Here is a 72,089-nt window from a genome sequence, read left to right as displayed (position 1 = left end):
CTGCAAGCAAACGTACGTTTTTTGGCACAGCGTATCTTCAGCATACATTGACCAATTTCAGCCATTCAACTATCAAAATGTTCATCTCACAGAGGACATTCCAGGTCAACTTCAAGTTTTTCTTTAAAAAATTATAATTTTTCAAATATTAAGCAATTTCATTGTCATTTTTAACATGGGAGTCTATGAGAGAGCCCTTCAACGAGGGTTATCTGCCAAATGTATCTCCTCCTACAAATTTCACGCTACAGACTCCATTTTGTCTTAAAACGCTCATTAGATGCTGCTCTATCAAACTTGTATTCAGAATTTTCTAATTCTGAATAGTTTCCGCACGCCAGGCTCTCAAAGTTGGAGTGGTTTTTGAGGTCTCCTGTTACCATGGTGACAGGCTGACACACAGAGGCATACACAGCTCTGAATTGCTCTGATTCTCCAGCAATTCAGAGCAATGCTTCACATCAGCATTCAAAGCAATGATTCAGCTGCAGCAATCAAACTTGTTTTATAACTACTGTTTACTGCATGGGCACTATACAGCATACAGCAGAATCTCTTTTTTAAAAAAAGTAGATTACCTTAACAGTTTAATTTCTTTCCTAAAGCTACTGAAGGATCTGTTTTACAATATAATGGTACATATTTTCAGTAAAGTTGTCATTTACAGAGACGCTCCATTAAAGGTGAATTAATAGTCCCCATAGTCCCTCCATAAACCAAACCAAAGTTCTATTTTGCTGAGTGTAAAACAACATAAATTGGAAATACAGTTTGTGCTGGAAGCAATAATCTCTCCATTAGATTCCAAGGACTGATTTATTGGCTGTGGAGCACTCTGCTGCTCTTACTATTGCAAATCAACCACAAGGGGAGCATCATGAATTCTTAGTGTTTGGTCCAGGAGCTACGTTTGCATTGTGCTCAGTAAATATGTGTGTGTGCTATACTTTTATAATATAATATATAATATTATATTTTCATACTTTTATCATTTTTATTATTTGATATTAATTCAATATTTCAATTACAATTTACAGATGGTGACCATAGCAACCAGACTCATGTGACCTCATATGGGACAATAAGACAAAAAGGTATCACAGCCTTTCATTGTAGCAGCAGGTAACACTGTAAAGGAAACAATCAAAGAGACCACCGATACACACTGATACACGCCGATACACACCGATACACACTGATACACACTGATACAACGTTCACACATTAACACTTAAACCAACACAACAAACCAGCTAAGAAATGGACAATCAAGCAATGTTCAACAACAGGAGAGTTGAGCAGAGACAAGAGGAAGATGAAGCAGACCAGGAGGTCTACAGGTCCACAGTAAACAACTACACAGACAGATCAGAGGTCTGCAGGAGAAGGTGCACAGGGGGGTCACTGATACACCTCACCAGGCCATAAGTCCTGCAGCTGGCCCGAGAGCTGCATGACACAGGAGTCCAGAGGCAGGGACAGAAGAGGGAAGGAGAGCTACATCAACATGGACAAGCTGACAAAGAGGAAGATGGAGAGGCTGCAGAAGAACTCTGATCCAGACCCTGAAAGGATCAATGTTCAGATTCATGAACTCATGAAGTGAAAACATAGCATAGAGTTAAAGTATAAAATAAAATAAATATCTCAGGCTGGCACATCAAGAACTCAGCCGCAGGTTTGAGACCCAAGAAGCCAGTCTTACACTGACAGTGTCACACTGACAGTATACATGCTACTACATCAAACATATACAAAATAAATACCTTTATTCACTCATTTACATCTGGTAACAGTCTTAAAAATACAAAGATTGAATCAACTAAACAAACTAAAGCCTCTGTGTTTGCTGACATATGGCTTTGTCCTGCTGCCTTATTCCACACGCTGTCATGCTCACCACATTCTCAGTTTGTCTTTATTATTCTGGTCCTGTGGTTCTTGCCCACCTTCTCTGAACCACTCTATTCCATTCTTCAAAACCCATCGCTGTCCTGTAATTCCAGTAGACTTGTGACACCCTATGCACAGTTTCACACTGGGTGAAGAGGTGTATGTGGGGACTTTTTTCTTTTTCTTATAAAGCTCAGCGCACCCAATCTAGGTTGTTTTTAAGGTGAGCAGAGGTAAACAAAAGTGTGTGAGTTTAAGTAGGTTACCTCCAGCTGACACTGCTGTTGTTTATATGTACAGTAGATAGTATGCCTTTGTTACTTCCCACATGAATAAACTCTGCAAAGCAGGGAGTGTGAAGTGACAAGAAGCACTTTCTAAGACTGACTGTTGACTGAGCCTGCAGGTGGAGTCTGAGAGGAGGTGCACAGTTTTACTTTGTCTTCTGTTATAACCACGAAAGATCACTACTGTGTTCATAATTTCTGGAAACACACAAACACACTGTTAATGTCTGATGAGTGGGAGATACAAACATATCGTATCATGCAGCTTGGTGAACATCCTGTGCAGTCTTTCATTACATGAAGCACTCAGTAGAGGCAGTGTGTGTGTGTTTGTGTACATATGCAACTTTCTTATGTGTTCCCCACAGCAGTGTTTGAAGAGCTTCAGGTAATTACTGCCTGCCTCTGCTCTCCCTACAGGAAACACTCTGCATCCGAAATTTCATTGAAATGCACCTCATTGGAAACAGGGCCTCTGACGGCAAGCCAGTGTGTGTGTGTGTCTGGGGGAAAACACCAGCACACCTACTAACTAGCCAAGGCTGAACTTGGCAAGTGTAAGAAGACACAATTGATAAGACAGAGCAAAAGCTTTGCTCTTGAGATTTTTTTGGCAAGAGCATTCAAGGTGTTCACTGACTTTGATTCCATTTTGAAAACAACACTTGCTCGTGTGGATTGAGTATTGATTTGTTTTTCTGATACAGTGTCCTGATTTGAGCACCAATGCTAGTGCCAGAAGAAGCTCTGTGCATTCCAAAAACTGAGAAAAACATCAGTTACATATTAGATTATGTCTCAAGAATGAGAGGGGTTGCTGAGCTGCCTGGTACCAGGTAGGGATAGCTGGTGTAGTCGCTGTCTGCAGTGACAGGTTTCCTTTGAGAAACGTTTATAGCGCACTAGGCACCAATAATAACAGCACACCTCTGATTGAGTGGCAGCATACTAAGAGTGCACATTTTGTAAACAAGGAACAACATCTTAAAGCTGCCTTCTTACTGTAAATATGGCCCAAAGACTCTGGGGAAGAGACTCTTCCTTGAATCTCTTCTGCTGCTGACACCTTATCTGTTGGACTATTTCGTAATTCATGCACATAAGTAGGTTGTCTTTTTAGTTATTTCTGAATCACTCCAATTATTTGTCAACCTAGAGCCCATAGTATGGTTCTTTTCACATAAAGAAACATCCATTTATACCGAACGGTGAGAATGTCCCCCAGCTTATTGTTTAGGGGTGTCTGCTGAAAAACCAGTCTGGTTGTTTTAGTGTTTTTTTAAAAGTGTCTCTAGCCTAGAGGTGTGGAAGCTTCCTTAAACAACATGAGGGATTACCATCAATTCATGATCTTATGTAGCAAGGTCAAGTCCATACAATATTAGCGAGACAGACCTGACAATTGCCCCTTGAGGAAACATTCGGTGACGCATACCTAATATGAAGTTTTGCAACATCACTCAACACCCCCATGTTTCTGAGATTATGGTGTCGTGCCTGTCTCTATAACGGCTGGCTTTTCACTCGGCAAACGGCCTTCTGATATGATTATATGGCTCGCTGTACCTTTACACCTTTGCATATTTGTGAAATGATATCAGCTATAGCTGCAGAAACTGTTAAGAAACACACAGAGAGAAAGGAGAATATGGTCAATTTACCCTTAGTTGTCATCATGGCATGAAATAACCTGTAATATAAGGCCATTAATGTGTGGATAGCACATCTGTCTTTTTCCTGTGGGTGTGCAGATGGTGTAAAGATGTAAAGACCTACTTCTTTTTTTTGTGAACTTATTTGAACTATTTCCTGCTGCAGACATAGAACACAAGGGCAGGTGGACTGAACAAAAGATGGCTTTTAATAAAACGTATGAGAAGTGAAGCAACACAGAGCTTCGAGAAGTGTTTTCAAAGAGGTATAAAGCCAAGTCCTTGGAAAAAGAGACATTTAGATAAGTCAAAAGAGAGAATCAGAACCATCCACAAAAGCAGACAGAACATAAATATATCATGTCCTTAAACGGGTTGATAACACATTCTCCACATATGACGCATGGTTACATTTATGGTAATGGACATATGATCACATTGCCTGATGTCAGCAGATCATGGAAGTCTGAGTAAGAAGGCAGGTTGGGGTTTTTTGGGGTACATGCAATGTTTAAAGACTTTCAAGAGTCATTTGATTCCTTCATGTGGATATGAACTTTCTCTGTTGATATTGCAGGCTTTATGCGTCAGCCTTGACTCTTATTTATATTAAAGTGGGTGTTTGACGCATCAACAGACACTTTTTCAGACAGTTGAATGTTTGAGAGACTTTGTGCAGTAAAAAACAGATGCTGCCATTGAAATATATGGAAAATATAAAACTGTCATCATAATAAAGAGGCATGCTGGTTAAAAAATGCAGTGTTGGTTCATTTAGACTTTTAGGCCTAGAGGTTGACACTTTATTTTAAATTGATCTAATTGCCTGGCTAGGTTAAAAGAAAACCATCTTGATCCTGCTAACTCTGTTTATCACGTTCAACAGCTGCTGCTAACATTAGCGCAGTCGTTTCAGCTACTTTTTCAAATGACTGGAGTAGGTACATTTTCATTCTCTCTCTCTGGAAACATCATCCTTAATGAAAACAAGCATGTTTTTCAAATGTCTAAAATGTTTTTAGAAACACATATTAGTGAACATTGTTAAAAAATGTGTTTTGCACCCTCAATGTGCAGCCAATCAGGAGCGTCGCTCCTCACATTCATGACATATCACAACATAAACACTGAGTGAGCTACATAACAGCAGAATTCTCTGCAGGTTAATTATTCCAAGCGACACCTTTCATGTCATTCCATCCTTTGTGAGCTCTCATTACTCATTAGCAGGATAAATTAGGCCATGCACCATGTCCAGCACCTACAGCAGCAGCTGGAACAGTGCAAGCTTTCCTTCCTGCTCTTTCCCCTGTCTAGGGCCTGTGCTTAGATCTGTCTGAAAGTTGGAGTACAATCAGCTGTTCATTCATGTGTGTTGAAGCACTGAAGCACGGTGTGGAATCGTGCTAGGCTACATAACTTTGGGGGATTAAAACCACAGAACAATCAGAGACCCGTTCCTTAGTGGCTCCCTACTATGAGACAAGAGGGGAAAAAACCACTGAACAAAACCAAACCAGGGGGCCACTGCAGATTCTCATTTACCAATCTGAGAAGCAGCATGCTGCTCTGGCTCCCTTCTTACTCAAAATAAGAATAATACGCTTATCTCATGTAAACACATAAAAACACATTGTAATTTCTTCTTTTCTTTTCTTTTGAACATGCAGTTCACCGTTCTGAAGTTTCAGACTGACTCTTTCTTTGTGAACTGGGCTGCCTCTTCTTTCCCTCTCAGCAGTGAAGTATATATATATATATGAAGCTCTTAGTGTAAGGCCAATCAGGAAGACTCTGCTCTTCATCATTGTTTAAAGCACGTCATTCACCAATTATCTCTCTATCCGTCTCTCCCTCTTCACCCTCACTCTCTCTCGCTCCCTTGCTCTCCCTCTCTTTAACCTGCCACTCTGGCCAGGTGATTAATAGAGAGCACCTCCCTCACCAATCAGCTGTCGGTCCATCCCTTAACTGCCCAATCACGACATAGCAGAACATTTAAAAGTCTTTCGTCTCTCCTCCAGCTGCCCTTCAGATCGACTCCAGCAACCCTCCTCCACCCCAGGCACCACCAGATTCACACCAGTTCAATGCCTCCTCTCTCCTGCTCTCCAGCCTTCTTCACCACCACCAGGTCTAGACCCAGGGGGACTTTTGATTCTAGTGGCCTCTCCACCTGCTTCTTCCCCCTTTTGGATGTGGTCATCGCATCAGAGTCTAAAATTCCAAAGCATGTTCCAATTCACTTTCATTCAGTCACCTCTCAGTCTCTCCTGATTGAAATATATATAGTGACTACCAAAACTGGTAGTGAAGGTCTGATTGACTTTCCATTTTGTTATCACAGGGAAGGAGGCAACACCGTCCCAATATTCTTTGCATAGCAATGTTCTAAAGACTAACAAAATAAATGCTTAATACTAACAAGAACAGATGCAAATCATCACAAAGAAGCCAGCTTTCATCAAGTGGTTCCATTGAGGGCAAGAATAATGGATAGGAAAGGACTTTAGAGGTTATTTGTTTGACTGGAGTTCATTTGTCCCTCTGTTCAGACCTGAGTTTTCCATTTTCTGTTTCATCAGTTGCTTTGCTTGTTTTTTTTGTTTCCTTCAGTTGTTGTTTCTACTTTTTGTTCTGCTATCTGCCTTGAATATCATTCCCCCCTTCTGGCCTGTAGTAATTTTGCTGTTTATGGTAAGATATAATGAGTCTAGCTCTACAAATAACATCTAAACACACTGTAGTTGTGTGAATTCAGGTTCTCTCAGTCTAACAGACACATCAGCTGTAATCATGTGGCCGTCAGGTGATTGACAGGGTGTAATGTAATGCAGCAGCAATATGAAAACACACCAGCGCAGATGATGATGGAGAAAAACTGATAAAACCAAGGACTGTAAGCAGACTGATAAAACTGTCAATCATGATGATGAGACAGGCTCACACATTTGCCTAATTTGTAATATTTTCCAGGCAGAAAGGCTGCAAACAACAGCTTCAGGAAGTAGAGGCCTGATAACATAAAAATGAATGATAACTGGAAGGTAAACTTAGTTTACATACCTTATCTTGTTTGTTAAAAGTAGGTCAATCCACATACACCTCTATGCAAAAATGCCTATAACTTACAGCAGAAATAAACATGGCTGCAACTTTCAGGGAAAACTTTAGGACAACAATAGACAAAGCTCTTCTTCCTGATCCGTAAAGATCATTTCTTTTTTGTACTTGTTCATTGAACATCCCAGAAAGTGCAACAATATCAAACCCTATTCATGATTTCACATTTAATGTTTTGGGAGCTTCAGGTCTGTAGCTTTAGCAGAGAATAGAGCTGAAAGATGCTGTTAATGGAACAACCTTAAATATAAGAGTCTAGTTAGCGCGACATGTTTCCCATGAAGTTAAATACTTCATCCTATGCGAGTTCTTTTACTGTGAATGCCACATTGTGTCGAATCAAAGGTTGCCTCTCAGCAGGCATAAAAAAAAAATCGACCACCTTTTAAAGGAAAACTCGTCATCCACCCACACCTGCAAGAAAACATCAAAAAGGCCTGAGAGTAGAAATAAAACAGAAAAAAAGAGTGGATGATGTGGTGTGGATAGATGTTCATGGACATAATATAACAAATCTTTTAGCTGATGATGATCAGTCAGTCAAACTTTATTTGTATCACACTTGATAAGCCAACAGTGATAATGATAGGCAGACCCAGTGAAGAAATGGGGAAAAAGAAAATAGTGAATATATCTGTTGATGCCTTTTCATACAATAGACCTGTGTGGCTGTGGAGGTGCCTCATGTGTACAGTAACATCACTGCCCTGTGTGTGGAGCTCATGTCCCAACAGTACATAAAACCAACTGCTGTGTGTTGTTTGTTGTGTACAGCATGCCAGCACAAACACACACAATGTGCACTGACCATGCAATGTCAGCTCACTGCCCGCAGTGTGTGGATGCATCCAGCTGCTGGAACTAAAAGAAGCATTGTCTTTCAACAGGAGCACAGGATATTAGATTGTCTTAGTGTTGTGGTGCCCAAATCTCTTTTTACAGCAACCAGCAGGAGTGCTCGAAGGCGCAGCTTCCTCAAACTATTTTTTGACATCTTCGCCACAGAAGTCTGTTTAATAGACTCTCCACAGATCTTTGGAAGGAAGGCTTGGAGAACCTGAGGCAATTCTCACTGAGAAGTTGTACAGTATTACTCCTCAATTCCAGCCCTACTTTCTTGCAAAAGAAATTTTGGCATGCAGAAATTGCAAGAAGAAATTGCCCTTCCTCACATCGTGTGAAAAATGTGCTTCATCTTCTGGAGGTGGCGAAAAGGAGGTAGAGCAGAAATAGGCAATGTGACCCTGTTTAACAAAAAAATCCAACAATGAAGTCCTTCATGAGATCAGATGCAACTTGTTTAAAACATGATTTTTAATGGGCTCTGCAGCCATATTCTGATGAGTCTATCTATAGACTCATATCTATATAGGACACAGACAGGTATTTTAAACTGTTTATTCGTAAAAACAGTTTAATGAGATTGAAGAAGGTAACACAATCCCTGAGGACGCTCTGGAGGGTTCGACACAGCACAAGTAGTAAAGACGAGGAACACAGGAGGAGACATTGGAGACAGAGTGAAAAGAACTGAGATGTTGTCATGAAAGGGAAACGTATAGAGAGCAAAACTTTTGTACCAGCTGTGAATATGTTTACGTCTGCTGTACAATTGGACATGTTAAACATGGAGGAGCTGCAGTTCGTGGCACTGATGCACTGGCATCCTTTGTCACCCATGGAGGTTGTCAAATGGTGGTCACATGTTAAACAGCAACAGGCCATTAGTTCATCGTGCTTTCCAGAACACCTTGGATCCCAGTTTTTCACTGTCGGACTGATACATTTACAATGAATACCAAAAGCATGTAAGTATCAGAATATCCTCTGTGTGTGTGTGTGTGTGTGTGTGTGTTTTCATTGCATTATTTTCTTAACAGAGGCAGGCACATAAAAAGACTGCACCCAGGAAAGCTTGGCTTTGTGAGGGGAAGAGATACAGAACAAAAAGCGGAGACTGAGACTAAAAGAGAGAGAACCAGTGATGAAGATAAGAGAGGAACATCATCCTGTCTGTACTGTTCAACACAAACAACAAGAGATGTGTTCTTTAGTATGACAGCCTCCAACATATTTATAGTGTCATGGGATAATATCGCTCTATACATGTTTTTTGTGTGTAGAACATTGCTCATTTATTGTTTAACCATATTCTGATTGGTGCACAGATAACAGATGCTGCAGCCAATTCACTATTGTTGTCCCCTCTTATTTTAATGACACAGACACTGCAGCATATTTAACGCTGACAGTGGATAAATGTGTTTTTTCCCCTATGTGTGTGAATGTGTGTGAGCATGTGAGACAGACAGGGGGTAAGGTTGGAATACGATAACAAATAACTCACATCAGCCTCATAATTATAACTGCTTTGTTTCCAATAAGATGATACCAAGCAGAAAATCTGTAATAATACTTTCATTCACTCCCCTCACTATGAAAGAAAAACATTTTCAAGCTCAAAGAGCACGAACAAGGCAGACAGACGAGGAAACAGATTAGCGCGGTAAAAGAAAACAGAATAAATGACTCAAATGTGAAAAATATCAATCATGGTGAAATTATACGTTCAGTGTAAGATTAATTGTTGAAAATATCACTGTAGAAAGAAAGAAATCATACACTTTTAATCACAATGAGTCCAAATCTGAGGATCGGATGAACTGACTATAGCCAACTATACGTCCTCTGCAACAACCTCTGTACAAAACATGACCTTTTTAGTGCACCTGTTAGGAGTCAGTCAGCATGCAGATGCATATGTGCAAAAGTAAATCTCAGTGTACTTTTTTAAATCTAGTGTGACAGCAAAGAGCTTTGCTGTGTTTTTTTTGCCCTCGAGTCCAAGTCATTGGGTATCGAGTATCTGCCAATGCAGGGTTCTCTCCAAGGGTGAATGGTAGGTCACTTATTGTGATCATTTGGGCTATCTTGGCTGTGATGTCCTGCACCTTCGTGCTGTCACGGGGCACATTAGGGTTAGGGTTAAACTCAGTGTGTGTGTATCCCGAGGGTGCTCGCCACTTGCTCATCGCAGCCGCATCAACTGCCCATTTTAACAGGCACAATACTTTGACAAACTGCCCAAAACACATTGCTGCAGACTATAAATACTTCATCCATCTCCAAACTGGGAAATTTTGCAAAGGAAACAGCTCATCTGAGTCTTGAACCAAGCCAGAGAGTCATCCTGCACTGCAGTTGTTATTACTCAAATTAATCATTATGCTGGATTAATCCACGTTAATGCTCTAACTTTGACAGCCTATATTAAATATCTATCCGAGTCCTGATCAGGAGGTAACGTCCAAGGTAATTGGGTCCAATAATGCCCTTTTTGTTGATGACTCTTTGAAATTCTTCATAGAGTCCTATCATCCATGTTTGTTCTGCTTTACTTTGCCAATATGGTATCATCTTTTTGACAGTTGGGTGTCCTGGGTCGCACAATGTGGAACTTTTTAAAACACAGCAAAGCTATGGAACAGCTTAAGCTCAAAGACTATGTTCAGATTACCAGACTGTATAAAATCATTTTTTGTGTCTGGATGCAAAAACCCCATTTTCAGATTTCTTTTTTTTATCAGACTTGAGTTGCTTCCGGATGTTGTCTAAATAAGAAGATAAAAAGATAAATATCTGATTCATGGCCATGTGATATGAATAAGAACAATAACGTCTGAGGCTCTCTTAGTTAAGCACGCAATGTATTAGCTGCAGTGATGTTAACACCAAGGTCAATGGAAGTTTACTTTGGCAAAATCCACATCTTTTCAACTTCGTTCCTCATAAATCAAATTATCATTCCAAAACACACTTGTTTTGACACGGTCACCACTCCAGGAAAGCAGCGTTCTTTTTCCTTGATGGCTGCTAGGATCGACTTTTTCTCCTGTCAGGTGATATCTTGTCTGTGTGCTTGAAGCTGTCGCCGTAAAAGAACATTTTTTGTTATTGATATGGAAAAAACATCCAGACCTGTGTGAGTTGCAGGCACTGCTGCCTGCATGATGATAATGAAAAAAGCAGACATTTCCTGGTGGGACATAACTGAGAAAAACTGAACCTCCTTATGTGATGAAGTAAAGTGAGACTCGGACACTATATAACCCAACAGGCTATCCTCACTGGCACTGGAACATCCTGGCACTTCTGACAAACTGTACCATACACACTGAGATACACTTATTCTTCTTCTGGCATGCTAAATAGTGTAGAAGTATAGACATCAGAACAGAGCCCAAGATATTTTCAGTCCTAGTATCAGTGGTGGAAAGTATTTGTACTTCGTTAATGTACTTAAGTAATTTAAGTATTTTACTTAAGTAAAAATAATAGTGCATACTTTATACTTTTACTCCATTACATTATGCAGCTATTATCTGTACTTTCTCCTCCACTACATTTCTAAAGTGTCTGTAGTTACTTGTTCCATGTGATGAACACAGTGCTGGACTGATGTGAGGTCAGACTCTGCATGGAGGTGGTGTCACGCTGCCAGCTGTGTTTCTATAATTAGCCTCAGTCATGATGCCGGTGCTCTGGCTCAGTTAGCAACTGTCTGCTAACACAAATCCATCCATTAATGTCTGATTAACACGAATCATAACATTAATCTGAAGCAGGAACACTGACACAGTAAAAATGGTGAATGCCTGTTTGTTATCAGCAGCCTCTCTGTTCACTTGATGCCCACAGCCTGCCTCATGACACACAGACCTGTCCACAGCTGCTTCTGGGTACATTTCAGAGATTTTTGTACTGGAAATTAAATTAACTACACATTGTCAATTTTAATTTGAAGATGATTTCTTTGATTATTTTAACCTGTTCATATCCTTTGCAATGGAAATCAATAATATATATTCGGTGTGTGAGTACTTTTACTTTTAATACTTTAAGTACATTTAAAAGTACTTAAGACTTTTACTTAAGTAGGATTGCACTTCTACTTTTACTTAAGTATATATTTTGCTAGGTATTTGTACTTAAGTACCAAGCTTCAGTACTTCCCCCACCACTGCCTAGTATGGGTCAAACACTGTGGATCCTACATGTCCTATAATACATCTCACTGGCTATGTTTACAAATATGTAAAATTATGCTGCATGATGCAACAAAGGGGGTTCATTTACTTTGGATGACATAGGAATTGCTAAATTTGATAATAGAAAATAACACACCTACTGCTACCACTCCCAGCATGCATCGCTAGTTTAATCGGAACTAACAGAGGAATATTCCTGTAGCTCCAGTTCCAATATGGTACGCATGTGAATACAGTCACAAACATCTTTTGTTAGTCTTCATCTGCTTCAAACCTTTATGTGACCGTGTCACAGTGTAAAAGCAGAGAAAATTCGCTGTGTCGTGTAAAACGGTAGCCTGCCCCTTTGAGAGCATGACTTCGCTTATCTATCATTATTTGCTTTTGTTTGTTTTATTGTTACTTGTTCTACTGTATAGTGCCTCTTCATGTTTTTTTAAATCACACATTTTCTTTCAGGGAGGTCAGAAGTCACCGATGTGCATTCAGGAACGCTCACCACACAAAAGAAGAGTTTTGAACTCGTTCCCCTTTTGCATTTGTTCTGCGTCTTTTATTAAATGATTTTTTTTTTGCCTGGAGAGCGGATTGCTGCACACCGGTTTGTTTAAAGGCACTCTATAAATACGCTCGCCTTGACTGGACTGGAAACGATGGACTGCACAAATAAACAAAGCAGAGCTTCATGTCTGCAGACCCTAGACGATCAATCGTACCTGGGGGCACTGGTTGCCATGGAAACTATATCCTCATTATATAGGACCGGCAAAGGTTACAGCAGAGACAATCTAAAGAAAAGGTGGAGAGAATGACATGAAGTACCAGGAGAGCGAATGGAGGGAGGCGAAATGAAAAGTCTGTGTGTGTGAGGCACATGAAAACAACAACTCTAATAGAACTATGGTGGGGAATCATTATAACAGCTTGCAACTCACTTTGATATCACTTTCATGTGTGTTTACAGCTCTAAAGTGTCACCATTTGCTATGATGATGATGGTGGAAAGCACTACGTTCAGTCCACAAATGGTTTGGTGACTGAGTCATGATGCTCATTAAACCATTCAGCCCACACTGCTGCAGAGGGGCCCATTTGTTGCATGAAAAGGGTTCCGCTAAAATCTCCCAAACATCCTTTAAATTACAGCCAATAATGATACATTAAAATAAACAAAAACATAATAATAAAAACACAGCGGGTATTATTTATTCCCTAATTTCAAACATTTCACAGCAATTCGAAATTTCCGATTTTTATAATTGTAGTTCAGGAGTCTGTCTTATTGTTCCTTTAAACAGGGCTGGATATCTGGAGTTCTTATAGATAATATTTGTCAGAATTGTAAATACATGCAGGGATTTTTCTTATTATTGTTCAAATAGGCAGCTGGCAGGTGAATAGCAACCAATTTTTAGGACAAACAGTTGACATCTGAGTTCCTATTTCACTATGTGAAGAACTAAAAAAACAAAAAATTCTCCTTGAAGGCCTGGAACATTATCCTTTCATCTCCTACAGAGGTGGCTTTGTGAGCGTTCTCCATGCAGCTCTACAAAGACAAACCTGTCCTGCCTGGCAAAAAAAAAGCAAATATGAATGCTATATGTCGGTCCTAAAGGAGTTCCAAACACTGAGTCAGCTCTCCACCAAGCAAAACAGCCCAAGCAGAAGCAACATTTATTCAGTCTGAATGAATGTACTAGCAATGGCATCTCCCCCACCTTTCCACAAGAGTTACCTTGTAATCACTGAGGTGAGGAGAGCTGGGAATCATTTATGGCTTTCTGTAAAGCGTGAGTGTGAGGACGGAAAGGCGCAAAGTGAATAAATTACAGGCAGGCGGGAGAGTAAACTGGCTGTCGCTTCATTTATCTGGACTTAGATCTGGTGTCCTTAACCGTTATGAGCACAGCAAAGACCATAAAATCAGCAAATGTGTCGGGAGTCAACAAACTTGTTTCCACTGACTGTGTGTTATGTTACACTGTTCATTTGATGGAAAAAGAAACACCCGAGCTATGATCATCCAAACAAATTCTTTTGTTTATTTTCCAGTTCCGCAGATCGCAGTGTTAACAGCAGAAAGTACAGTTTGTCTGCAGCTGTGTGGTTGTATAACAAACAGTATACACAATTAATTGGAGTCTGTTGCACTGTTTCCACAAAACCTATGTAAAAAAAAACAACAAAAAAACTTTTGATAAGTTCTGCATCACTTCTGAAACCATGCATGGGAACAGACACACAATAACAGCTGTGTATGACCAATCATATTTTCCATCATCTCACAGTCACACAGCAGAGAACGGTCTCAGCTGATTTCCTTAACATCATCAAGCACTTTATGCAGCTGATTCATTTCGCAGAGCACTCAAGCAAAGATGGTCCAAGTTGTGCAGGCTTATGAGTGGCGTCTGTTTGTGTTTTTGTATGTTTGCCTGACAAGCTGTAATCAGACAGAATTAAACACAAGGAGACAGATAACAGGACATTTAATTTACAAAACGAGTGTGCGTTCAGTTGCCTGCGAGTCCTCCTGTGATTGTGGTAAATGGGTAGCGGGGGGTCATTACATTGTGGAAAACATCTGCGTCGTCCCACCGTTTAATGTACAATTATGATAACCAGTGTAGACACGCACATACAATAGGATGCACATTTGTTGAGGCGCTAATTAACGTTACTTAGAGATGACAGCTATGGAAGGACTTCTTAATGGACTTCTTAATGTGGTCTTGGCACCACCATTGTTCCTCAACCAAATCGGTATCTAAACATTAAATCTGTGCTATTAGCTGTTAGAGTCTGTTAATGGGTGACAGCGCGCGTGCTAGAATCTATTGGCACTCAATTATTTGCTAATGCCCTGCTATTTACCCACATTTATTTATTTATTTGCCACACTTTAAAATGCATGGCATAAATAAGAAGCCAATCTATGTTAATAAGGAAGAGTTTTAGTATAACACTTACACACCTCTTCTGGATTGTGGTGTGATCTGCCAATAACGTGTCATCATTTTGTGTCAGATTTTTAACCCTCCGTGGCTCCACATGGGTTGTTTGGTGTTTGCCAACACATTCTCATGAATAAGTGTCACATCCAGAAACAAGGCACAGAATGGAGGGCCAGAATGTAATCTATGCATGGATCACCATCGATGTCAGGATGCCATGTGATCAGGTGGCGCCCTGCAGCATATTATAAGTGCTACTTGACCGTGAACATCAGTTAAATTCTCACTCACAGTTAAGGTTGAGCTACTTTTTAAAGTAAGAGGTTAAAAACAGGGTTATGTTTAGGCCAAATTTTCCTTAAGGTTACCATGGTAATTGAGGGCCATGCTAATTGAGTTGAGGGTGGCTCAGTGGTATAGCAGGGTTGTCCAATAACCGGAAGGTTGGTGGTTCGATCACACACATGAAAAATGTGTGTTATTGAAATATTATAAATAATCAACATCATGTGGATGCAAACACTAAATGAGCTGCACAATTTGTCAAATCTAGGACCGCATGTGTGCTTAGTGCTGGTAACTCTGGTGTAGTTTTATAGTGGAGGTACATTCATGTTTCACTGCAAAGGAGGTGTTCATTTGTGCAGATTGCGCAAATAAAACTTTATTTCAGACCTAAACTTTGTCACAGAATCCAGAATGTCACTAACTTCTGGGCCCACAAATATGTACCATCCCTGCTGGCTGACAAACTGCTTTGTAACTGCAAAGCAGCTTTTTACAACAAGTTAGATCCGTCTTTCACTGCCCACCCTACCTCATGAGTCATCCTTCCATTCTCCATCCATCCATCCATGCACACATCCCCTCCTTTCCCCTTATATACACTTTGTCTACTCGTCTCTCCGTCCATCTCGCTCTCCTTCACCCCTCTCTGAGTCTCTCTGCGCTTTCTCCCAAAAATCCAATTAGTCAGAGCTGACTCCTTTTTTCTCTGCAGGAGAAGAGAAGGAGAGGGGTGGGAAACACTGCCGGAGGAAACCCTTAACCAGAACTTTCTCAACCTTAGCTCCTCTCCTGTGGTTTGACCGCAGAAGACAGTGGAAGGAAAACAAAAAGGATAAAAAGGAGCATGAATGAAAACCCCCACGTAAAATTAGTCTGCTTCGTTTACTCTTAAACGATCAATAATAATGGGTTTGACAGAGAAGTGAAGTTCAGGATTCTGACATGATAGATAGATAGATAGATAGTGATTTGGTACAGTTGTCATTGTGCTTTCTCTGCAGATTGATCACTTGTCAGTCAAAACACATTTTCTATATTTTCATGATCTTGGATTGTTTGATTGTTTCACCAGCAGAGCTATTGAACCACAGATGCTCGATATTTATAGAACTTACCTCCAACAAGGAACAAGGAAGGATTTTGAACTGACTGTGAGATCAGGCAAGTGCCTCTTCTTCTTCATCTGTACCAGCTGACTGTCATCATTTATCACCAGCAATATCTCAATCACCTTTGACTTTAAACAAAATATCAGTTTCTAGGTTTCATGTTATATTTGATCATTTCCCCCTTTATGTATTTACTTAACTTTGCACACTTAATTATTCCAAGTATCCTAAATTAAAAGCAACAACATTTGTTTTTGGTACAGTAACTCTGAGGTGTATAAAGTTCATCAAATTTCCTAGCCCACTTTGTCAATTATGGAGAAAGTAGACAAAAATATTTATACTAGGCTGTAAACATGTTTATTTCTCCTATTAAATGAGTCAATATGGAGCTCTAAGGGAATTGACTCACTTTTGAAACCACTGAGCAGCACTGGGGTTCCACAGGGGACCGATCTAGCTCCAGTCCTGTTCAAACAATAAGTTTGGCCCACAGTTACGGAGAGAGTAATGTTTTCTGTAATGTTTCCAGTCATGAACAATGAGTAATCATACTGTGAGTACCAGATGCTTCTTTAGGTTTTTTATTAATTAATATTTTTGATGTGATAGCAGTCAGTGGAGACAGACAGGTCAAAGGGGTGTCGTCTTGTTATTTTGCATAAGCTGCACTACTGTTAAAGATGAACACAATTCTAAATTCTAAATCAATGACACTTTTAACAACCTGTTCAGAGTCTAAGACACCAAACCAGTAATTAAACATTGTAAAGGAATAGTTGCACTTATTCTCTAAAAACAGGCGCCCACAGGCATCACTTATATCAGCTTAGAAAATACTGTATGTAGACTTGACAGAGGCAACTAATATGTTCCTCTACTGCTGAGGCTTCTCAGCAAATCCTGCTTTTCTTGTCTGAAATTTCATTGTGGGTCAGTCTGTGAAGCTTTTACATGTAAGGTAATCCTGTCAGAATGTCGCTGTGAGCACGGACTCCCTACCAGAGGCCTAACCACACAGGGAAAGGAGGGATGTTGATCTGTTCCGAGTCAGTCATCCCCTCAGAGTGCATGTGATACAGTATGCTTAGGTTGAAGTAATCTCAGAACCCCCGCTGCTTGGGTTTTTACATGCTGTTTGATGTACTGAGAACACTTCATGACCCCCATTCAGAATAGCAGGTCTGAATGGATCTACATTTGTACATTGGAATCTGTGTGTCTGTGTGAAATTTAAAGGTTGTGCTTGTACACAGGTGCCGCTGCCCTCATAGTAATGTAATCATAACCACATTGGTTCAGCAGACATGGACATGATGTGGGGAGCAGAGCACACGTTTGAAGCAAAGAAAATTGTGTCATCTGTGTTAAAGATGGTACATTTTATTTCTTGTTTAACTTCAAGAGGAGTCAGCTGAGGTGGCTCGGGCATCTGTTTAGGATGCCTCCTGGACGCCTCCTTGGGGACGTGTTCCGGGTATGTCCCACCGGGAAGAGGCCCCGGGGAAGACCCAGGACACGGTGGAGAGACTATGTCTCTCGGCTGGCCTGGGAACACCTCAGAGTTCCTCCGGCGGAGCTGGCGACCCGGCCCCGGATAAGCATTTGGAAGATGGATGGATGGAGTTTCAAGAGACTCCACTGACAAAGTTAGAAATGAAACTCTTACAGTTACAAATTCAACTAGTCTAGTTAAAAACAATAAGATGACTTATTCTGTCACATGAGGAACAAACTGAAATAAACTGAGGAAAAAACTTTACGAAGGAATTTCTAAATGCAATATAAAAAACACAGCTAAAGTTGAAGTTCCATGAGCCCAAGGAGACTGAGAATTTCCATCATAAATGGCTGAAAATCCAGTTTATACGGATACAAACTGCATGTGTGTTTCTCTCCTGCCTCCAGCAGGTAATGTACTCCTGCTCAAACATTAACACAGCCCATCACCACCCTAACAGCCTGTGGATTAGAGTCAAGCTCTTCTACTGGGAACTACCGTAGTTATTACATTTCAGCGGGCTGAATACCTTTCTCATTGTACTGACTGCTTGCTGGTAGAAAGAAAAAGAGAGGGAGAGAGAGAGAGAGAGATAACAGGGAAGAAGAAAAGAGGACAGAGACTTTGAAGTGTGGATGATGAGCTTCTTTAGAAGATACAGACAGATCGAAAGAGACAGACAGTTCACCATCCAGGCAGACAGAGCCATGAGGGGCACATCCCCGCTGTCTGATTGCAGCTCATGAAGAGCCACTGATAGCGATGAGATTGAACGAAAGAGTGAAGTGTGAGGAGAAAAGCGATGGAGTGATGGCAGACATGAAACATGGGAGAGTGGGTGAAAGGCGTGAGTTTGAATTGACGGAGAGAGTGGAGGAAAGAGAGAGGGGAGGAAGGAGAGAGAGCTGTTTGTAAGAAGGAGATGAAAAGGGACAGAGAGAGAGAGAGAGAGAGGAGCAGTAAATATGCAGGTAAATACATGGAGGTCTCAGTGTGTGTGTTTTATAGTCTGGGGACAAAACCTGCAGCTTGGACAAAGATGGATATCCACAAACACAAGGGTAACACCAGGATGGCACGAGAAATAACTCAGAACATAGCATATCAGATGGATTTGAATACATGTTTACATACATCTAGCTGATGGGTCAGAAGTCTGTGTTGCACTCCCTCCCTTCTCAAAGTCACACACAGGACCATGGGTATTTTTTTTTTTTAAACCGACGTTGTACTTTTCCAAGGATGATACGTTTCTTCACATTTTGTTCAATGAATGAGGAGGTAAGCTCATGTGTCTTGTTGCTGTCATTTCTATGATGCATTTCAAGGCAGCTGGATTTTTGCAAATCTTTCTATTTCCCTCAGATCCTATTGTCTTTCTTTGGTATTTCATTGACCTGATTGGTTAGGTAAGGTAGCTCATGACTGACACTTAGCTCACATAATCACCTGTGCTGTGAAAAATCAAACATACCTCCTTATTTGACATAAAAGTGTCATAAAAGGACATGGCATTGAAAACCTGTTAACCCCTCCCCCTTTTTCCAACAGCTGAAGCTGCTACATTTATGGTCTCTGACAGCTGAACATGAATCATGAATCAACTTTAGTCATGCCTGAGAGTATAACTTAACAACTGGGGTTAAACTTGTAGCCATCCTCTCCTTCGCTCTTCATCCCCTGCTTTCATTTCTCCCTCTTCTCACCTCCGTTCTCACTCGATGAACAGCTTCACTCTGCTCACTTTCATATCCTTTCACTTTTCCCTTCCACCATATCTTTTTCACACCATTTTATCCCTCACTCTTTTCCTCCATCATGTAGCGTTTGTACACACTTTTTTTTTCAGTCATACAAAGTGCCTCCTGAAAAGGATTTCCCTCGATTGCCCCGACTCCCCGAGAGGCATTAGATCAAACAAAACAATTCCTATCCAGTAAGATGGCATCCAGTGTGTGTGTGTGTGTGTGTGTTTGAATGCAAAGCTGGCTTTCTGCTGAGCAGTATTGGCATTGCTTCCAGACTTTCAAAGAGCGAGAGAAAACAAGTGAAGGCTGGGTGAAAGAGAGAGAGAGAGTGTGAGGGAAAAAGGTAGAGAACAATTTTGAAAGAGAGAGAGAGAGAGAGAGAGAGTCAAATCTTCCTCTGGAACAGAGACTGCAGAGTGATTGGCTGTCGCCTTGCCGCTTCAGCTCGCTCACCCGTGCCTGTTGAAATGGGAATGATCCACGGGCTTTGTTCTGTGCAGCTGTATACAACCTCTAAAACCTGTCACTGCACCAGCTGCAGTTACCTCCAGTCACCACAGGAGGGCAATGGTGTCCAATCTAAGAAAGCACACGCTCTATGCAGAAGTCACCACAGGTTTAAAAAAAAAATACAGCATGGAAGACAAAATCAGTCTAAATATAGAGGATGTATGCTCGTTCAGTAAATGGCTACTAATTACTTTTTTGAAAAGTAATTAGGCCAAAATGCCAGACGAAAAATGAGTACATGCTCCCTGATCCTTCAGTACCCCGAAGCAAAGCTGTCTGAATGATGTCTTTCATATTTTCTAATGTATACTTCAATTACAAGTTAGTGTTGTAGTAGCTCTTTGACTTTAATATGTCATTGTTTACAGCAATATAAAGTCCTGCACCTCTATGGAAACAACGGAGACTCAAACACATCTATGTTTGGATCTCATAAAGCTTTGCGTCTTAAAAAAGGAATAAAAGTTGAATTTCTTTCAATAAGTTTTTAAAAGGAAAAAGCTTATTTGGCTTATTTGGCTATAATGTTTTAGAACACATGATGCATTTATGGACCGTGGGATTTTTTAAGGCTTTATAAGTGACATAAACAGCCACCCAATAAATGCCATTGTGTGTCACAGTATTAGGACTGTCTAATAAACGTACCAGTGGTCCAAGCACACATGATAATATGACACACACACACACACTGGTACACAACCTGTCAATTCTTTATCAACACACGATCTCTTTGTGAAAGCTAAGCTCTAACAGGCCAGGGACATTTTGACAGCCAATCAGATGCATGTGTGATTTTTAACAATAAGAGCTGACCTCCCTTTAATCTTAATGCCTCATTCATATCACACAGCTTCTCCATAAGGTCATGTGTGAATATGGGGATTTATGATCACGTCCCCTGGGAATCATTCCAATAACCTCCCTCAGCAGGGGCATTGTGTGGAATTAGCTGGGACTTTGCCCACGGAGCCTATGATTTTTTTTCAAGGAGCTGAAGGAAATTTCCTGTTGATTGATGAGGTTATTTTGTGGTATATTTTGGATAGCAGGGCATTATTTTCCTTTCAGATATTATTTGGTAGGTTGGCATTTAGTTGATGCATCTATCCATATTCTGTTTCTAGAAAGGGAGCAGGTTGAAATTCAGTTGACAAGGTGAGGGAAATGAAATGCTATAAACCAGGCTATTACTATTAGCCTATACTTAGCTTGATTTAGCTGTAGCTTAGTTAGCCTTTTAACATGGCTGTTGTAAAGAGGTCCTCATATGTTGCTTTAGAATTTACTGGTACAATTTACACCTCATCATGACATCAATGGGCTGCATTCAAAGAAGCAGCATGTATGTGTTTCCAACATCATGTGACCAGTACATCAAGTGATTTGCATCAGCGTGTTAATAATAAAAATAATAATAATCTTTACAACTATAATTACAGCTTTTTTTTGTTACATTCAAACCTATGAAAAAAAGAATATAAAAATCACTGTAATTTCCAGCAGTGTATTTGTTAAACCACTTAAAGCTGAAAGCCTACACACTTCAATCATATCTGATGACCTCGATGACCTTTATCCATCCATCCATCTATACACTAAAAGCATGTGCTTTGCATACTTTTGCCGCTCACATATACGTAATATTGGCTCATTGCCCAGAATCAATAAAAGACAAAATCTAATATTTCACTTGTTTGTTTGGTTTCTCTGGTTCTATTTTTAGACTAGTGTGAAAATCTACTTGATGTGTTAGTGCCTCCAAATCTGAGGCCATGGTTCTCGACTGGAAAAAGATGGCCTGTCTTCTCTGTGTGGGAGGAGAGCTCCTGCCCCAAGTGGAGGAGTTTGTGTATCTCAGAGTCTCGTTCACGAGTGAGGGAGAAATGGAGCGGGAGATTGACAGACGGATCGGTGCAGTTTCCGCAGTAATGCGGTCGCTGTACTGGTCTGTCATGGTAAAGAAGGACAGGTCAATCTACATTCCAACCCTCACCTATAGTCATGAGCTTTCCTTCGAGGGTGGCTGGGCGCTCCCTTAGAAATAGGATGAGGAGCGCGGTCACTCGAGAGAGGTGTCAGCTGAAGTGGCTCGGGCATCTGTTTTTGGATGCCTCCTGGACGCGTCCCTGGTGAGGTGTTCCGGGTGTGTCCCACTGGGAGGAGACCCCAGGGAAAGACCTAGGATGCGGTGGAAAGACTATGTCTCTCGGCTGGCCTGGGAACGCCTCAGGATTCCCTCGGAAGAGCTGGAGGAAGTGTCCAGTGAGAGGGAAGTGTGGGTGTCCCTGTTTAGACTGCTGCCCCCGACATTATCTGCAGTGTTCAGTGGTACTGTATATACAAGAACTGAAAAGTTCCAACAGTTCCAACAGCTATGCAGAGCATTCTCTGCTAATTAACTTTTTCACAAGACCAATTAACACCATCTACAGCTGAAGCAAATAAAGCAACTGTAATTGCTGCGTGTGTAACCCACATTATAATAAAACAGCTACATTCCCTTCACTTGCACAGACAAGGAGGGAAATAAAACATGGTGTCTGCTCATTGGATACAGGAAACTAAATGACCATAATAATGTTATCTATGTGGTTCAGGCCTTTCAGCCAACCAGGTTGAATGGACGGCAGCTCGGGCCATGTTGGTCATTGTACAAGTATAAACACAAAGATCCCTCACTGGTTTTCAGTCTGTCTGTGGCTCGTATCTTATCTGTGTCATATTGGAAACGGTGGCATTTTGACAGCATGAATCAAATCTAGTCCCCTGCCTCACCCTCAGTGAAATCCAGTTAAATCATTATCTCACATTTCCCTTTGTCTCTAAGCTGTCTTATCCCAGCACTCGGAGGATGGAAAGATCTCAGCTCTGTTCTCTGCGTTTGCTTGCATTTAAATGTGTGTGTGTGTCCATATGTATTAACGTCCAGAAGCTCTTTGTGTGCTCTTTTTTTAGTCTGTGTATGGGTCTTAAAGTGAAAGTGTGTGTGTGTGTGCGTTATCCTCACTGCCTCCACAAACCAGATAAGTCCCACTCAGTTGAAGCTATGAATTAAACATGTGTTCCCTTGTTTATCTCTCTCTCTCTTTGTGTGTGTGTACTTTCTAATGCTGTAGCTCTTCTTAGTATTTTACGTCTTTATCACTGTTGACATATACCGTGGCTTTAAAGCGTGCTTCTTCTAATACATTCACTCATTGTGTGTGCTGTGTGTATGTTACGTGTTAAGCCACTTGATCATCATCCAAGTCTTATCCCAGTTATATCATGCTGCCTCCACAGGACTTAAACACCAGTGTCTAACATGACCACAACGAGTTTGTGTTTGCAGGCATGTGTGTGTGTGTGTGTATTGTGTACTGCCTGCAGACAAGCCTGAATGGGAGCAGCCCACGGTCTATGGCTGCTGCTGCTCTCCCCTGCGGGCATCCTTAGAGGTCCGTTCCTCTCCGAACGGGATGCACACCATCCCAAATTAGGTGAAGCAATCCTATAAAACTCAACACACAAGCTGGTCGACAGCTGTGAAATTACGGCACATCCTCTCAGACAGTGTTTATGTTAATTAACCTAATGAATAAATGAATCCAGTGAAGATTAGACATTATTACACCTGCCCTGCAGGAGTGTGTATACGTGCTTGGCTGCAGGGCTGCTGCGTGTTTTTTAATTTTTTTTTTTATTTACTGCTCTCACGGCTTTTGAGTTCGTGCAAAGATGTTTAATATCGTAAACACAATCTGTGAACTTGTTTCCCCCGTCTCCCTCTTTCTCCGAACGTTTGCGTGTTTGTGAGGAATCCCAACCGTCTGCAGCTGTTGTCTCCAGGGTGGACACAACAGATGGGTGAACACTGACACACACACAGTGAATGACTGCCCCCGGTGGCATTGTTGAGTGCCTAAATACCAATGTTGCTGCCGCCCCTCTACAAGGTCAGTGGATAACACTGTGTTTCTTTGTCAATGGAAAGGAGCACGTGCCACACATTTGCATCCTACAGTGTGCTACGCATTTTTTTCTCTCTCATACATGGATATGGGGACAAACACAAGCACGCTTATCCTCTCCTTGTATGATACCAGATGGTGCGCCTCGGAAATAGTCAGGTGGCAAACTGAACCGTTCCTCTACAAGGTTACCATGGGGACCAACCATCTCACACACACACACACACACACAAATACAGCAGATACATTAACACTGGCTAAGGTCTGTGTTAGCAGCAGTTTTCAGTGAATACTAAATATTAGCATATTTGTCCCAGAAATAACAACTGGAGGCAGCAGTGCCCACTCACTCGCAGGGCACCACTACTGCTACTGTGTGTGTGTGTGTTTGCACTTGTGCCTTTATCCCGCCTCTCCGTTCCGTATTAAGAAGCATCTCTTTTACAAGTTTAAAGTCATTAGCTGCCATTTTTTAAAAAAATCCATGAATTCTTACAGAGACAAACTGCAGCACTAATCAATGCAATCCATCATTTTCATTATCAAAAAACATCAACAGATTGCTGCAGCTGATTGTGAAGCCAGTTTTCATCATTTCTCTTGTATCTTTTCATCGGAAAGAAGAGAAAACAACTGGACCCGGGCAAAGTCAGTGGTAATGTCTGTTCTCATGTCTGGTGCTGTGGTCACAGCGTTTGTTATAAAGTGATGTTAGTAGGTAATACAATGCAGGTGATGAATACAGTGATGGATTATATCAGTCAAGGCGACCGTGTCTCTGCAAGCTGCTTTTTAATTGGTTTGGAGAACAATGGCAGTCCAAGGCTTCCAGCAGGCGGTGAGTCACGGCTGAACAGATCGAAGCTCAGACTGGTGGTGACTATGTGTTAGTTCAGACTTTTCATAAGAGTTAACAGGGTCAGAACCAACAGGAAGTACAGTGCAGCAGTTATACTTTAATGTTAGAGTTGCACTGATCAATACTTACATACAATGTCCTTACATCTACGCAACACAGTTTTTTTGCTAAATACCGCTGCTACTTGCCCATTTAGAAGACAGATGCAGTAGCATTTCATACTGTCTCTCTACTGTGTACCTTTCAGTGTGTATCTTCAATCAGTGGTCACGATTAGTCACTAAACAAAGTAGCCCATTTAGCAAAATATATTCATACATTATATTTAATATGAATATTTAATGTAGTCGCTGGTGTAAAACAAGCTAAACAGAGCTAAAAGTATGGATGTTAATGTATTGGACACTTCTCTCATACTAACTTGTTGGTTGTGTGTTAGTCCTACAAAGACTTAAAGACAAATATAATAATAAATAGAATATATTGTGCAGGATAGCTTGAAATTAGCATGCTAACCAGCTAGCCTTCCCATACAAGAGAAGCACTGCTGTATTCTAATATAAATTTGACATGAACATCAGAGCATGTCATATGTGTGTCTAGTGTAGAACAACAACTGGTCTGTGCTTCATGAGGTATATATCTTAAATATCTCTCCATTGTTAAACAAGAACAACATCGACTCCTACAGAAAACTTTTTACACATTGCACCTTTAAAGAGTTGCTTTTCTATGCATTCTATCATCTGAACCTTGGTCACTTCAGTCATTGGCACACAACATTAAAAGTGTAAGTCAACCAGAAGGAAGTACGGAAGCGCTGAACTGCCACAGTAGAAAAAAAAAATTAATCACTATCTCGTTATAACGTCAAATGCTATCACGTTATAACGACATATTATCTCGTTATAACGTCAAACCGTATCTCGTTATAACGTGATAAGACGCTATCTCGTTATAACGAGATACATTTTATTGCTGTAATAAAAAATGAACTGTTTATAAGTAGCCTAACCTAACCGGTTTGCTGCTCACATCGGAAAATGACACATTTACAAGATTTAATTAAGTTCTATTTCATGCTTGGATTAAGCCATGGGGAGATTCTGTCCTTACTGCGCACAGTGGACGATACTGTGATCAGTATGCGGACACTCAGAAGGTTTTTAAAATGCATGGGACTGTTCAGAAGAAAGAATGAGACCGACCCTTTGGAGGTAGCTTCATTTCTCATCGATCAGCTGGAAGGACACAGAAGGCTCGATCGGTACTGCATCACCTTCGCCTTCCTTCTCGTTATAACGAGATAATATCACGTTATAACGAGATAAGGTTTTACGTTATAATGAGATACGGTTTGACGCTATAACGAGATAATATGTCGTTATAACGAGATAATATGTCGTTATAACGAGATAATATGTCGTTATAACGTGATAGCATTTGACGTTATAACGAGATAGTGATTACATTTTTTTTTTTCTACTGTGGCAGTTCAGAGTAAACACAGAATAATATAATTCACTGAAGCTGTTGTGGGAAAATATATTGCACTTTTTAGATTCTCCTCTTTTTGTTTATCTTTCCCTCAGTGACTCTGTTAGGTTCAGGTGCTGCCTCATACCACAGAGGATGAAAGGAATCTCATATGAAATGCTTTCCTAACATCAGCCATAAAACGAGCTTGTCAGACTAACAATGAAAATCCCAGCAGTGTTCGTAAGAAAAACCATATAAAGAACTACTACTGCCAGTGCTGTTGACAGTGCTTCTGTTTTAGAGTGCTCGCGAGGATTTTTGTCAGGAAAAAAAGTCGTCATTTTTCTCTTTGAAATATGTGATTATCAAGCTTTTCTTCATTTACTAATTTACCCACTGAACTCCCAAGCAGTCTCTAGTTATTTTGCATTATACCTCTACATCACACATGCATTTTTAAATGGATTTTTGTTTTTGCAAAAATTCAACTTGGAGGTTCCATCTCCTTGTACTGGAAAACTTGTATATATAAGCCTTATAAATACACATATGTTATATCTGAGTACATTTTTCAGATTCTTATAAAACTTGAATAATTTGTCTGCTTGTTTCATTAGTTTCTGTGGTGGTGGTGGTGGGGGGGGGTTTCATCCCTTGCATATGTCACGTTGCGCCCTTCCCATGAATCCTATTGCTATGAATATCACAGCGAAAATGTAATGACTTCAAACCCTGGACACTAAATCATACATGATGCATTCAAAGACCATCAGAAAGTTCAGTCAGAATATTCATGTTTTTTCTATATTGAACAGTTTGTGTTTGTAAATATTGAATTTTTTGTGATTTACAGACTAAATTGAAAAACAGTAGAAAGTCTACCTCCTCATGCATATTCTTCCTCTCATCTGCGCGTCAGCTCGGACAGCCCTAATACAACAAGGGCTTTTAGAAACCTCATCCACTCCATAGGCTGCGCCGCTGCAGAGCAATTTGACTACCCCAGTGACTTTAGATGACTTCGAGATGGTGAAATGTTTAAGATGTCCCAGATCCAGTAGGCAAAATGATACAGTGTGAGGGCACAGTGTTCCATATTTAAATCAAACAGAAAGTGAGACGATGCAGAAAACCAGGCTGTATTCTGGTTAAATCCGTCTGTCGCCCTGGTTGAAATTCCCTGGTGGTATACACCGCACTCTCACACAAGCACTAAGGCTCAAAGACATGTACTTCAATTCAATTAAAAGCAAATTATAATAAAACAATCCGACTAGATGAGATTTCTTCCGCCTGCGGTCTTTGCAAGCGGCCCCCAAAGCAGAGCTGCTTGGTGAGGAGCTCCTGGGAGCGAGGTGCATGCCGGGGCCCTTCTCTTTCTCCTCTGCTGCCACCTAGGTCTCTGTCTAATTAATAGTGTGTGTATTCAGGGAATGAACAGGAGGAGACAGACAGGAAGGGGAGGGAGACACAGAATTAATAGCTTGTGTACTTAGGGATTGAAAGAAAAGGATAGAAGAAGGAGAAGAAAGAACGAGAGAGATCGTCCTTATTTTGTTTTTATACGTGCCTGAAGACGGTCACCGTGATCGCTGAAGTAGAAAAAAACTGTTTATTTCTAATTTTGACAAATTGACCTTTTGTCACCCGGTGATTGTCCTTTTCTTCACAACTTTGTGCAACGTGAAAGACCCTAGCAACTAAAATAAGGACAGAGAGCCAAGCTGACAGAAAATATTCATTTCTTTTATTGAGACACACTTGGGCCACAAGGAATCAGGGGAAATTTCATATCTTAGAGCTCAGATCCATATAAATCGATTTGGTCCAGAACACTTGGGTTTCAGGGGCACAAGTGTGAACCTAAAGAGGCAGATAAATCACTTTCGCTCCAAAACAGACAGATAGATGAGAACAGATTGATGTTGTTTTTTTCTTTTTCTTCTGCTTGTTGCAGTGTCATGCCAGTACATGTTTGTTGGATGCCTGACAGCAGAGCTTAACAACTCTAGATTCCTGCGGGATGGCAAATTCTCGACAAAATTGACTGTTTCAACCGAGGAAGATACATTTTGTGGAGCTGCATTTGGCTGTGAGTCACTGCTGAGTTTCCTAGAGCAATGATGGCACACAATCAGTCAAAAATGATACAAACTGCAAACCCGTGTCTTCAAAAGCAAAATATGCAACAAGAAGCACCGTGTCGCTAACCGCAGGAGCATTTTAATACTGATTACAGCGTTGCTGTGTGTAGGTCATCCCACTGTGTAATAAATGAAATTAAAAGTCCACCTATAGCCACACAAATATGTGCACCAAAGGGTGTCACAGCACAACATACACACCTTCTAAATATATTTCAATCAGGAGAGACTCAGGTGACTGAATGAGAGTGACTTTGTTGATATACAAAGAATTGGAATGTGCTTTGGTGTTTTAGACCCTGACGCGATGAGCACATCCAAAAGGGATTAAGGAGCAGGAGGAGAGGCCCCTAGAATCGGATGCCCCCCCTGGGTCTCTAGACCTGGTGGTGGTGGAGAAGGCTGGAGAGCAGGAGAGAGGAGGCCTTGAACTGGCGTGGATCTGGCGGTGCCTGGGGTGGGGGAGGGTTGCCAGAGCCGTGATTGGGTAGGTGAGGGACGGACCGACAGCTGATTGGTGAGGGAGGCGCTCTTTATCACCTGGCCAGAGTTGGAGGTTAAAGAGAGGGAGAGCAAGGGAGCGAGAGAGAGAGAGAGACCCAATACCACCACTTAATGTGATTTTTGTGTATGTATTTTTTTGTGCAATACTTTTTTGTTGCGTTGCATTGCAGCAGACTGGCAAAGTGAAAGAGGTGGTTTCATGGTCAGCTTTAAGGTGCCATTTCTAAGTGTTTACTTTCACTTCTTCATGACCCAGAAGCCGTTCCCATGAGCTACATGCTCACAGCTGCCATTTGGCTTTTTTAAGCAAGTGCATTCACACTTACGATCAATTTATAGTTCCCAGGAAACCCAACCTGCACCTTTTTGCATCTTTTAAATGTGGAGAAAACCCACGCATGCACGGGGAGCACAACATGCAAACTCCACACAGAAACACCACCCGTACGTACCCACAGGATCCAACCAGGAACCTTCTGGCTGTGATGTAACAGTGGTATTTAAGCCACCTGATTTTCTGTTTGTTGTTTAGAATATAAAAAGTCAAGTCTGCTAAACCTGATTTTCTCATGGCAAAACAAAACTCTGTTGTCAGCTAAGTACGGGCTGTGCTAGCAAGTCACGCATTGTTGAAAAAGCAGAGCGGCACAGCGGCATCGTGCTGGGCCCTTCACCCACAGGTCGATGGATCGAAACCTTCCTCTGCTAAGGAAAGAACTTTTAACCCAACATTTAGCACCATCTCTCACAAGACACTGTACACTGTTAAAAGACACATTCCACATCACGGGCAGGTGTATGTGAGGTCAGTGCTCTGGTGTCTGCTGAGTGATTCATTCAAAGGACTGTGTTGTTTTCTAGCTGCTTTGTGGTGGAAAATAAGGCACCCGTGGTTTCAATTACCTCAGCTATTAACCTGCTGCAGCGATCAAAACTAATGATACCTCGGAACCAGATAATAAAGTGGTCTCATGTAGGTCCCGGTTCCAAGTATCGACTTTACGGTCCCGTTTTTTGTGCATTTTTAGAAACTGAAAGAAAAATATTTAGTCAGAAGATGCAATAGTTTTTAGCTGCTGTTACCATAAATGGTGTGTTTGAAATCTTGTAAATAAGGCTATTCGATGTGGTTACTTGCACGATTGCAGTATAGGTAAGAAAAACAAAAAAAAACGTCCTCCTTATTAGAAGAACAGACACCAGACATAAAAACTAAAAGTATTCCTCAAAACAAGACCTCATAGACAGGAAAGCACTTAGATTGTGCGGAGTAAAGTATGTTTGTATGAGCAGAGTGGTGCAGTGGAACAGTGCTGGGCCCATAACCCAGCAGTCAATGATCAAAACCATCCTCTGCTAAGACAAGAACTTTTAACTCAACTTTTAGCACCAGCTCTTACAAAACACTCTACACTCTTGACACACTCCAGATCTCAGGGGTAGATATACTTGAGGTCAATGACGCAGTCACCGCAGAAGGGATTCAGTCAAAGTCACTGGGTTATTTTCTTGCTGCTCACTTTAGCCTTAATAAATGCTTTTTATTTATGTGGGAGCTTCCCTCATAATCCCACTAGTTCTCTAAACTAAGCCACTTACATTGGACATTCTGGACATTCTTTTGGCACTGTAAGCCTTCAGGCACATTACAAGCCATTTTAACACATTGATTCCCAATAGTTTAAAGTAGAAGGCATAGCTGCCAATTTGCTTCTCCCTTGTTAAGCTCCATTCAATTCTGGGAGTAACTAATTGTGCACTAATCACACTTAATTAGCCTCGGGAGAGAACGGACAGTGCTGTGAGATACGAACAAATGTTGTGCTGTATCCACACCCACTGTTGGGGGCTAACACGTGGGAATTTGTGAGTCAAATGTTCTCAATCTCTATGTGATGTACAAGCACGTCAATATTTTAAAAAAGAAATAGTGTAATTGTTTCAACTTGTAAGACGTTGATGAAACTTTCTGCATGGATGACAGAGGGCTGGTGCTTCATTGACTATCACAAGTGTATTATCCTGTTTCCAGCCTCGTCAAGGAGTGTATGGGCCTGAAAGTATTGTGCCAAAGTAATAGTTAAATAGCAGGAAACAGTAGTTTCCAGCAGAACACTGGCCAAATCCCAACCTGCACCTGTAATAATACATTTGCTAGTTTTACTACAAAACCAAGCTGCCTCCTATAACCATACACTGTTTACAGAGATATTGTATGAGAATCAGAAATACTTATCCCAGGGGAAAATTGCCTAAAGAGAGGTAAAGAGAGGCACTGCTGGGATTTGAACCCAGGATCTCCTGTTTACTAGACAGGCGCTTTGACCAACTAAGCCACAGCGCCTGAGAATTTATCATGGAATTCAACTATTCAGTATAATGTAATAGTTAAATAGCAAGAAACAGTATATCCCAGAAGAACACTGGCCCCAACCCCAACCTGCACCTGAAGGCTTAAACACCGCTAAATTAAAGAAGACTTGATGACAGCACACGTTGCTTGGAAACAAGACCTATGTATAAATTTTAGCAAAAAAAAAAAAAACAACAACATTAGTTTATGTATAAAAAGCAAGTTTGCATGTTTAAAAAAAGAATAAAGGACTTCGGTGTACACTCAAATCAGAAGCACCTTCCTGCATCAGAAACAGTCTGGACTGTATAAATTTGAATTAGCAAGTCATGACACCAAACGTTTGCTCCATTAATCCAGGTTTTCACTCAGAGAGTTTCAGAATTGCTGTAGTGTTGTAGTCATAAGTTAGCACATGAAGGAGTCAATGACAACATATTGTATGAATTAAATGTAATGATGAATGGTTATAGTAAACAAGGCCCTCTGTGTATTTGATCGTCTTCTTTATTGTGGCCGTTGACCTGTAATGTACATTCATTAGTTTCACTCCAAAACCAAGCTGCCTACTATAACTATACACTATATTGTATCAGAATCAGAAATACTTAATTAAATTGCTTAAAGAGAGGTAAAGTGAGGCACTGCTGGGATTTGAACCCAGGATCTCCTGTTTACTAGACAGGCGCTTTGACCAACTAAGCCACAGTGCCTGAGAATGTATCATGGAATTCAACTATTCAGTATTTTGTATTTGTTTATTTATTGAATTGCTTTTTTGTTGTTTTTGTATATTGTTCAGCAGCAGCTTGAATTGTATTAGTTTGTACCAATTATTCTTCAGAGTCACAATATACACTGTCAAGAAGAATGCTATGGGTAGACCTTTGACCTTTGGCATATACACTATAAACTGTACTCTATTGATTTATGCATGCTCTGCTGCCATTGGTTTCACCTGACTGCTTTACCACATTAAACCACTGCTGCCCATTGATTCCTTTTATAAATTGAGAGAACCATCACTGATCAGTTTCTCTCTTGTTAAGCTCAAATCGATTTTGGAACTTGCTAATAGTGCAATAATCAGACATAATTAGTCTGTGGACAGTGAGGACAGTTGATCATTCACCTATACTGATGCTAATTTAGGCAGTCCCCTGACTACAGTGGAGTTGGTGCTAATTCACATCGTCAGACGAAATTAGGCCATGCTGCAATCAGATACAGTATAAAGTGTGTGTGTGTGTGTGTTAGTGAAAAAAGTTTCAAATAGTTGTCTTGTAACTTACTTAAAGACATCTCCACCAGCCATTTTGATTGATTTCTTCCATATGTCTGTAGATGCTCTCACTCATTGATTTCATCCATGTAGCCAAGTCTTACTGAGCTGCCAAAGGGTTTTTGTTCACCCAATAGGCAGGGCAGGGCCTCATTTCCTGTCATGTACCATGCTCCTTAGTTCAGCTGCAAGAATGTGTTTCTGACCATTTTTCTTCATCTTTTAGCCAAAGCGTCCTTTAATGCTTGTTTTAAATGCACAGAGAGAATGGAAACAGAACGAGGAATGACATAAAAAATGAGAGCAACAATGAAAGCGGTAGATAGTTTTGTTTCCCATCTGAATTCTAATAACCCCTCCACCTACACACAAGGTAACACACTCACTCAGAGGACACTGTGTCCCTAGAATTACACTCTAATCCTCAGCCCACATTTCTTATTATGGTACCTGAACATCAACATCACTACTCTCCATTTCCTCTCCCCTCAGTCCTGCTGCACACATGATTATTTTCTAATCTCAATCAGTGTTTCCTTCTTATAATTAGCTTAATAAAAAAAGACTGAGCAGTTTGGAAAATAGATGGATAAATGTCAGGCATGCTGCATCTGAGGAACCACATGAGTCAGGAAGTGCTGATGTTGAGTCATTTGGTTTACTGGCAGAAGATGGATCGGAGTTAAATGTTGAGTCACCCGCTTCAACCTTCCCGTGCCGTTCTGCATGCATGTCTGACGAAAGCGTAAGGATGAAGCCATAAAATCTCATTCACAGTTCACATATCAGGCAGGGATCTGCTGCGTGCAGAGGCCCATCAAAGTTTCATCTCTTCAACTCCGCTGTCTTTAATCAAAGCTCACACTGTAGATCCATTGCCATAGATCTAAGCATGCAGCAATCCTTAGCTCTCCGACTGCCGCTGCTGCTCTCACCGTTTCACTCTGACCTACACATGAGAGTCTGCAAACACCAAATTTTTGTTTTCAGCCTTTCACAAAAGTTGAAGCCAATTACATGTGTAAGCTCCCACGGATCAGGCTCCATATTACTGATTTACAATGTAACGATGGAAGCGAATCTGTATTCCTTTGCAAAATAACATAAAATCTGTAATATAATGTGAAGCACAGGTGTGTGTGTGTGTGTGTGTGTCTTTTTGTATAAATATTTGACACACACTCTATTAAGCCTGTGATTGGACAGGACCAGTGATCAAAGTCTCACACACATAAGCAGACACACACTTGGACACAAAATGGACAGCAGGAAGATGAATTTACATAAACATGAGTTTATGTGCATGTGATTGTGATACAGGTGTGTATGTGTGTGAGATTGAAGAAAAAAGAACTATATTAAAAAGTAGGTGATTAAAGGGTAAAGATAAAAATAGGCCTCATGAAGAGCTCCCTCTCCCCTCACTTTCATCCCCACTTCATCCCACACTCATCTCTTTTTAAGCTTTAAGCATTTTGTCGTTACGCTGCAGAGGCCCCTCTGGCACCAATTTGTGTTTTATTACTGTTTGGAATCTGTAAAGTAATCCACTGAATCAGTCAAATTTACCAACATAATCTTGTGCCACAACTGACAATTAAATACAAACAGCTTGATGGTTCATACAGGTGTCAAGTTCACCAACTGGACTAACTATATTTAAGTTATGTTCAAAGGCTAAACTGGAGAGAACAAATATCACACACTATTTCAATCACCATTTAGAGTGGTTGCAGGGTTAAAATGTATTTTGTACTTTTGATCTATACATAAACAAAACAGCACCTGACACAAATAGGTTAAATGGGTGAATGACGGGTTGATAAAATGATTAGATGATTAAATATCTTGAATCTTCAATGATGCTAATCAGGCTGTAAGAGACGAGTTGACATGGACATTCCTAGGAGATACTATGCCATGCACTGTTGTGTTCCTGCTGTGTGTGTGTGTGTTGTGTGTCAGGTAAACACCAAAAATTACTCATATCCTCCAGCAAAAGCATCTTCGGTTGTACAAAGGTCAAACGCGGGGCTTTATCATTTACTGCTTTATCAGTCCTTATTGATTTCCTGATCCATGCAGAATGGCACAGCGACATGATGAACGATCCATCGCTCATAAAGTTGCTTGTATCGTCACTTTTAAATCTCTTCAATCAAGCAGTTAAAAGTTCCCTTTGCTGCGGTGTTGTGCTCTACGGAAACTATTGAAATTCAGTGTACAAGTGGGGAAACAACAGAGGTATGTTTCGATGAATAAGATAGGAAATGGAAGGAGAAATGACTGACTTATTGCACGATCTGGGGGGGATATTACAAATCAGATCTGACCATTGAGACACAGCCGAGTGTTCTGACTATCACACTGTGGTATCCGCTTCCTTATATTATATCCCTTCATGTTATAGACTGAATCTGTGGTGTTTACTACACCCAGCAGACTTTTGTTTCCTGACTTTAACCTTCTCTCGTGTAACACAATATATTGTAAGTACCTCTGTAAAACACTATGAAGTCTGGGGAGAGTTCCAAACATGTTTCTCCACAAGCTTCAAGGGATGAATGACCAAGACAGATGAGATGTAATTAAAGAACAGACGACACACATCTACAAATAAAAGTTTGAACTTTGTCTACAGTACAAAAAAAATTGGACAGTTCTGCCCCAACATGTCATTAAACACGTTATAATGTAGCTGTGTTGATACACAGCGTGACAAACAGATCATTTCTTCCTGTCTGATTCAATATATGAATTATTAATAGGAGATAATATAAGTTTGGAAGCAGAGGAAATGGCACCCATGAGAGCAGAAGTTTGCTGCAAGCTGTAGGCCTGGGAAGAACACTTAGAGTCATTTGCAGCAGGGATATTAACACTGTGATGATGTACTGCATGTCTGAGCGAGAGTGAAGAAACGCAGGCTCACAGGAAAAACTGAGGGCGGTGTTATCCTGAACCCTCTGACACGGCCAGGCTCACTTTTAGCACGGCCTGTGCACGTGGATCAGATCGATATTACAATAAAACATATGTGGGCGTATACGTGAGGCTGCCGGTCGCTTTCCTCCACATTACACACATGACTCTCTCCTGTCATGATGCACTGACAGTTTGAGAATGCTGCGGACACTTTTCCTCTGAAGAAGCATATTTTTCTTGGGGACATGCAGAGTTTCAAAAATATTAACGAAGCAACTCCAAGACACTGTCAAGAACAGATGGTGTCATTTTTTTAAAGACGTGTTTACTTTCATGGACATGCTGAACGCCTCGCTGTCATCCTGATTCCTTATTCTTTCAGTAACCTCCTGCAGTATATATTTTTTCATGTTGTATTTATTATTAAAATAAGATTTAAATGGCAGCTGTGTATGACTGTTGACAGTCCATAACGTTAATCTTCATGGCTACCAGAATGCAGCTGTCTTAATTATCCAAACATAAATACTAAATTTATTTTTTTAAAGGTGGCACCACACAAGTGTTAATGCATCAACTATACTGCTCCACAAGGGGCACTTCACACTTCCACTTTGAGGCTCCTCAACTTTGCCATCTCGCCAGAGCAGATTCCAGTGGTGGACCTAATCTCTGTGGCTGTGACCTCATCACAGCCACAGAGTCAGCCATCAAGAAACTCCGCAGGATCTTCAACAACCATGACATCCCGGTCCATTTCAAACCTATGACAACACTGAGACAGAGACTGGTTCACCCGAAGGATAAGATTCCCAGGGAGAAACACAGCAATGTGATATATGCAGTCCAGTGCAGTGAGGAATGCTCTGATCTGTACATTGGAGAAACTAAACAACCACTCCACAGAAGAATGGCTCAGCACAGGAGAGCCACCTCCTCAGGACAAGACTCAGCTGTTCACCTCCACCTCAAAGACAAAGGACACTCCTTTGAGGACAACAACGTTCACATTTTAGACAGGGAGGAAAGGTGGTATGAAAGAGGAGTCAAGGAAGCCATCTATGTTAAGCTGGAAAAACCTTCCCTTAACAGAGGTGGTGGCCTCAGACATCATCTGTCTACCACATACAATGCAGTGATTCCATCCATTCCCAGGAAGTTTACACATACTCACAGTAAGAACAAAGGGCTGTCCACCAGTCCCCCTCCGACAGTTTCATAGTCGTTAGCCAGTCGTTAGACACACCTGGCCCAGTCAGCCAGAACATCACAGGTAAGTATGGAAACATTTAGTGCTATTGTTTTTAAGTTTTTACCCAGACCCACCCACATAGGTCTGTAACCACATATAAACCATGTTTCCCACCAAACAGAACTGATGAAGCTGCTTGGATGAGCAGCGAAACGTCTTCTAGAAAACTCTACAAGTCCAGACGCCTTGCCTCAAAACCCTAATGCAGTTTAGCTACGTTACAGTTAAATAGCCAAGCTTAGCTTGCTAGCTTGTTCATGTAAGTATTACCGTCACACAGCCTGAGTTTGAGGGAAATTTCAGGTCTCACACTGCTGTCCTACAGGAGCACATTCAGCAGTAGACTGAGACAACTGAACAGCAGCACAGAACGCCACAGGAGGTCCTTCCTGCCAGTGGCCATCAGACTGTATAACTCCTCCCCTTTCCGTGGGGCAAAGAGCTAGATCATCATGACAGGCATCACATTTTAAAGAATTTCCCCTCGGGGATAAATAAAGTAATTCTGATTCTGTAATTCTGAAAGTCATTCCCTCCACTGGTCTATATTTGTATTTATTTAGAACTTTTCATCTCTTATGTAGAGAAGGTTGAAGCAAGGCGTCTGGACTTGTAGAGGACTTGTTCTGGCCAGAACATCACAGCCAGAACATCACAGTTAGAACTGATGAAGCTGCTTGGATGAGCAGCGAAACGTCTTCTAGAAAACTCTACAAGTCCAGACGCCTTGCTTCAACCTTCTCTACGTATGATGACCTGGATGACTGAGAATCTTCATCAACATCTTTCATCTCTTATGTTACAGCTATGCAGCATATATTGTTCTCAGTCACACTGCTTACTGTACTTCTGACTTGGATTTATATTGACACTTATACTCCTGTACTTCAATTTCAATGATCCTGGCTTGGTTTAGCTATGAATTTGTTGCACTGGTACCATGGAGATGAGTTTTTTTTGCAGCTCCCATACCCATACTTTAGGGCAGCAGTGGCTCAGTGGTATAGCAGGGTTGTCCAATAACCAGAAGGTCGGTGGTTCAATCCCAACTCCTCCCTAAGTCATTGTTGTGTGTCCTCACCTGCACTGCTCACTGGTGTGGCATGCCTTACTGGTCATTGTATGACACTGCTTGGCAGCAGCCTTAAAAACAATTTCCTTATGATTATTAAAGTATCTAAAAAACAATCCAGTGAAATACCCCTGGCCAGGCTAATAGCTAAGCTAGCCACTCAGGGAGCAGTCACTTTGACAGAAAATCAATTATAACACTATTAAATTTAAAAAAAAAACAACTTCCTTATATACCACATACAGATGAATACAAGGCATTCATATTCTATGAAGAAATAAAGCCATCTGTGTTTATTTAGCAGAACAATAGCAACAGTAACGATGTATACTGTTAAAAAATGGCATGGTTTAGGAAAACCTTAAGCTTGTCACTGGGACATCGGGCTGCCCTTCACTGTCCTGTAATGACAATGCTGAACATAAATTGTGAAATGTACAGTGATGATGGTACATATAGGAATGATGAGAGGACATCGGGACATGTTTGGATGTGATAATGAAATATAGATAAATAAAGATAATAAAGATACTGGAAAGGAAACACAGACATCCACACAAATACATGAACACACAAATCTGTCTGCTGTGTGTGGAGAATGAGCTGTTGTAGCTACTGAAGCAGAGTAAAGTGAAAAAGAAAACATTTTTTCACAGATCTGTTCGGGCTTAAGAACACAAACACGCACACAGTCTTCATATTGATCAGCAAAGCTGAAGAAGCAGCTTCTATCTTCATTAGCTGCAGAAGTTTAAGTCGGCGTGAAGGTGAGAGATGAGATTTGTGGGTGTGTGTGTTTGCTTGCATGCACCTCTGTGTATTGTTGCCTGCAGAGTTTCCATCTCTCAGTTGTCATCTGCATCTCATTCTTTCAGAATCCTTTAAGAGGCTTTCACGCCAATCACTCCCCTCTCCGTCTCAGCTTCCGTGTGTCAATCTCTCCTCTCTGGAAAACACAAAGCTGCAGGGAGAGGAACTTTTCTTAGTATGAGAGAAATTCAAACTTAAGAATCCAAAGGTGTGAGTTGGCCAAACTGAAAAACAAGCGGAAATGGTTTCTGCAAGGCTGGTCACCGTGTACACACACACACACACGCCATTTGGTGAACACATTCAATCTAAAGCACCAACAGAGAGGCTGTTGTTAAGATTGTGTACCTGCAGCGTTTTGTGTGAATACAAAGAAAAACACCAAGCCGCCGAAGAGTCAGCGCCAGCCACCAGTTATAATGAGGCCACGGTGACGGAGAACACAGAGCAGAGTTGCTCTTATTTGCTTTGTCTGCAGTTCAGCCACAGTTTCCAGGTGATTTTTTTTTGCATGAGCTTTCTTATAGCATTATACTACATCACAGTATTGATTTGTCAATTTGCCTTTCTGTTAGAAAAGCTTTCCCATGATTTACTGTATTACACACCCAAGAGAACCCGATCATACCGACAAGACAGAACCCAGCCATTGATTTGTTCAGGAAAATGTCTGTAAATGCTAAAAGTATGTAAAACTTTACTTCCAGTGTTTGTGGTGACATTCCTGAGCTGCAATAATGGCAACGTAATGTTTCCAGTAACTGCTAAAGTTGGAATTTTAGCCCATTCCTCCTCAGAACAGTTTTATTAGTTTGATTGCCGTTGCTTGTTCTTCACCCTCTTTCTTCTTCTTCTTCTTTATTCTTCTGTATGTATTTTGGCGCAGCGTATCTTCAGCATACATTGACCGACTTCAGCCATTCAACTATCAAAATGTTCATCTCACAAAGGACATTCCGGGTCAAGTTTTTAAAAAAAAATAGTTTTTCAAATATTAAGCAATTTTTGTGTATCTCCTCCTACAAATTTCAAGCTAAGACTAAAATGGAGTCTCCATTTTAGTCTTAAAACACTCATTAGATGCTGCTCCATCAAACTTGTATTCATAATTTTCTAATTCCGGATCGTTTCCGCACGCCAGGCTCTCAAAGTTGGAGTGGTTTTTGAGGTCTCCTCTGCTGTTACCATGGTGACAGGCTGACACACAGAGGCATGAATTGCTCTGATTCTCCAGCAATTCAGAGCAATCCTTCACATCAGCATTCAGAGCAATGCTTCAGCTGCAGCAACCAAACTTGCATTTTCTTCAGGAAATGTACAGATCAAACTGGCGATCAGAACTGGATCCATAGCAACTGTCTGTTCTTAAAAATAACACAAAATGTAGCAATCGACCAATCACAACTGAAACTAGCTGCAGAGGATGTTATTTTAGTCAGGATTGACTAATATTCAACTTTGATGCAGATAGAAACTGCAGTAGTGTTTTAGTTCTAGTGTAGTGCAGTGGACAATATTGAATGTCTTCAACACTGCAGGCATGCAGATTGTTTTTATTTATTCACAGTGAATGATCCTTCAACCTGAAATAGAGACATACTTCATATGTCATTTAGCCAGGTGTAATCAGAACACTGTTGCCCAATACTTGTTTTCCTCCAGAGGAACAGACTGTATAGAAGAGGAAGTTGTTACCAGCTGCATGCAGTGCAGGATTGTAGTGCTGTGATTGATTGATGTGCTGCATGTGTGTGTGTGTGATTGTATATGTATGTGTGTGTGTGGGATAGAGATAGCCTCAGGGAAGTCTGATTTCCTGTGATCAGTCTTTATGATGGTGGTTATGGCTGTTAACGTTATGACCCCACAGAGGATAAACATAGCATCATATCACTCATACTCTTACACACACACACACACACACACACACACACACACACTGTCTTCTATAAGACACTGAATCATCCAACAACTTTATGTGGGGTGATTTGCTTCTTCTGCCCGTCCACACCAGAAAAATGTAACATGAGGTTGATAGTTTAGTCCTTAAAAACAGAACGTGTGTGTTTATGTCACCATGGTAACCCAACATGATGACCACAGGAGGCCGTTTTTCATGTTATGAAATTGTGTTCAATGACAAAAAGTGATCTTAACTTGATCCTGTTTTATATGCCCAACTTTAATCAGTAGTAGTTTAATCAGTTAACATCTTAACACAGCTCATTATGTAAGGGGCACTCTAACCCTCCCAAACCTGCATCCTAACATGAATGTTTGAGCTGTATCGGTCAGGTGACATCAGACAATACAATCACATGTTCTGTTGTAACCATGGTTTATATTCGGGGGAATGTATTAATGACTCAACGTGTAGTTTTTTTGTGTGAGGACATTGTGTTTTCTAAACCAGTGGTCCCCAACCACCGGGCCGGGGACCGGTACCGGTCCGTGGGTCATTTGGTACCGGGCCGCACAGAACGACTGAGCAAAAAAATATATTATTCATTATCTGAGTCTGAAAGCTGTTTCATTTATAAATCGATCAGATTCATCCGCCTGTGCCTTTAAGCACCTGCAGACGCTGGTCTCGGTCACGGGATACGGCCCCAAAATTAAGCCTAAAAGCAGCAAAAATAAATAAAAAAACGTCTTTGGAGAGCTTCTTCGGAAAGGGGAAAGACCTAACGAGGGGACAGAAGAAGAGGAGCCTACCCCTTCAAAGAAAAAGAAACCTGCATTTAAAAGACTATATCAGGAGTCCTATTTAAAATACGGATTTATTGCAACAGGTGATTCTCACACACCAAGTCCGCTCTGAGTGACATGTGGCGAAGCCTTCAAAACTGCTTTGGCACTTAAGACCAAGCACCCTGCATTAAAAGACAAGCCATGGAGTTTTTTGAAAGAAGAAAACGTGAACAAGAAGGACAGAAGCAATAAATGACGGCCAAAACAAAATGACGGAGTGGACTGGACATGAGAAACACGCTTCGGGTGTCATTGTCTCCCATTATCCCCAGATAGGACCGCCTCATTGCTGAGAAAGCTCAAAGGCTCCCACTAATTAAGCATAAGAGTAAGTTGTCATTGTATGCACTTTGTTTTTATTTTATATATTTTTTTCTGTGCCGGTCCGTAAAAATATTGTTTTACATGATACCGGTCCGTGGTGCAAAAAAGGTTGGGGACCGCTGTTCTAAACCACAGTAAATAAAGCCGCTCTGCATGTTAAGGACATGAGTCACTGTCATTTTCAGAATAGTGTTGGAATAATGAACCTTATCACGTGTGTTTAAAGAAAAGAGCAAAAGACATTAGGGGGAACATATTAACGTTTAGAAAATGTAGAAGATTAAACTGTCAAGGCTGCTGTCCTTATTTGTACACTTTAGAAGTTGATGTGTGCAAATGTATTGATAACTCTCTATTCTCTATTTCAGTGCTTCCTACAGTCAATAAACTGAAACCACACTGACTGGGAATGGTGTTGCCGTAAGCTCCAGTGTCACAGGGGATCACCATGCAGCTGAAAATGGGCTAAACTGGCTGTGTGTACATGATGTTTGCATTGTTCTCCAATGGAGCAGGGGTGATACATTCTTTTGAGGGCTGGAGAGTTATCATTGACTGAACAAAAGCCTGATGTTAGTGAGTTTTAATGTTAAAGGAGTAAGATGTTTTAGAGGCTCTCTTTGGTTTGGCAGGACACGAAAAAAAAAGGGCTTATGGTCATTATTTCAGAGTACAGGACTATAACATGACTTTTGCCACTGTTCAAATGAAAAGTATGGGATTTCTCGCTCAACAGTATCTCCTCTGTGGTTGCTGACAGATGTTTCTAGAGACCTTTTGAAACAAGTGAGACAAATGAGATCTCAGATTTGGCTCATGTCCCTCCATCAGTGTTGGATTTGTGAGAAACTCTTAGCCAAACTTTCTTCTTAAGACCCTGTTATTAAACATTTATCACTAGCCTCTCTCCTCCCTGTTAACACCACCAGAACAAAAGTTTACACTCAGCTTTGAATTAGTAATATTCTAAAAATTAATGAAGGGCTTTCTTTCCAGGATATCAGCCGAGCAGGAGGTCAAATAGAGTTTTGGGTTGTTGAAAGAAAAAGAAAAGCTGCCTTTGTTTCTCTCTTTTTTTTTTATACCAGTTTGATTCCGCTGACCCTCATTGCCAAAGGGCTTGGATTAGTAAGGCACTGGCGCTTCATCAAACAGGATTTTCCATCAGCGGTGGGCACACGCAGCCCGACAGTGACTCATACAGGAGAAGCCTGGGTAGAAGAGCGGCTTTCCTTATCCTCTTTGTCATTTTGTGCCTCTTGCTGCTCGTTCTTTTATTCATTGCGCTCTCTGGCACCACTATCTCTATCTGCTACTGCACCGACAGCACTAATACTATTACCTTGTGCGTGGATTTCATTAGGCTAATTATACTAGAATGAAAAAAAAAAAAAACAAATTGATTTGGCAAGTAAACAGAGTACATGCCTTGTTGGGGTTACAAAGGGTCACAAAGCTAATCAGTCAGTCCACCACTTTAATCCAGAACATGCTCAAAGCTAATATTCACTTTGGCCTCAACTGTATTACTATCAATATTATATGGTAACTGGCAAATGTTACCACACTAATGGGCTAATCTGCTGGCACAGATGACATGTAAGCGTTAGCTTCAAAGAACAGCTGTTTCCATCTTCATGTAATTGTATTATTATCTACAAGACAGGATTACTGCTAATAAAAGACAGTGGAATTAGTATTAAGAAAATCACTTATTAAGTGATTAGCAGCTACATACAGTACTTTCAAGAAGTGAAATATTACGTTAGGATGTCCCGATCAGGTTTTTCTTTTTAGCCCCGCGATTCCAAGTCATTTGATTTTGAGTATCTGCCGAAACCGAGTCCTGATCCGATACTTTTAGAGGCAAATAGCAGGTCGTTTAAGCTACCTTGGCTGTGATGTCCTGCACCTTGGCGCTGTCACAGGGCATTCAAACCTATCACCTGTTACTGCTCACTCTTCTTTTTGCATTAGCAAATCTGTGTGTGTCGAGAGGAGCACTTGCACCATCTACCCATTTCCACGGGCTCAAACTGACCGAAAGTTTTGAACCCAGGACCTCTCGCACTCAAAGCGACAATCATACCCCTACACAATGCACCAGAAAGCCATTTATAGCCCTAATACATATATCCAAGTACTGATTGGGAGGTAACATCCGATTTCAATCGAGTCTGAAACCATATAATCGGGCCCAAATTTCCAATCACGTGATCGGATCTGGACACCCCTAATATTAGCTTTAGCTTTAGCTAATATTAGGGCTGTCATTAATAATGTTTAGATAAGATAAGATATCTCAAACCATATAATCGGGCCCGATTTCCGATCACATGATCGGATCTGGTCTCTAATAATGTTAGCTTTGCTAACTGGTTAAAATTATCTGTAGGCTGCTATCATCAAGTGCTAAACTGTATAGCTTTTTTGTGTAGACTGTGGAACTTAAGTAAATAGACAAGTTTCCGACATTGTGATCTACTAATATGTGTTGAACCAGCTTAACATGGAGACAAGGAAGCAGTTAGCCTGACATGACTTTATTTTATGAACAGCATGCAGCTCACATATAAAATCACAAATATATATCATAAAAGAACTATTTTGTTTTTAGTTAATGAAAACAACGAGCGTCTAAATTACAACGTCATTGGATGTTTCATTTTTAGTCATTCCACAGAACTAATATAATGTATCTTCTGTATATCAGCTCTCTGAAAGCTCTGCTTCGTCCAGGCAAAGGCTCCTCTTGTGTTTCTGTTATCAGTACAATACACTGAGTAAAATGAGCAATGCTTTCCATGGCAATGTTACTGCAGATTTCTAAATACAATAAGTGCAATGGCATATGGAGAAGTAAAGCTTCCTATATGGAGGACAGAATCGTGGGTGTGGAGTTTCAAAGCACAAATCCTCTCTATGTAAAAATATATACCTTTCAGCTGAAGATAATGGGAAGAGAACATCCCAGATTTGTGAACTATATTTTTGATCAAAAATAATTCTGCTTGTTATTAAAGTTATGACTGAGTTTTTGTTTTTATATTATATTTACCCCTGAGGACCTAAAGTGTCCAAGGATGTAAGTGTCTCGTTATAAGATCTGCTTCTACATTCTTCTCCATTAACAATGATCAGTTGAATGAATGAATGAATGAATGAATGAATCATTATACAAACAGTACAATAATACACAAAAAGACAAAAACTTAGAAGCAGCAAGTGATAAATAAGCAGCTGTTTACTTCAACAGGGTAAGCAGAAAGGGAGACTTTGCTTCCTGCACCCTGTATACCTGACCTGTTATCATGTCAGGTAGAAAAAAAAAGCAATGAGACATAGTTCAGGTAAGAGAGCAGAGTCCAGTGATCCACATCTTATCCGAGTCACGCTCATCAGTCACTCCTTGGGGCTTGTCCACTTACACAAAAGCAGATTAAAAGCCAAAGCTGCTGAAGCAGTAGTGCAGCAGTGGCAGCGCTCAGGGCCTTCTTGAGAATCCGGAGCAATTCAGAACACCACAGGGGACGTTGGCGCCTTCCTCTCTGGTCCACAGAGTGACTGTTTATGCAGGCAGAAGCTGATTAGGGATTGTTGGCAGTGCTGCAGCTGTGGAGTGTGCTTGTTTGTTACCTTGCCCAGAGGCCGCTTACCTGCCTACATCCTCTTTCTTGACACAAGTCACTCCAGCTCCCTTTCAGTTCAGCCCCTTTATCTGTACCAAAACATTACAGTATTTTTTTAGACTCTGGTTCATACAAAGTAACAGCATTTACAATTCTAATGAAATGGCTACAGCTCTGGGCTAAGGGTGGAGGGGAGTGTTGGGGGGTCTACAGAGCATAGCTAGAGTTCAGCAGTCTTCAGGGAAGAAGCTGTTTCTGAGCCTGGTGTTCTTGCTCTGGAGGCTCCTTGGCCTCCTGCCTCAGGGGAGGGGTTCGAAAACTCCTTGTGCGGGATGGGTGGAGTCCTTCATGATGCGGAGGGCCCTCCCCCTGCATCGTGCTGTGTAGAGGTCGGTGGTGGTGGGAAGCCTGGTGACCTGAACAGGTGTAACTCACTCATTTGAGTAACTCCTCAGCCTATATTTTACATTTAATTTACTATTTCTTTTTACATTTTATATCTTATTTTATAGTTTATATTTTGACTGGTCTTTCTTATACTGTGCTCTTCTTTTGTGGCTTAAATCTAATTTATTTAGAATAGATTAGCTGCTGTAGCACTACTAGCTACAGTATTCTTACTCTACGTGATATTACTTTGGCCTCATAGAGTGAAAACTAACCTTTGCTTTTGTCATGTCTAGGTTGAATTATTGTAATTCATTATTATCATGATGTCCAAATACAAAGTCGAAAAAGAAGTCTGCAGCTGATCCAAAATGCTGCAGCCGGAGTACTGACAGGGATCAGTAAGAGAGGTCATATTTCTCCTGTTTTAGCTTCTGTGTGTTCGCTCCCAGTAACTTCCAGAATAGACTTCAAAACTCTTCTCATAACATTTAAGGCCTGCAGAGGCCCAGCACTGTCATACCTGGAAGAACAAATAATACAATAGAAACACTTTATTCGTACCAAGCTGGAACATTCAGGTATTGCAGCAGCAACATACAGACACACTAACGTAATACCAATCGACGAGGATGGGATTCGAACCCGCGCGTGCAGAGCACAATGGATTAGCAGTCCATCGCCTTAACCACTCGGCCACCTCGTCTACATTATAGCTTCCTGTCCCCTGGTTTGTGAGGCCTCGCAGCTTGTTCTCAACACATCACAGATGAACAGATATTTGGGCAAACAATCATTTTCTTGGTACTTTGTACTATTGCAACTGGATACTAAATATATATACTCTCAAGTATAGGATGGGTATCAGATGGGGTTTTTTCCCAGGGAATGACAATTTGTACGTAGATGTTTATGGATAAGTACAGAAGAGCTGCACTGTCCTTGAAGTCATTCATCTCGCTGTCTTTCTCTTTTTGGTTTGAAATTAGTGTTGCATGCAATTATACATCAAAAATGATGACTTTTTTTGTGTGTTTCTAAGGGATGCCTGGGATGTTTTTGATTTGAGTAATTTATCAGTGTCATCATAGATCATCTCTGGCATAGTGGATGATTAGGGGATTCCGTAGAACAGGAATAAAATGATCCTATATATTATCATATATAGGACGGAGCTAGATATTTAGGGGTTTAACAATGATTCATGATGGATTCCATTGTCAGTGACTGAGGGCAAATGTTCCTTTGTCTCCCCCTTCTGGTTGTGAATGTAATTACATGAATACTGCTCACGTTCCAAGCGCTTGTCCAGGATGTTACAGCTGTTGTGTTTGTTTGTGAAAATGGATTATGGGTAGTAACATCTTGCCCATTGTTTGGAATTTTTGAGGTTTTTAAGGTAAAGCAACAGAAATTGCTTTGTACATCCTTGAAATCAATTTCAGCAGAGGCTGTTCAAAAGGGTGTGGGGGGAGGCCCCTCCCCTGCCTCTCTCTCATACTGGTGTACTTGTTTATCCCTTAGCCCTGGTTCCAACCTTGTAGGTCATTAGAAATTGATTGTGTGATAGAGTAGATACCGAACATGTTACACAAACTGTGTCAACAGAGAAAATTGAAATGCTGTGGCTTCGAGTACACCCTGACCTTGTTGGAAATACTGTACCTATAGAAGAAGAAGTACCCGATGACTCACTCTGCTACAAAGGGTATTATCCATGTGTGTCCGCCTTGAGTCAACGGACAGAAACATAGGCTCTGATGACACAACTACATACATGTAAAAATGATTCCCTTGTGAATAGCTTTGAAAGTAAAGGAATGATATTTTTCACACATGTTTAGTTTGGTTTATTTCCAAAACAATTGTTTAGACAAATGTTGTATCTTAGTTGTTCTAAGAATTTCAAAAACCCTGATATGTCGACATGCATACAGGCTGTTATAACAGATGGGTATCATGTGACTAACATGTTCCTGTGTGTGAAATGTCTTTTAGTTATATACATGATGCAAAAAAGCAACAGTTCTGCAGATGGTAGTTAAATGATGTGTTAAAATGTGCTAAATGTAAAGCAAATCTTCTACTTCAGAGCGCTGTTGCAGTGTAAACTATTACTATTACAAACTTCCTGCTCATATATGTCATTTTATACGTCTGTGCTGGCTTCAAGTACATCAGTCCTGTTTGTAAAATCAATAAGCAATATTTTTTTAGCCATAAGTCAGCTCATAAATGTTGCATGTCTGCTTGGATGAACTGATTCATGCCCTAATTAATACAGTACTCATAAATCATGTTTATACAAATGATGTCAAACAGCATCAAATTAAATTCTACATCCCAAAAGTCAAAGGTCAGTCTTGCTCACTGAGAGTGGCGCAGAGCTGAATGTAAAATGCTGCTTGACTTGTTAACAGTCACAGAGACAAACAACTGCAAGGTGGTAATTATAGAACTGAGAGTGTTTATTGACTTTATATATTGTTTTACAACATTAATAAGCACTTCCCTGAGGTGCATGACACAAAACAACAATAAACATAATGTACATATTCACATGCTGTCTATGCAAATATGCAACTAGTGTGGTTTCAGTTGTATATTAATAATACAAGACTAATATTAGTAAAGAGATCTGTTGCCATTGTTGTACCTGCAGCTCCTACTAGAGGGCATCAGGTCAAACACATGAAGGTCAGAATCATGGTTTTTTATGCATGTGAGACACTGTAGCTGTCTGTTCTTTATTATTTTTTGTAGCCAATTATATATGGGAAAGCAAAAATCCTATGATGTGATCGATCTAGGATCTAACAGCAAGAATCAAGCCTGTTCCTCTTATCTCCTGCCTTCCAGTCCAAGCAAGGATCAGAAACCAAGACGAGGGAGTGTGAAAGTAAAGCCCTTAGAGCAGAGGATATAGCAGCAGGTTGCTCACTGAATGAGATGTTTTTTTCCACTGTAGGACAATATAGGAACCAAAGAATGTGGAAAGGGAGAGATGCTGGAAATCAGAGGGAAAGAAGAGAGAGGGGCACTAACTCATCTTCTTATCTCTTGCCTGCAAATCCACTTTCAAATCAGAGAGAGGGTGAGAGAGAGAGATCTGGAGAGGGATGGAGCAGTAGGTGGCAGGCTGAAGCTCTTATCTGCTGCCTTCAGTTGAGTTTGAGTGCCAACAGACGGCATTGTAAAGCCGTCATCGCTATTGCGTTAATAGAAAAACCTGATCTCATCACAGCAGAGAAAAGCACGGCAAGAATAGAGACCTTTCCTTCCCCTTTCTGTCCCCTCTCTTTGGCTTGAGTCCACTCCATCAAATTAAATCATATTGTATTACATCCTTCCCTAATCATATTACATCCTAATTTCATATCCTACAGCTCTCTGTATGAATGCCTGCTTGTGTTGAAGGGTTCTATAATATAAAGTGTATCTTTATGGACATTGTCTGCAGCCTGACACAGAGAAGCATACACATTTCATATCTCGGCATGCAGTGGATAAATGGAAGGCCATTGTGTCGTATGTAAGAGTTTACTTTAGAATTACATTTTCATGGCAAGATAAGCTACTGAATCTAATCCCATCATATCTGCTGCAGGCTGACCTTCATTGAATGGGTATCACTGTGGATCATAGGGCTTTACAAGACTTTCATTTCTATGAGTTTGTGAAAATCCTCACTGGCTCTGCTTGTAATATCTGTTTTCAGTCTTTCTTTCTTTCCATTAAATCAAACTTTTAAATCGTGTGCCCCCCTAGCAGAAATAAAGGTCAGCAAGCTTTTTGCTGCAACTACTTTTTACACTGATGTGACTTTGCAAACATCATCTTTAAAATGGAAAGTCTTAAAGAGTTTGACCCCATGTTAGCTTCTCAGAAAGTGGAATCATTGCACTCTAATTTAGCCCTGTTGGCAAGTCCCAGGAAAAAAATGACTTTATTTTATATTTAATGCTAGGTAAAATGAGATGAGCATGAATGTGGCTTTGCATTCATTACCTTTGATTACAGGGAATAAAAATTAAAAATTCACAGTATCCGTTTTGCCAGACTCTTAGATCCTCCCTGTTAAATATAGAATACAACCATGGCAGCAATATTTTACTGCTAAAATGATGCACTTAAACTAGAAATGTCTAGAGTGCAAAAGTGAAGTAAAAAGTGAAATTAATGCTAGAGGACCTGTTTAACCTGACAGAAAGTGTAGAAACATCCAGAATCCATTGGTCTTGTTGTTTTCTTAGTGTGCTGCTTACTAATATTGAGAGCCAATCAGAGGCAGTGTATGTGCCAACATACTGTAGCTTTTAGTCTATATGCTTAGCTCTCCATATTGTAGTCCTCCATCAACCGGAAATGAAATATGAGGTTTATATGTGCAGATAGTTGAAACAATCTACAATAAGTTCATGTGAATCTAAATACTATTTTAATTTTTTGAACCCTCTTTGTCCTGTACTATAGGATCACATAGGGCTGCAGCCTATCCTAGCTGTCAATAGTCATGGGGTGTGGTACACCTATCACCAGTCGATCACAGGGATAACATGGAGAGACTAAAAGTCACATTTACACCTACGGCCAATTTAGAGTCCATAATTAACATGCATGGAATCCAGCAACCTTCTTGCTGTGTGATGGCAGTACAGTTCAAACTGTTCAAAATCAATGCAACAAAGTCAGAAACCTGAATAACAGAATCATGTAAACACTAATAGGAATGAGCAGACATCTGTGGCCTGTGTAAACTTCATAACTGATATCACCCAAAGCAGGACATCACTCACAGGTAGGAAATTAGTATGCATGTAAACAGACTTGCATTATTTATACTTGTCTGTCTCCCAAGCCCACAAACACCTGCTGTTTCCCTCCTCTGTGTGGGTGGACAGAAATCATCCGACTGACTGGTACCAGTGAGAGCATCACTGTAGTCCAGTGTTAAAAGCCTCCATTTCACTGCCTTATTTTATAGCATACATGGAACTTTTCAATGTACTTACTTACTTAGTATCAATAAATACTGTCATTCTTCAGGAACTTTACCGTCACTTTTACAACTACTGCTGCAGCTAAGGGAGGGTCCTTAAAACATTCCAGCCAATCATCTGCCTGTATTCTTGTTGACTAAGAAACTATTGGAAGCAGATGAGACATAAAAGAAGCATAAAGCTGCTCCCTGTGGTGTCCTTGGTGCTAAGCACAATATAGTACATGGACAGAAATAGATTTGCTTTCACAAGCAGCATTGAAATCTTAAGAATTTTGTCAATACAGGATTGTAGGAACAAATTAGAGATCGTGACTTTGTGCCAAAACATGCTCGCCTTTGTTGCAGAGCCAAACTGAAGCAGTAGCGAGGAGTGAATATTAACAGCAGCATCTCTGGAATCCACAGTAGATTGACTTCCTTTAATTTGCCAGTGATCCAGTGGGATGAAAGTACAATGTAAAATAATCTCCAGTATTGACGGCGTGTTGTGTAGATCACAGTTATATCACAGATTTAGATAGATAAATACTTTATTGATCCCTGAGGGGAACTTCAGCAACATTGAAAGAGACAGTGTAGCATGCATAAGGGTATAAGGTTATAAACATTCATGTACTACGTCCCAGAGGGTTGTTGTAGATTTTCTTGATTTACTGTATACTGAAGAAGTGAATCATCTCGCCTTTGTAACAAGCTTGGTTTTTTTCAAAGTACACTGCTCAAAATATAAAGGGAACACTTCAACAACACAATGTAACTCCAAGTCAGTCACACTTCTGTGAAGTCAGCCTGTCCAGTTAGGATCAACACTTTTGCATTTTGTCAGTGCTCTCAGCCCTAGAGGTAGCATGAGGCGGTGTCTACAACCCACACAAGCTGCTCAGGTAGTGCAGCTCATCCAGGATGGCGCATCAATGAGAGCTGTGGCAAGAAGGTTTGCTGTGTCTGGATCAGCCTGTAATGTGATTTTCTACTTTCATTTCGAGTATGGTTCCAAACCCAGACCTCCATGGGTTAATAATTTTGATTTACATTGATCATTTTTATGTTATTTTGTCCTCAACGTATTCCACTATGTAAAGATTTCAACTGTAATATTTCATTTAATGAGATCTAGGACGCGTTATTTTAGTGTTCCCTTTATTTTTCTGAGCCGTGTATTTTGGAGACATGTTGCCTGTTCAGGTCATTGACATGACATCAAAACAGTTATTTTTACATGAGGCAGTTTTTCCACATAAGACCGTGCGTTATGTTCCATTTTGAATACTGGTGTGAATTGGCCTTCTTCCTGATCTCACCTTCTTTCTCTGTTAACTACTTCTTTTCCCAGTATTTTCCCCCACAAGTTGTGTTTGGATTGTTCCTCTACAGTTGCTATACATGTATTGATCCAAAACACCTAACACCTAACATTTCTTACCCTCACTCAACACAAACTCTCATTCACACACACACACCTCTGCTTTGTGTCAAGCTGTCTCAGGTCTGCTACAATAAACCTGTTGTGATGTGCCAGTGCAGATATAATAGTCTACACCAGCTAGACTCAGTCCCTTTCCACCCTCTCATTTTCTCTCTGGCCCTCAGTCTCCTCCTCCTCCTCCTCCTCCTTCTCCTCGGCTCCCATGAAAAACAAGATAAGTTTGTTGAAAACTCTTTGTCACCGCAGCCCCATTGTCAGGTGTCTGCTGTGGGTAACTTTATATCCAGTGTGATAGATAAGAAGTAGGCTCTGAAAAGATGTATTAGTTAATTAACTTAATGGCGTGAGTAAGAATGTGTACAGTATGTGTGTGTCGTCTACTGAACCGAGCAACATAAAGAAAAAGGCTCGTTACCTCAAAAACAGGAAGACAAATTGGAACCAGTGCTCTGATCATTCCTCTGCACGTAATTAATGACGGCGGGCGCTTCCATCCATGGCGCCTGTCCCTGCACGTTTTTTTTTTTGTTTTTTTTTTGCTATGTGAATTAACGTTAAGCATAATGCACAGGTGGTATTGAAGACATGAGCATGCAGGTGTGAAGTTGCCAGTATGAGTTGTTTTTGTATTAGCTGGAAAAAAAGTGCTGTGGTAGCAAACAATAAAGGGCAGCAGGCTGTGGTGGTATTAGACAACTCTAAAGGCAGGAGTCAGTTACCTTAACTTCTTATTTAGGTATTAAAACCATTTATTTTCTAACTTAACTTAATTCTACTGTCTTCTTTCGTCAGATATCATTATGGAAGTTCATTTGTTTGCTCTGCATGTGTGACATCAAACTTACATTTTACATCATACACTTTATACCAGGCTGTAAACATGTTTATTTTAAAAGGTGATTCCTGTGTTTTAACTAAAACATTGAACTTAGACAAAAAAAATCACAGAACACACAGATACAAAATAAGTGGGAAAACTGTAGGCAGTGTGTATGCCAGTATCCATGGTGATGACACTCACAGTGAAGATATTAAAAAAATTAAACAGGCAACACAAAGAAATTATTCATTGTTGCTGAAGAGGAATCCCTTTGAGCCTGGACACTTTTGATTAATGAGCAATGAATCATGGAGGGCTTTGAAGGACTGCCTGTCATTCTCTGCTCTCAACAGTATGCATCTTACATAGTGTGCTAACAGATTAGGGGATATATATATATATATATATATATATATATGTGTGTAACTTAAAGGAACAAGAAGGAAACATGAACAATGTTAACTTTTAAAATAAAATCCAGCCTATAGGCAGATTTTTCTTATGCCCTGTTTATAGGATACTACATCTTACACACACACAAACAATCTGCAGCCTACTCTGCAAATTAAATCAGTCAATATTTTCTGCTTATGAAATTCAAATATTGTTTTCTTTCACATTGGGGTCTCAATAAAAACATAGAAAAGCACTTAACACACACACAAATCTTTATACATCTCTGGCTTGTATGATTTCCTTCCTCTGTTTGGTTCAGTTTTTCCTTTCATCTCTCTCTCTTTCTGTATTATGTTTGTTCATCTCTTTTATTTACGCAGCTTGTTCCCACATACTTCAGATAATTTTTCTTTGTTTTATGCAAAGCACCAGTTTCTCATGTTCTGCCTTTGAGTGGCAGGCAGACAACTTTGAATGTGCACCTTGAATGTGGTATAATGAGACACGTATTCATATTAATGCGCTCTGGTTACCTAAGAGTAGACTTGAAAGGAAGTGGTGCTCTGTGTGTACATGAGCTCTGATTAAGGTGTGTGTGGGAGGACTTCAATGTCCAAGCTTGAGCAGCTAGAGAGAGAGAGAGATACAGAGAAGGAACCAGAGAGGAGTGGGTGGAAGGGAAAAGGCCTTGAGAGAGGGACAGAAAGATGAATGCGGGGGAGGAGATGAACACAAGGGAGATGAGGAGGAAGAAGAGTGGAGGTGCACCTCGGCTGTCTCAGTGTGGGAGTCCCTTAGCTTATTGGCTATAAAAGCTTTGGAGGTAACATCACCCACGGGTGATCACAGGTCTGTGGCTTAAATAAAAGGCTCTCACACGTACTGTAAAAAAGTCAGCCTTAATTGGAAATTCTAGTTTTTTACAGTCCTCGTTTAATTTTTATTGTTTCATTCCGTTATGCCCAGGGGTGCAGTGCAGCATAAACATCTATCATGACCTTTACAACAACTGTCTGCAATGTCTTCATGTGTGCACAGAGCAGCTGTCAGAGCACGCTTCCCTTATACTTCTCTTATATAAATGACCAACAGATGTATGGTCACATTTGATTTATTTCTAATTTAAATAAAAAAAATTAAAAAAACACACAAAGACACAGATTCAAAATGTAATTGTTAAAGTCTGTTGATGATTGATGGTGGAACCTATTTTTAGGGTTTTTTTCAGGTGAGCAAAAAAATACCTAAAAACTAACTGACTGCACTTGTCTTTAACATTTTGCCTCTTTTCTGGTTAAACATGGACGTAGAGACAACACATTAACATTTCCCACGCAACCTTGAGTTACTGCCATTAAGACATATACACAATATTGGCAAAAGTATGTGGACGGGTGATAGGTTAAGGCACTGAAAGTTATCATCTAAACACTCTCACTGTGTGGTATAAACCTGCAAGATTGGCGCTGCATTTTTTTCACTAGTTTGTCCATAAAATGACATAAATAATGAACATTGATTAATTAATTATGGATAATGCAAAAAAAAGAAAAAAAATCACAAGCAAAGTGTCACACATAGTATAAAGAGAAACATTTTTTATAAAAAATGTAGTTTTATTAAAATAAGTTATTAGTGTCTTCTGTTTGTTTGAAAATGAACAGGTGTTATTTTTTGAGTTTGTCAAATTAATCCATTTATTGTTGCACGCAATACTCATAGTATAACATCATCTGCATATAACAGTATATCTCAAATCCTACCGTAAAGGCAGAGAAAATGAATGTCTGTTATCTCCTGAATGCTGTTTACCACCCCCATCTCACAGATTAGAAATCCTTATCAATGAGGAATATGACGATGAGGAAGATAGGGCCATAATTTCAGGCAAGATGAATTGTACCAACATGCATTTTGTATGGTGAAAAACATGTTACAATTGTGAAACCTCTGGCAACCCTGTAAAAGGTGGAAAGAGTTGATTGGCCTGTGTGACAGTGAATTATTGACTAGGTTTGTGCTTTCTATCAATTAGTGTGTGTATGTGTGTGTGTGCGCGTACAATGGGAATGACTGAACTGCTCTTATGAAAATAATTTGGTGCCTTCTGTCATTATCGCTCCCCTCTATCTGTACAAACTCTCTCCCTGCACAGATAACCAGAGAGGGTCTGCAATTACAACAAGGAAATATATGAATTCATTGAAGAATAAAATCAATTGTTACAGTACTTAGAAAAAAAATGCAGCAACCGCAATTATCTTGATGGCAAGCCAAAAGGGATTTTAGGGTCTGGGAACACAGATAAAGCATCGATCTCTTCTTCTTTTTACTCCCCTGTTCATCTGTTTTTCATTCCTCTGTTAGTTTTACTGCTTCTTTTGCTGCTCAAAGCACAGAGATATGAGTGTCTTTTTTAGATTTTGGCCTGATAAATTTTCTTTGGCCATAAAGACCCAAATTTTCAATAATGAAGAAATACATAGATATATAATTAGAATAGAATAGAAATACTTTATTCATCCCAAGCTGGGAATTGTTGCTATTGCAGCAGCAATATACAGGCACTCAGCATACTAAACATAAAAATAAACAGTATAAACATTATTTACAGAAAAAATAAATATAATAAAAACAATGCAATTTGAAATTGAAACCTTGCAAAATCTGTCAGCTACAGCAATCAGTCAGTGTTATCAGTAATATACAGTAAGTCATTTGAAAAAGACATTATTGTCTGTTTTTAGTTGATAGTTTCAGTTTTCCCCACCTTTCCAAATGTGGCTAACAAATTTTGCCTGTTAGCACCTTTAACTAACACAACAACAAACAATAGAAAAAAGAGAAGAATAATGTCTCAATACAAAATATTTTATATACAGTACAATTTTACTACACAATCCATCCATCCCTCATCACTCACTTTGTCCTGCAGTGCAGGGTCACAGGGGCTGGAGCCTATCCAGCTATCTACGAGTGAGAGGCAGGCTACACCCTGGACAGGTCAGGTCACCAGTCCATCACAGGGCAACATGCACAGACAACCATTCATATTCACACTCACACCTACGGGCAATTTAGAGTGACCAATTGACCTAGCAAGCACGTCTTTAGAATGTGGAAGGAAGCCGGAGCACAGGGAGAACATGCAAAGTCTACACACAGAGGCCCCAGTCAGAATCAAGTGCTCATTTGACTTTTTTTTTCCTTTTCTAAAATAATGTCTCACGAGGGCCACTGGATTGGGTAGAATTACATATGGTTACGCTATTGTCTCCTCTCATGACTTAACCCTTCTAAGCCTCTGTCTTCACTGTCTAATTGGCTGCCTGCAGCTTTTGTTAGATTTACAGTGTTTTCTACAGAAATTTTACCTCATCTTTAATCTTTCTCTTTGCAGTTTGTAATTGGTTTTTTTTCTGGGAGAAAACAAAAGTATTGGTACTCAATTTGCTGCTTGGCCAAGCAAAACTAGCTATCAACATCACATACAGGGCCACAGAGGAGGCAACGGATACTATTGATCTTCTAATTTTGTTTTGAACCTTTGCAGCAGCTGGAAGTTTTATCCATGAATGAAACATGTCTGTTGTGGGTCCACACATCACACTCTTTCTTAGCTCTCAAACTCATGCACTACATTGTTACTGAATGCGGGATAGATGTGCATCCAGCCCATTCACACGATAACCTTTAGTGTGCCGCTGTCTGTATGATTCAGCTGGAGACTGTGGAAAGTGGATAAATAAGGTAAGGCGAAATTGTATTGCAGTCCTCGTCTGAAGCAACAAAAAAGCAACGTTTTGACAAAGGAACTCATAAATTTAGTTATTTTGTATTTGACTGTTATCTTGCACTTAGATGCCAAACTGTGTTTCGTTGCCTTGTCCTTGGACATGTGTAATGACAATAAAGTTAAATCTAATCTAATCTAAACACAGTGCTTTGTGTTAACTGAAGGTGTCCGAGATGGCAACGACAATGTGGAGCTTCAAAATGTGTTGTGACTGAAGGTAGTCTTCAGGTCTTTAGGTAGGTGTTTGACTAGTGATTTGTTGGACAGTCAATCCACACATACCTCCTCAGTTGTCCACTATCTGTCCACAGAATTTATCACTATGAAATAATTTTAGGTCTTATTTTCAGACCCTCTCCTTTGCTTTGAGCTCCTTCTAATATAATCCAGGCTGTCATGTGGCTCGACTGGCTCTCTTGCTAATGAACAATTCTGTCTTTGACACTCTCTTAACAGTAATAATAAAGTATCTAAATAAAAAAATAAATAAGGCTTTGCAAAAGAACAACACAGCTCCTGCCAACTTCTCAGCCACATTTAAAACTGCCAATGTCAAACTTTACAAAGGGTTTGTTTTAAAAGCAAGACTCCACGAGAGGCTGGGGGAAAAATTAGATTCTAAATGCTCTGGCACAGATATAACAACTTTAAGAGATTATGTGGACTTGATTTGAATTTCCTATGCTTAATTCACAGTGCTGATGGGCTTATGGACAGAGGAATTTTTTTTTTTTTTAGATACTTTATTAATCCCAGAGGGAAATTCTTTACAGCTGCCAAGCAGTGTCATATAATGACTAGCAAGGCGTGCCACAGGCTAGGGTGAAGTGTCTTGCCCAAGAACACACAACAGTGACTAGGGAGGAGTTGGGATTGAACCACCAACCTTCCGGTTATTGGACAACCCTGGAGACACTATGTCTCTCGGCTGGCCTGGGAACGCCTTGGAATTTACCCCGGAAGAGCTGGAGGAAGTGTCCGGTGAGAGGGAAGTCTGGGCGTCTCTGCTTAGGCTGCTGCCCCCACAACCCGGCCCCGGATAAGCGGTTGAAAATGGATGGATGGATAATAAATCAGATTCAGAATCCTGTTTATTGCCATGTAAGTGAAGTGGATTCACATTACTAGGAATTTGCCTTGTGATTGGTGCATACATAAAACGTATAATAATTAACATGAAATAAGTTAAAACTAAGATAAAAGATAAAAATAAGATAAATAAGATAAAATAAGGTAAAAGTAAAACAAGGTAAAACAATGTAAACTAAAAGTAAGGCTATAAATTGACATAACATTACAGACATACAATGAACAGAACAGAACATGAGTGGTGGTTGTAGGCTTCTTTAGTGATGGTGGACATATTAAGATGAAATTTAAAGACACAGGCCTGCAGCTTTCCAACTAGCATGTCCTTATAATAGGGAACAAAAGTGTCAAATTAAATGAATGCATCTTTAGTATATTTTCCATCTCCTCTTTACTCTTAACCCATCCAGTTTTGTTCTCCCATGCCCCCTATCTTGCTCCTCCCTCTCCTCTCTCTTTCCCGCTCTCCCCTCCAACTCTCGTACTCTCGAGTTGTGAATGTTCTGTGGAGTCATGGGGTCTTCTGCTAAGCTTCCCCTAAAACCCTGGGAACCGGAGATAAGGAGGTGAAGGAGGAAGATCCCTCCTCAGGGTCTTTTCTCTCACACAATCAAAAAACCCCATGATCTTCCTCTTTTTTTGCTCAGGTGCTGAGATTCAACTCATTGCTTCTCATTTTCTTCCTCGTTTTCCAGCAGTGCACAGAAATTCTTCTAACTTCTTGTCACCCCACGTCTATGTTTACGAGCAACATTGTCTCCTTTTGTCTCCCCTTCCTTCCTTCCCCTTTTTTTAATCAGTCTCCCCCTTCTCTGATCATATCAGAGTGCCCATGTGCTGTAAGCTGTGCGATGCTTCAAAAGAGCAACAGCAGCTTCACTTTTCTCCCGATGGCGACGTCTCTCTTGCTAAGATGGTTACAGAGAAAACGTTAGACGTACGAAGGTGGGGAATCAAGGTGGGTGAGAGCAGAGAGATGAGAAAGAAAGAGATGAACAGACAACGGGACAGAAGGACAAAGCTCAGACTAAAAAAGAGAGAGGAAATCCAGAATGAGAGCAAAAAGAATGTGAAATTTTCTTTTGTGATGGTGCATTTGAGGATCACAGCGGGAGTGGCGCACACATGTCAGATGGAGTTGTCTTTATTTCTGAATGTAACTGAATAAATCATGAAACAATGTCTTTAATGAAGATATATCCAGAGTTCAGCGTGATGAAATCCCAACACTACAATGTCAAACTGAAAAACTGAGTGTCGCAAGTAGCACTGACTGAAAATCAGTATTCAGTTACGATTATATCTTTAAAGGTTAAGAACAAAAGTGATGCCAACATTAGTGTCACTTGTTTTGATAAATGGAAACGTGACTGCCTGTGATTAGTTAGGGTCTTCTACAACCAATTACTCTTCCTCCCCAAACATTTAACCCTAATCTGCCCTGGTATATGTCCAAAAATATATCGAGACAACTGTCTCTAAAAGAACCTGGACAGTGGTTGTTAAGTATTAAAGCTTATTTTATGAGGCAAAACTTTTCCATCTCTGCCATGGTGAGCAGACACAAGATGCATACACAAGGTTAAAAGGTCAGATAAAGTTGGATACATGGCTCTGTAGGTCATGTGTAGGATGGTAGGTTTGCTTACTGTCCTCATATAGTGACCATTTCAAGCATAGCCTTGGCAGCGACAGTCAGCTGGTCCATAAATGTGATCTTTTGGATGGATTAATGTAAAAGGTTAAATGGTTGAGGACGAATAATGTCTGCGAGTTACCACCACTACAAGATCAACGTTCGGACGTGCTGCTGATTAGAAAGTGTTAGCATGCTAACATGCTATAAGAGAATAGTAGAAACTGTCAGACGTGTCAGTCAGTCCTTTGCCCTTCACCACTGTCTGACCTGTACTCCACATTTAAACTTAAAAAAAAGTTCATCCACTCCTGTTTTTTCCCACACCTTGATTAGAGCTGTCCATCTCATGCATATTATTCCTCCATTTATATTCCATAACATTATTTCCATATTTTTTTTAGTTAATTAGGGATTGATCAATATTTGATGCATCATTGTTTTTGTGATAATGAAGAGTTTGTTCTCTTTGGAAGGGAGGGTGTAAACACTCTGGCTCTATAACAAATCAATGTGAGTGTTTTGGAGGCTGTCTTGTCTCACAAATGTTTTGTTTTGTTTTCAGAGCAAAGTGGGTGAGTTCATCTGGGGACCATTAACGTACAAACAACCACCTGTTTACACCACAACCAAAGAATTTCTGTCTCTAGCACCATCTGGCATCCCCTTACTAATTAACCCCAGAACATGCTGGCTGGGATGTAAAAATGGTCAGTGCAGGTGGCAAATGTGACATAAAATAAAATCAAAGGACAGTGAGTGAGCAGCAGCCTGCTTGTCTGAGGTTTGAACAGCAGAGGAGAGCAGTGACACACACACACAGATAGGGACAGTATCTGAGTAATTACTTAATAATTATCAGTAACATCAACTGATGGTAGAGCTGTGTGCAAATCCAGGGCTTGATTGCAGGCTTGAAAGATAAAAAAGTAGGATTGACAGGTGTAATCTGCTACTTATATTGTTAGTCAGCTTTAAGAAAGCACATCTGTCAGAAAAGAGCAGATATTTCCTGATGAGATTAAAATCTTGCTGCATGCAGCCTCAGGTAGCACTGCCTTTACTTACTACTGTAAAGCAACGATCAACTGCTCTCTTATTAAAATGATCATTCTCTATGCTGTCTAAAGACAAGTGTGGTGTTTGTTAAATGACATTTAAAGCAAATCTAAGCAGGGACAACCTCTCACCGGACACTTCCAGCTCTTCCGGGGGAATTCTGAGGCATTCCCGGGCCAGCCGAGAGAGACATAGTCTCTCCACCATGTGTTGGGTCTTCCCCAGGGTCTTCTCCTGGTGGGATATGCCCGGAACACCTCCCCAGGGAGGCATCCAGGAAGCATCTGAAACAGATGCCTGAGCCACCTCAGCTGGCTCCTCTCGATGTGGAGGAGCAGCGGCTCCACTCCGAGCTCCTCACCCTAACTCTGAGGAAGGGCCCAGCAACCCCTCGAAAGAAACTAATTTCGGCCGCTTGTATTAACGATCTCACTTTTTCAGTCACTACCCAGAGCTCACCACTATAGGTGAGAGTAGGAACGTAGATTGACCGGTAAATTGAGAGCTTCACTATCTATCTAAAAAGCAGAAAGAGTCATTTTAGTTTATGTTGTTATAGCTCTAAATTGGCTAATTGGAACTTAACTGGTAGCAAAAACAAACCTTCTGACATTTTAAACATCCTGAAGTGCATGTGGAAAACTATTTGTCCTGAATGGAGCGGTCTGTATGCTCTGATCAAAGCTGTACATAAAAGTCTTTACATATTTTTATGTCCCTTGATTCATATTTATCTCGGGGAAGAATTTAAGCTTAGGTCTTTTTTGCTGCTGCAAATTTTTTAAAGTACACTAGTCACTGTCAGTCAGAATATAATATAACTAGCCATTTATCCAGAGCCCATTAAAGCTGTTTATCTTTGGCATTATGATGCTATGCTCTCCTGTGCACTGATTCCAGGTCAACAAAATAAAGGATGTTAATCATGGTTTTCTTGTTTCTTCATGAACAGACAATACCAATTGTTTGTTATAAAAAACAATGGTCAGAACACACTGTTATTGTTACAGTAACCATCTCACTTCTCATTAATTTTTTGTGAAAATGTGTTTTTTAACATGTGTTAAACAGCCTCATCCTTCACATAACCAAGTCAATAAGGAAATCTACAAAATATATTTAATTCATTACAACCTGTCCTGGCCATATTTACTTATCGTAGTTGTGCAAAAGTCAGTAAGTGAAACTGTGAATGATACAGTACATTAGCACAGTTGCCGTGACAGCTTGTGTACTTATACGCCTACCACTCTGGATTTGCTTGCAGCTGACTCACACTGCTGTGCCGTTGACAGATCCAGAACAAGGTGCAATAAATCCTACAGCAAGAACAAGATTCAATTTCAAGATCCCATTACATCTCATTATACACTAGCACTCTTAGACTCTGTGGACGAAAGCCTTGGCAGCACCCTCACTTCTGGTGACACTCATGTTAGAAGTGCTCAGTGATGAGATTACATCTGATGACAGAGGCAGAGGATTTTTGAGAGGCAGACAGTGAATGTAATTCAGTTTGGAGAAGGTGACACAAGGGCCTTCTTCACGAAATGAGTCTATGGTGGTTAAGTGGGGGTTTTTGTTCTGACTGGAGTACGGGAAGGTCAAAGGTTGATAGAGCTTTGAAGAGAGGGAGCAGTGGAGATGATCATAGACCATGAAGGGGGACCACGGGGCGCGAAGGACTGAAACACGACCTGTTTAGGGTGCAACAGTTCTTGAATCAAAAGCTTGAGCAGCAAGCGGCAAGAGGAGAAGGATGATTTTAATCCGGTGGCTTACACGGCTGGTGAGAGGCATGCGTGATTCAGCAGGGGGCAACATAAACCTGTGTTTGACTGAGTCCCTCAGACTGGGACAAGAGGTCAGGAAAAAAAAACAGTTGGCCCATCACGTTATTAATTTAGGTTTATGTATCTGTTGTTTCTCAGAGAGTGGAAAATCCTGTCCTCTGCTTCCCTTCCTCCTGTCAGCAGCCACTGGACCATACAGCCAGGCCGGATCTGCTTTCTATCATTCTCTGTTTCTCTCTTTCGAATGACGTTCCAGATGAGCAGCCTCTTTCTGATACCTTCTTTCTACACAAGCTCATGTCCTCATTTCTTCTTTATTACTTCCTCCACACTTTCAGCTCAGATTTTTTTGCCTTTTTTTCCTGCATCTACTTATTTTTATTCTTTTTTTCCTCCATTCAGTCTGGTGAAGGATCAGCATTTCCTTTCTTGCTCGGTTTCTATTTTTTCTCACTTTCTCTCCCTTCTCTTGCACTTTTCATTTTATAAGGTCTCCATTTTTTTTCTTTTGCTTGGAACGTAGGGTTCCAAGTTTTCTTTCAGCATAAGTGGGTTTTAAATAACTGCAGTTGCAGAGGTTGGCAGGATGCCATCGAAGATCTTAACTGTCACTTAAACACAAATCTGACCCACCACTTTAATCCCTCTTTCTACTTAAGAGATGTTGAGGATTTAATGTTACTTCTGCCATGTAGGAGATGTAAGGGGGGGGGGGGTATATTAGAGTAATAGAGAATTTTAAAGCCAAAGTGAAGATAATGTTGGTTCGTAGATATGCCCCAGAAAAAATGAAATATATGCAATACAACATGCCTTATTTCTTAAACAAAACTAATTTAAACTCCATACCTGAGGCTGGCTCCAAATAAGTCTGTCCCCATACACGAAGTGTTTCCACTCTTTAGCCCATATTTGAATTATCTGTTAGTTGTTTACAGGGCAAAGACCGTCCACACTAAGCAGACAATGTCTGAATGATAAATGAAGCTCGTGTAGAAGTATATAACCTGCAGTTCCTCCTGCAGCCTGTTGGGGTTCGGCTCCAAAAAGTAAACGAAACTCCAAAAAAACTTGTCAACCTCTACAGTGGAATTTTTAACTGACAGGTGGGTACCAACTCAGATTGCAAAGCTTTCCGACCACCTCAGCTCCATGCACGCCTCACCTCTCTGCCTGTATTTGAATATAGCAAGACTTTAGTTGGACTCAGATGCTGCCAATATGGTGAAGGTTGGAGCCTCCCACACAGATTCAAAACAGCTCTTCACACACGCATATATATGTATATTACAGTCTCTTTCCTACACTACAACTGCTCTTTAGTAATAAATTTACTACCTTATGCTGAATAAGGTCATACATTGTATTCTGAACACATTCAATATAAGACGCAGTCACATATCACTACGGCCATGGATCTGAAATGGCTTACCAGGATATTTGAAAAAAAGAAAAAAAGCCCTTTGTTGTTAGTAACACCCACACTATGACAAGTCACATTGACAGCTGTGAAAAATAATGGAACCTCCCACCTGCTGCACCTGACACACTGCTTCACCTGTCTGTGTATTGTATCTGGGAGGTTATTTATGAAAATGTGAAATACTGTTCCTTTGCGTTTTTTTATGACTCAACCATTACTTTGATGACTATATTATTTATATAACACACATACAGTGTCCTATATAGTGTTTATTGGTCAGGATTCTGTCATATCTCTATATGTATCAACTCAGTGTCATTACTGAGACTCTATTTGAATGCAAGATGCATGTTTATGCCAGGTGGAGAAGCTGCTTCAGCCTGGCAGCCAACAGAGTGTAGACGACACACAGGGCAAGTGTGTCATCTCCCTGTGTACCTAACAGTGAAGCCCCCTGTTGTGTTTGTGGCCAGTGTTTGTAGTGACTCTGACAGGCTGGAATTGGTGTGTGAGCATGGGATGCCAACTGTGACTCATCCAATTGTCCCACTAACATTGGCGTCGCCTTAACTTGTTTGTTTCCACATAACAAGTGCAAGTTTGTGTAACAAAGGATTAAAAAGCCACCAGGTCTGTACTATAGGTCCATCACTCATCAACTAAGACTCTATATTACTTTAAAATGAATAAAGTCATGAGAGATGATGGAGAAATGCCTTCATCATTCATCAACAGCCACAGGCACAGGGGTTTATAGTGGTTAAACTGTGAGCATTAAAAATTGACCAGGAGAGTACAATATTTCTACTGTAGGTGTCTCATGGTCTCAATTCACTATGGACAGAAAAATAAATTCCCCTTTGCCTCCAGGCATTTTTTTAAGACAGTAAACACAATACATGAAAAAGTTCAACTAACAACCACAAACAGGAGATTTTCAGTGAGCCCAAAAAGGATATACATGTTTGTTTGGCTGGATTGAATCTCTTTGTCATGATCTTGACTGTTTATAGAGTGAAAGATAAAAAAAAAATCTGTGCTGCAGGGCCAGAGAACATACAAGGCCGCAGTGTGGTTCTCTGTAGTCACCCAGAATGCACTGGGCTTGTTGCCTTTTGACTAAATGCTACAACAAATAGCCAGTGAGTGGCATTACAGACACACAAAGTATCACACTTGTCTCATTACATACTGTATGTTATGTTTATGTTATGATTAAGATTAAGATTAAGATTAAGATTAAGATTAAGATTAAGATTAAGATTAAGATTAAGATTAGGATCGAGATTAAGATTAAGACTAAGAATTTGTCATGACCTGGTGTTTATTTATGGTTTTGTTTTCCTTGTTTTGGGTTTTTAGTTTGATCTGTGTTTAGTTATTGTTATGTTCCTGTAGTCCTGGTGTTGTTTTCCTGGGTTTGTGTTTAGTTGTCTTGTCTTGTCTTGTGTTTCCTGTTTTACTTTGGTAGTCCTGTCCTCCCTGTGTATTGTCTTGTGTTTTACTTCCTGTGTTTTCCCTCCTTGTTGATTACCTGCCCTGCCCCCATGTGTGCCACCTGTGCCTCGTTGGCTTCCCTGGTCCCTTTGTATATAGTCTGTGTCTTCCCCTTTGTCTTTGCTAGTTCGTCTCGTCTGTGTGGGCTTTGTTTCTGTCCATGTCTCGTCCATGCCATGCCATGCTTTGATCCAGGTAGTTGCTTTGTTCTTGTTAAGTTTTGTTCCTGCCTTTTTATGCCCTGTGCCTGTTTAAGTAGTTTACCACGCTAAGTGTGATTTTTGGTTTTTGTATTTTTTTGCCTTCATGGCTTTAAATAAAAGACTGTTTTGGACTTTTAACCGCTCTGCGTCCTGCACCTGTGTCCGCTCCTCTGACAAACCCTGACAGAATTAATCCCTGTGGAGAAATTAAGTAGCATCATATCAAAGAACAATAAATACAATATATACGCACCTAGTAGCAGATAAAAATGAAGATATGATTGCATTACCCGACATTATCTGAACATGGGACCAATAAAGCCACAAACGTAGAAGGAAGGAGGAGTTGGGTTTGAGATGGTGGATGGATATCTTTGGATTTTCAACTTGTTGGTGGTTCAAGTCCCCTGATACCACATACTGTTTTGTAATAAACTTTTGCGGTAAACTCATAGCAACAAATTAAACAACATTAAACATGTTATACAAGGAAAATAATTCCTGTCACCATTTTCAGCTGCCATCATAAAAAGTTCCTTCCCCTATAAACATGTAATGATGCGGCCCGAAGAAATACGCACACGTGTTTCATTTTCAAGGACTGAAATATTGACCTCTCGGAGGAAGGAGGAGACATAAGCTGCTTTCACACAGAGATTGTGGTGTAAAGCCACACTGAAGCCCTTTCTTTATTCTGCCTTTGCTATCTTCTTGCCTGTTCATACAGACATAAAACAAAACCGACATCATGCTGCATTGGTTGTGCCAATGTTTGTGCACTCAGAGGTGTGCCTTGTTTTTTACTGACTCTGATACCAGCTTAATAGAAAGGAAACAAAATGCTCCACCTCCATGCATTTCACAAAGTGAGGTGAAATAACAGGCTGTGTGAATGGGAGTGCTCATACAAGTTCATACTAACCAACAATTAGGTTTGGTAGATTGTTTATTTTTAAATTATGTTTTATTTTTAAACTGCACTACAGGCTATAATTCTCACTAAAATGCTGCAAACAGGTTATATGACGGCCCACCACCCACCAACAGTCGACACATTACACTCTCTTCGATGTGTGTGCATCACATGCATGCATGAAGTTGCCTGCAACATAAAATAGAACTTAGTGTTGTGCACATCTGATAGGGCAAAATCTCTGTGTGATAAGAGAGAAAGGTGCGTTTGCAGCAGAGACCTGCAGACTGAATATATTTTCTCATCCTCCCCTGCATATAGGGCCCGGTCACTCGGCACACACTGGCGTCATCTCCCCCGCTGTGTGTGTTTGTGTGTGTCGCGACCAGTGCAGATGTCCGCTGTGTATTTGAATCAGTCACAGCACACTGCCTCCCAACACAGCTGAAAATCCCCTCTCACGGCCCACTGACGAAAAAAAAACAGCCCATTTGGACAGAAAGATCACAGCACCAGAGGCTGTGGAATAGCTGCCTTTCATTTTAGAGCCCCCTAATAAAATAATGATGCAGCCATGCCACTCTCAGAGAAAAAAAGGGGATAGCCACGCGTATACTGTGAAAACATCAAATCCTCAAACTCTGCTACTACTTATTTTTTGTCAGAAAATACACAAATATATCAATTCATTAATGATTAAACCTTCATTTTAAAGTACATTTTGTGTGGTTAGCTAATGAGCACTATATAACACCTACAATGACATAATAATCAGAGGCAATTGGTGTAGTTTTCCTTTTGACCTAATGGTGACACTGTTGTCTCACCGTTACAATGCCCAGACCAATAAAGTAATGTACATTAAGGTTGTTGTCATAGAAACGGGATGCTGCAGCTGGTTACAGACACAGTGCAGAGCAGCATCTCCTCTGAATCTTAGAAAAAACTTACACCATATCATCATAAATAGCTTTTAATAACTTATGTCCAAGTAGCAGCATATGAATATCTTTACCTTCATTAGCACTAATGTTACCCATAGTCAATGTAAAACTTAATCATGAAAGAAGCAAAGTGAGATACATTATTTACTTTTGGTAACTACTAAGAGTAGGATACATACAGTGGTGTGGCTTATTGTGGTAATAATACTGTAATTAACGAATGAGGAGATTTGTTAAGGTGATAGCATTAAAGCTTTCACTGCTGTTTGTTGTTTCGCGTTTAAATGAAAATTAAGCAGCTCACCTGGAGCACATTTGCTTTCATTGCGCAGCTTATTAGCATTGACTGTGGATTTTGTGGAAGTATTGACTTTGACTGACGAGATGATTGGCAGATAAGTTGACATTATGTAGCATCCTCTGGGGCTGAGAATGAGGACCATGAGTTCTCCCTGCAGCTTTTGGAGGCTGGCTGGCGTGTGTTGTGACCACATCACCCGCTGTTGATAACCAACTAACGTTTCAGAAGCAACACCTCTATTCTGAATTTGGCGCAAATTGCATCAATTGCAATAAGAAGATCAAGCTAGCAGGAAGGTAGGCACCAGAACAGTGAGAGAACCTCATGGATTCGCAAATTAAAATACATCAACTTGACTCTGGCTTGTGAAAAAATACAATTAAAGCCAAATTGATCCACGTGTAAAGATAAATATTTATCTGCAGTGTGGAGGTTTTTAAATGTGGCAAAAATAGTGGTTAGCTTACCAATTTCATGTAAAGAAGATACAATAAAATTGTAAAATATTTTTCAGCACTGGAAAAAAATGTATATTTCTCAAACCTCCATGGTTTTTACATAACAGTGTAAAAAAACTGACTGCAAATGTCCCATTAGCAGCTTTATATGCTGCAAAAAACCACACATGAAAAACAGACTGAGCAGACAGCTCAGTTGTCGCTTTATGAGGTGGATTGTTTGAAACTAGCTAATTTTAAAAACAAAATGTTTTACAGTGTGCTGCTAGTTTATTTTCTACCTTTGAGGAGAGCCACACTTTTTCCAGTCTTTGTGGTACGCTAGGCTAATCTCCTCCATATAGACAGAAAGGTTCCATGTAATAGAGATGAAAAAGAGGGATGAAGGGGTGTAAATGAGTCTGCCTCACCATGGTTCCCACAAAGGACCAATGCCAGTTCTCATAATTACTCTACACACACACACACAGAGGCACACAGGCACACATAACCTCACCCCCATCACATCCCCTGCCCGGGCAAGGCCAATTAAGCTGGCACTCTTTTTTGGCCTTAACTAAACTCTCTCTCTCTCTCTCTCTCTCTCACACACACACACACAAAATGCACTCCATGCACTCGTTCGCTGCACCATCCTGTGTCCCTCTCCACCTCTCACTCTCTCTGACAGGGACAGATGGACATGTGTGTGGCTGATAAAGGAAGGTGGGCCCAATCCCTCCCCTGAAAAAGCTCAATGAAGATTGATAGGACCACTTAACTAAACACACACACGTGCACACACTCACACGCTTCTAGATTAATAGTCAGGCTCTTGAGAACTCCTCTGACGGTGTGAGTGTGTGTGTGTGTGTTTGCCAGAATCTGAACTTAAAGCAGAGGGACAAGAACATTATCTGATGTCATCATTACTTATTTAGGCAGGGGGTGTTTCACTAAAAAATAGTAAAAATAGTAAGAAAAGAATAAATAAATCACTACTATAAAGTGATCCAGTCCAAGAACAGTTACCATAGCAATCCTGTTTGGGAAAGAGTCATTGGGGGAAGTTAGGGCCTGAGTCCACAGCCAGCGGTTTTTCCTCTCATACCCCTTATTCTCTGGATCTCTGGAGCGTTTATTGTTGCTAGGTTACAAACAGTCTTAAAGCTCTTCCCTGCTGTTTTTGTGGAGTGATCAAGTCTCTGTAGTTTACTTTAGAGAGGTGAGAAAAAGTGATATGACAGAAATCACACCCTGACATCCGGAGACAGAAGCTGGGTGTGAGAGAAAGAAAGCTACATAAACAATAACTGCTGCGAGTGGATGTTTTCTTCTCTTGCTGTCAGTGGTAAAAGTGAAAGTCCCGCCTCTTCTCGATTTTGATTAGTCGATAAGACTAGGTATTGATACATACTTCCTGCCTCATAAGTCATTTTTCACAGACACACTGCTGACTTCACCAAATTTTAAAGCATTTATTTATTTATTTTTAATAAAACGGTGGAGTTTGAAATTATTCATAAATGTGTGTGTGTGTTGCAAATGTCAAAACAAGAACATTTCTACACAACAGGAAACAGTGTGGAGTTAGAGCCACAGAGATGGGCGGCCAGATGGATACCTGCAACCCAAACCACAAGACCAGGACCGAAGCAACTACTAGGATCTGTGGCGGGTCTATCGCAGCAGTGTTGTCTCTGGTGGCAGTAAGCAGTTACTGCAGGTGTTTTTGTCCTGGAATTTAAACCGTCACTTTAATTTTTCTACCATCTCTGACAGAAAGCTAACTGTGCTAACTAATGGAAGAGTGTAATGTGCGTCACTCACTTTGTTTGTCTTTCTACAAAAATGTCGTCAGATCAAGGACTTGATTTTCTTCCATTAGTATATATCAATTGCTGTTTGGTTCTAAAAATAGATACAGATAGTGACATAAAAATATCTTATTTGTAAACTGTAAAGTGTTTCTACTTTAAAACTGACGAACTTGTTTCTGGATCTATTTAACCTGCTGTATTTTCTGATGGATGTGAAAGAAGTGTGCATTGTTTATAGAAAATGAAAGAATTACGCAATGGCAGGTCAGGGGAGGTTTTCTTTAGGGTGATGATAAAAAGATATTTCGTTATGCTTCTTTTCGACAGTCTGTGAAAAAGAGCACAAGGAAAACTTGGAAGCACAGTAGTGTAGCCCTGAGGTCACTGTGTCGTTACAGTGTCACCGTCATATTTTGACCTGTCTGACCCTGGCACCTACATGGAATAATATATTATTATCAGCAGCTTGATGAGCAGAGAAGCACAGATGTTCCAGTTACTTATTTTTTTGTGTGGGGAGGGGGGGGGTGCTGGTGCTGGTTGTGTAAGATTTAATCACTGTGTCTTAATTGGATGATGTGCTGCAGATGGAAGAGACATACCTGAACTGGTGCCTTTGCATAGTAATAAGAAGTCAGTCAACCAAAAAAAGTTCTAACTTCTGAAAAGTATGGTGAGATGATGAATAGGGGGTTTACTTGTTCTTTCTGTTAAGCCTGGATATTTAAAGACAGACTGTCCCTGGAGTCAGACCTGAGGCACTGCATTACACTGATTATATTGCAAATCCCTCCAGTATCGACACTGTGCATTTCATTTCAAGTGTCACAGGCAGTAAAACCAAAACAATAAGCTAAAAGAGGCTCCATCAAACTGAGGGTCGTCACCTTGAGCGACCCCTTTCAAATACTCAAATCATCCACTTACACTCAATGTAAAGACTCTGTAATCTTTGAGCTTACAAAACTACTTCGACTCACATCAGTTCTTCAGAAACTGAATGTGATGTTTTGGAAGGTTGGTCCATATTTTTATTTATTTTTATATTTATTTTTGTTTTTGTTTTTGCTACAATGTAAGGAACGGAGTCCATATCTGGACCCACCTGTGGATCTACTGTATATACAGTAGTGCAGATCTAACATGTTCAGGGTCATTTATCACTGTAAAATGTTGTTAATGTTATCAGTTGTGTTTTTTAAGCATAACCAAGTTGTTTATATGCCAAACCCTAATCAGGAAATAGGAACAAAAAGGAATAATAATAAAAAAATGTGACATTACAATAACAGAAAAAAAAAGAAAAAAGAGAAATATGGAGCAAACGTGAGGATACTGTATGTTGGACAACAGCAGTATGGTGCTAAGGTGGATGGAACTGAGTGTTTACATTATATACACTACTGTTCAAAAGTTTGGGGTCACTTGGAAATGTCTTTATTTAAAAAAATGTTTGTTTTTTTCAATGACATACAGTCTAGACATTGTTAATGTGGTAAATTACTATTCTAGTTAGAAAAGGAAGAAAATGGAATATATACAAAGGTATACAGAGGCCCTGTGTTCTAATGGTACATTGTGTTAGCTAATCGTGTTAAAAAGGCTAATTGATGATTAGAAACTCCTGTGAAATTATGTTAGCACAGCAGAACTGTTACGCTGATCAGAGAAGCTCTAGAACTGGCCTGGTGACC

At 40.4% G+C, this 72,089-nt stretch overlaps 3 non-coding genes across 3 annotated transcripts; all 3 read right to left on the bottom strand.

Annotated features, from left to right (window-relative positions):
* Positions 1 to 31,325: 31,325 nt before the first annotated feature.
* Positions 31,326 to 31,399, bottom strand: trnat-agu (transfer RNA threonine (anticodon AGU)). Its single transcript has one exon. It is a non-coding gene; the product is annotated as a tRNA-Thr (tRNA).
* A 648-nt stretch (positions 31,400 to 32,047) lies between these two features.
* On the bottom strand, positions 32,048 to 32,121 carry trnat-agu (transfer RNA threonine (anticodon AGU)). The gene has a single exon. It is a non-coding gene; the product is annotated as a tRNA-Thr (tRNA).
* A 14,343-nt stretch (positions 32,122 to 46,464) lies between these two features.
* On the bottom strand, positions 46,465 to 46,546 carry trnas-gcu (transfer RNA serine (anticodon GCU)). Its single transcript has one exon. It is a non-coding gene; the product is annotated as a tRNA-Ser (tRNA).
* Positions 46,547 to 72,089: the final 25,543 nt, after the last annotated feature.

This window comes from Parambassis ranga, chromosome 10 (genome assembly GCF_900634625.1).
Source record: "Parambassis ranga chromosome 10, fParRan2.1, whole genome shotgun sequence".
NCBI classification, from domain to species: Eukaryota; Metazoa; Chordata; class Actinopteri; family Ambassidae; genus Parambassis; species Parambassis ranga.
This window is presented reverse-complemented; position numbering and strand designations above follow the sequence as displayed.